General features: G+C 34.4%; 4 protein-coding genes across 7 annotated transcripts in view; all 4 read left to right on the forward strand.

The window, feature by feature from the left end:
- The first annotated feature begins 12,884 nt into the window (after positions 1–12,884).
- LOC126773801 (putative inorganic phosphate cotransporter) lies at positions 12,885–26,648 on the forward strand. 2 transcript variants are annotated; one of them, XM_050494989.1, is made up of 12 exons: positions 12,885–12,957; positions 13,305–13,440; positions 14,070–14,386; positions 14,626–14,805; positions 15,446–15,584; positions 16,180–16,397; positions 17,194–17,343; positions 17,719–17,851; positions 20,485–20,603; positions 21,210–21,329; positions 23,489–23,630; positions 25,936–26,648. In XM_050494989.1, exons 2-12 carry the CDS (start codon positions 13,386–13,388, stop codon positions 25,986–25,988), a joined length of 1,626 nt encoding a protein of 541 aa, XP_050350946.1. In that variant the 5' UTR covers positions 12,885–12,957; positions 13,305–13,385; the 3' UTR covers positions 25,989–26,648. The 2 variants fall into 2 exon arrangements, with proteins under 2 accessions (XP_050350946.1, XP_050350945.1); XM_050494988.1 differs by lacking the exon at positions 12,885–12,957 and having other exon boundaries at positions 13,187–13,440.
- A 1,760-nt stretch (positions 26,649–28,408) lies between these two features.
- Positions 28,409–33,418, forward strand: LOC126773804 (putative inorganic phosphate cotransporter). Of its 3 annotated transcripts, none has more exons than XM_050494991.1 (10): positions 28,409–28,581; positions 29,510–29,772; positions 30,002–30,187; positions 30,646–30,784; positions 31,152–31,375; positions 31,604–31,753; positions 32,154–32,286; positions 32,377–32,498; positions 32,739–32,858; positions 33,197–33,418. In XM_050494991.1, the coding sequence occupies exons 1-10, from the start codon at positions 28,512–28,514 to the stop codon at positions 33,401–33,403; spliced, it is 1,614 nt and encodes a 537-aa protein (XP_050350948.1). In that variant the 5' UTR covers positions 28,409–28,511; the 3' UTR covers positions 33,404–33,418. The 3 variants fall into 3 exon arrangements, with proteins under 3 accessions (XP_050350948.1, XP_050350949.1, XP_050350950.1); XM_050494992.1 differs by having other exon boundaries at positions 31,607–31,753; XM_050494993.1 differs by lacking the exon at positions 28,409–28,581 and adding an exon at positions 28,674–28,772.
- A 6,170-nt stretch (positions 33,419–39,588) lies between these two features.
- Positions 39,589–56,825, forward strand: LOC126773819 (putative inorganic phosphate cotransporter). The gene is made up of 11 exons (XM_050495015.1): positions 39,589–39,722; positions 48,148–48,272; positions 50,633–50,812; positions 50,884–51,022; positions 51,772–51,992; positions 52,737–52,886; positions 53,402–53,534; positions 54,004–54,128; positions 54,851–54,970; positions 55,682–55,844; positions 56,027–56,825. Exons 1-10 carry the CDS (start codon positions 39,689–39,691, stop codon positions 55,841–55,843), a joined length of 1,389 nt encoding a protein of 462 aa, XP_050350972.1. The 5' UTR covers positions 39,589–39,688; the 3' UTR covers position 55,844; positions 56,027–56,825.
- Positions 56,826–67,837: 11,012 nt separating this feature from the next.
- Positions 67,838–72,089, forward strand: part of LOC126773817 (putative inorganic phosphate cotransporter) — a 21,167-nt gene continuing 16,915 nt past the window's right edge. Inside the window, exon 1 of the mRNA XM_050495013.1 lies at positions 67,838–68,000. Coding sequence (XP_050350970.1) covers positions 67,964–68,000 — 37 coding nt within the window. The 5' untranslated portion in view covers positions 67,838–67,963. The remainder of the gene's footprint in view (positions 68,001–72,089) is intronic.

Consider the following 72,089-nt stretch of genomic DNA (forward strand, 5'->3'; position numbering starts at 1 on the left):
AAAAAAATACTAGAACTTCTTGTCGGTTCTTCCCGGTTGATATCAGCATTTACAGAACCAAAGTTTAGTGCTTTACATTAACTTTAATGATGTATCATGAAAATTCAAAATTGCTTATAAAAGCCGATTAAAATACAGAATATTTAGATTTTTGAACAAAATTGCGGTTTTCTTTCCCACAATACAATTCCATCGGAAGTTGACTGAATATAGACACACAATAACGTAACCATCCGCGTTGCTCGTTAAATAACTTAATTGAAAACTAGACTCGTATCAGTAGCGAATCGTTTCAAACATTTCAATTCGCAAAAGGCCCGTTTGACTAATTGAACGTTAAAACCCTCCCGCCCGATGCCTTCGGAATCAGTCAGATGTTTCTTATTCAGTGTTCAACTCAGGACTCTGTTTGTTGATGTGGAAATTTTGGTGTTCCCAAAATTAGTAATATAAATAACATTTGTCAAGAGATCAAAGTTTTCCAGGCAAAAGAACAGCAAAACAAAGATTATTGTTATATATGTTTGCATAATTAATAGCAATATGAAAAGCTTTTGTGAACAATGTGTCCTTAAATTTCTCGTAGAAGATTGAAAATTTATTTAATTAATTTTAGCCTTAGAATGCGTAATTTACAATTACCGTAATTGCGTTATTTAAAAATTATTACAATAGTTTAAAAATATAAATTGTATTATATTAAACTTTTGGTGAATTTAATAATTTTCGAAATAATATGTTAGACGATTTTCGAGGGTGGGGAAGAGGTGTGTATATGTCTTTTTCTGAACTCCAGATTACTTGTATGCAAAATTTCATGATGATCGATTGAGTAGCTTAGACGTTAAAGCGTAACAAACAAATAAACTCACTTGCATTTATAATTGTTAAACTCAACGCTACGACCAACGCGTATATAATTTAGAATAACCTAATATTTATTGAAGTTAATTTGATTATAAATTTTGTTTTAATGTTATTTAATTTCGTGATATGATTTTTACAACTACCGACATTATAATGATTTAACTTTTGTATAAATAGCGATGTATTTACAATGAACGATCATAATTATTGTTGAACTTGAGCAGGGTGGTTACTCTGCCTGTTTCATAAATATTGTTTATAACCACACAACACTTCTTTCGCTATCCTGGCTCAACTTCTGTTTCATAATTTATATTAGGATTAGCGTGATATGGGCATGTGATGAGAACGGATTAAAAGCATGTTACTAGAAGGGTTATGAGTATGAATGTTGATGGATATAGGGGACGGAAAAAAAGTGTGGATGGATTGCGTAAGAAAGGATATGTGTATGAAAGGGGTAAGTATTGAGATTACGAGTGACAGAAAAAAGTGAAAGGAAAACAAAAGTTGTGCCGACCCCACGTAGTGGGATAAGGGCAGGAATAAGAAGAAAAAGAAGAAGATTAGGAGGGATTATTTATAGTGACGGCTCAAATTATGTTGAAAAAAAAGTGTTTGTAATTTACTTAGCGGCACAGACTACCAAATGTTTCGGATAATAGTGTGCAATTTATATTCATCAGAACGCAACTGACATACTAACCAAGATCGAATAAACCAAAATCTTTGTTTAAAAGCAAGTAAGTATTTTCCCGTGTGCCACATTTATATTGAATTAATGTTATCAATTAATACTTCCGGTCCTACATATACGGCTGGTTCGGGTACATCTTGATGATTATTTATAAGTATAGATTAAAACTTCTGTTTAACAATTTAATTAGTAATTTCATAAGCACATGAAAATTCAGTGGTGCTTGCCCGGATTTGAACCCACGATCATCGGTTAAGATTCACGCGTTCTTACCACTGGGCCATCTCGGCTTTAATAAATAGTGCTTATTGTTTATTTATATTTTCTCAAATTATGTCGATTAATCAATGCTATAATAATTTTGTTTTATTATGTATAATGTAAGTATTAAGCTACTAGAATCTTATTTTACTGATCTGGCTAGGTTGTCTGCTGCTTATCAACTTCCGGTGTAACATATTATTCTTTAATATTTAATGTTACATAATCCTGTATTATTAAATAATATTTGTCCGTAAATAATCATTAGAATAATTAAGATAAACAATGTTTAATATTATCTTTTAAGTTTGTAAATTTAGTATTAAATTAGGTCAAGATGTTTTTGTATAAATACCGCCAGTTTAAATATATCGGGCATTGGTATTGTAACCGTTGTAACGAGCATTACAAGTGTTTTCTTATATAACGTATCGTCATATTCGCCGCCACCCTGGTAATCCACCTTCTATAAATATGATTTTTTAAATTCGAAAAATTACACATTTTATGGTTTGAAAAACCTTCCAATGTTATCTGAAACAAATTAAAATTACATTTCCAACACATTTGACGAAGTCAAAGTTGATCTTGACTTAATTACTATGATAACTTATTTTAAATAATTTTATTTCACTAATGTTGAGCACAAAGACGTAGGTTATATCTTATTTTCTTAAAATACAAAACAAATATTTCAATTCGTGCGTTGAATAATTTCTCCGCCTGTATTATGTCAGCAACACGCTCTTTGCTTTCCTCTCTTGATATCTCAGAAAGTGCTTATCTAAATACAGTTTAAAATTAAATTAAATGGAATGGATGTTATAATATTTTAAAAATTAATGATAATAATTTGTAACGAATAATAATTTTGGTTACTCGCCTTTGAATCACTCTCAGGTCTAGTGGCTTGCTCAAAAGGCTGTATATCTTAAGGTCCTGGATTCAAGCCATGGGACAGTGTCAAGCTATGGTTTTTGGGTATTTCTGTCAATAGATTCTCAGTACTAGTTGTTTATGGAGTTATCCATTGCCTTGTTACGCAGTTGTTCCTGATATGAGAGAGCTAATACAGTTAGTAATTTAATTACAATCGGTTCAGTGGTATACTGAGAATTTCTCAACAAGAAAATCGAACAACTTTTTAATGGCTCGAACCATAGTTGAACCCAGGACCACGGCAGCTGCATTCTTATAACTAGCCACAAATAATATAACTTTCACACTTATAATATAACTAAGGATAGTCAAGAGGCCATAATATATCACATTATATATCACAAAAAACTATCGAAGTAGAACCTTACACCTATAAAAAATCTTCAACCCTAAAGTATCATATGAGATTGCAATTATAATGATGTTATTTTAAAACAAACACACTTCATAATCTTCGTGTATAATGAATCATGAAAACATGACTTGCTAATATAATAAGATTATATCAAGCGATTCTATACGCTTTTATGCTGATTAACATTATTGGGTTTTCAAATAATCACTGATTTCTGCACGCTGTAATTAATACTCTGTAAAGCCCCTGCCTTAATTTGTTAAATTCATCAAAAATGTGTAGGTAATTTTAAGCGTAGCGATATGTTACTTCTGCGTAGACTAAAACGAAATTATAACGGAATTTTCATATTTTAGCTACAAAGATGACTTTGTTTTATAAACTATAATCACTTATTTAACAATATGTTAAAAGAAGCCATTATTTTATTTTTTAAATTTCAATAATATAACGCACATCAATACAAACTTTTGCATATTCATCTTTGTTTTAATTTGTCGTTTAAGTGATTACATATACGGGCTTATATCACCTTTTATCGGCAAAATTTGTCAAGTATTATTTATTTTATAATTAATGTTTAAAAAACAAAATTTATATTTTAATAGTAACTGGAAAATATGTGACTATAAATTAATCAAGTTATTAATATGTCAGTGATGTCAACAATACGGTAGGTCGCGCTAAAATTCAAAAGATAATGGAGTTCACGCAGAGGTGTCTCGCAGCGAATGACGTGCGACTAAGCGTGGTTGACCCTCCTGAAGGAACTTTAAAACATAAAGGTCGGTCTTTCACATTCCATTATGATTCAGGTGCTGTTGACTTATTAAAGAAAGCGTTTCTTGTAAATTTTGTGAGGAACGTGGACAAAACATAGCTTTTAACATTAAGAGGCATTATTCAGTCGTGTTCTCAGCACTATTTAAATCTCTTGTAGCGTCGAAATTGATAATAATTTAATCGAAATTTTATTGCATGTTTTTCCAGATGTCTAAATAGACATCATATGCCAATGCATATGATATCATGATCGGGCGCGAAATATTGCCGTAGGCATTTAGTGTTAATATGACCACGAAAAATTCAAAATTTCTAAAATTTGACGTACACAATTATTACTCACAAGTACCCTCAGTAAATTTTGAAAGTAGTGTTTCGTCTCGTAATACTAAAGACCCGCTTTTGATAAATGATTTTACCGTAATTGATACCGATTTCTAGCTCCTAAAGCGGAAATTGTTAATGTGTTTAAAGATAGATTAAGATTTTGGTCGGGGACTTTTGGTTACGAACGAGGTAATCCCGTAAGGCAATTGTGTAAGAAATGAGTAACTGGAGGTTACTAGGCTACGCTTAGCCATAGATCACATGTAGAACTTAATGTGTTTTGGATGTTTTGATTGTGTGTTTGTGTAACACAATTAAGGAGTCAGTTGTGCTTCGAGTTTTCTAAGGTATTATCTGTGATGTTAGAATAATAAAGGTTTTTTGTAAATTTTTTTTTAAACGGCTTTTCTGGTTGAGGTCATATGTGACCGAAGCAGGGAGTTGTTTTGACAACGAGCCGCAAGCGTTGTCAGTGTTACATAACGCTTCGACGGAGTCTAGATGTGTCGGTGCGAGTCGGCGACACTACACTGCAGTACTAGCCGCCCTACAGATAACACGTCTAGAAACTGTCTTTCGACTCGTTGTTATAATTGTGTTAAAATTGATTGGTATAGCGTTTGAATGATTCTGGATTTGTTATCTGTTACTCGTACCCTCATCCGTTAAATATATAATTTATATTAGACTGTTTTGATAGCTTGAAACTTTTAAAGACTTAATGTTTAATTGCTAAATTTACCGTGACAATATTCAAAATAAAATCCATTAAAATTAATATCATTATTCTGAATCAAATTTATTTATTTTATGTAATAAGAAAATCTTAATTTCATTTGTTTTTTTAGCAGCGCCATCTTTAAACAGATTATGTTAGAATATTATTTTTTGATATAATTTTAGTAAAATAAATTATCTTAAGTTATTTAAATTCAATAAAATATTTATTTAAATATTGAACTATATTTCAAGAATAATTTAACAGTAATTCTATTTGTTTGTTGTATACAAATTGTTAGTTGTTACTAAATGCGAAGGTCGCTTTAAATCGATCAGAAGGCAAGAGAAAGACGCGGTTGTATCACTGGAACTATAAAAAGTATAAAAGGTTGTAAGGTGGTTCTTGTAATTAATTGTTACTTATAATTCGCTGTTTTGTTTAATTTTGACTGAATTTCTATTTTCCTAAAAATTTAAATGAAATTCATTTATTTAAATCCTTACTTAATATTATTGCATTGAAAAAAATAATAAAAAATAAAATTAATATACAAATTAGAGACAAGAAAAAATACGATAAAATAATCAATAAGATTTAATAACACGTTTTGAGTTGAATAAATATCGCAAGGAACTTCGTTCTTGCGAGCGTCCAGGGACCGCACATTTTTTTTTTTAAATTATAAACTGCATACCTTATGTTACTTTCAGTTGAGTATGAAAATCGAACATTATAATATATCATTAAAGAAAGAAATAAATAAATCAGAATATATGTAAAGCGATCCGAATATTGAAACTTTTTCTGCCATGTTGGTACGACAATCCAAGATGATACAGTGGACACAGTACGTACAGCCTAATCGAAGATCATATGTGGTTATATCATCACGATTTTAAATTGTATTCAATTTTGTACTCGGTGTTTGAAGATAATATTTATTTTTTCAAATTTCATAATTATAATATATGTACTATATAGATAAGGTTTTGTTTAAATTATGAATTACGAATATTCCTATTAACTCCTCCAATTAAACATAAATCTGTTAGGAGTAGTGACGACAATAATCCAAGGGGTCAAGATCGAAGCTGTGACTTTTACATAGCCAGGCAGCTCGTGAACCATTGTGTTATTGATTTGTTTGCATTAGGAGCAGCAGTTATGCAAACGACATGGTGTTGCTGAGCTCATCAATCATTGCATCTGTGTCATATGTTGACGTTCATGGACTAAGGTATTACTGTTCAACTTTGATTCTGCTTTACAACATATACATTCGATCTACTCTTGAATACGCTTGTACTGTATAGAACCCATAGTATATAACTTAAGTAAATGACCTAATTATGTATAATAAAAATATTAACTATCCCAAAAATCACCAATATGGGAACCAGCCAATCTTGGGTACGTAGGTTTTATGTTCCTTGTACCTGTAGTTGCACTCTTACCCTTTCAAGCGGAACACAGAAATACTAAGTATTGCTGTTTGGCGGTAGAGTATGTGATGAGTGACCAATACCTACCCAGACAGGTTTCCACAGAGCCATACCATCAGATAAATCTGTTTCTCTACTTATTTGAAAAAATAAATAATAGAACGTGTGATTAAGTTGGAATAAGCTCCAAACCTTCTTCTCAAAAAGGGGAGAGGAGGCCTTTAGCCCAGCAGTGGGACATTCACAGGCTGTTGCGGTCATTTCTCCGTCACTGCTATCCGTGCAGTGACGGAGAAAGAATACATTTCACTGCCCCCCTCTTTCCCATGGGTGTCGTAAGAGGCGACTAAGGGATATCTGAGCGACCATCTGCTCACCTGGTGGTAGGATGCTAACATCCGCCTGGCTTGTTACCACCGTACGCATGGTGAAAAACTCGTGAAGTGGCTTGCAGCCGCGTTTCGAGGTCAGCCAGCGTACAGCCAGAGCCCGAGCGAGTATTGCCGCGATGGGTGTTGGTCCGGTTGGAGACGGCTGTTGAACCAATGCCGGGGGAAACTGTATTGACCTGCCGGTCAGGGAGACCCGAAGAAACGGCTGTTCCGCTGGCCGCCCGTGGCATAGTACAGGGGCCCGAGCGTGCCTAACCAGCTCGTGAGGCTGCCCCACCAGGCCACGCATAATCTCGGGGTGGACCGTCGTGCCGGTTGGTGACCGGTAGGTGGGGTCCTGGCGGCCACTTCCGGGGGGGTTCGGGGGCCCTTCCGTCCGGCGGGTCAGTGTATTTTTCCTTTTGGCAACCACTTGGGGAAACACGCCTCCACACTTTGCCCATCCCTATCGTGGCAATACATCGCTCGCTTCACGTCTCTTTTCCATTTAATTTCTCCCAAATGACGCAACAAAAAAGAAATAACGGTCGTACAGCGGTGCTCACCCCCACCATACCCACGCTGTTTGAGGTCGAGTTCTCTAACATCCGAGGACTCCACGCTAACCTCAACGATGTCCACCACCATCTCGAGACAGCACGGCCAGCAATGTTGTTTCTCACGGAGACACAAATACTCCGTCCTGCCGATACCAGCTACCTTAATTATCCCGGCTACACGCTTGAAGAATCCTTCAAAGCGAAAGCCGGAGTATGCTTGTTCGTCAGGACGGATGTTTGCTGTCACCGACTGCGCTGCTTGGAGGACCCCTCCTTCTCCATGTTGGTGGTACGTGTAGACCTGGTTCGTCAGAGCCGAGTCTACGTGTGCCTCTACAGATCCCACAATGGTGACTTGGAGACAAGCCGACTATTTGACCATCTTAGTCGGGTGGCAGATGCTGCGCAAGAGCAATTTCCTAACGCGGAATTGGTGTTTTTGGGGGACTTTAATGCTCACCACGAATCCTGGTTGAAATCCCTCAAAACTGACCATGCTGGAAGGACTGCTCATGCTTTTGCTCTCACACATGACTTGACCCAACTGGTTGATCAGCCCACCAGGATCCCAGACATTGATGGGCAAGCACCTTCTCTACTGGACCTTCTGCTGACTTCTCACCCGGTGGAATATCAGGTTGTGGTTCAGGCTCCTCTTGGCTCTTCGGATCACAGCCTTATTTCTACCAGAGTGCCACAGGCCAAGCTGCCGCCACTAGCGGTATGCAAACGTCGCGTTTGGCACTATAAGTCGGCGGATTGGGACGGTATGCGCGATTACTATGCGTCGGTCCCTTGAAAGGAACGTTGCTTCAGTGGGAATGACCCGACAGCTAGTGCCGCTGCTGTTGCTGGCGAGATCATGCTGGGAATGGAATACTACATTCCTAGCTCAGATCTCGTCAGTAGGAGTACGCGTAACCGTTGGTTCACTCGTGAATGTGCCGATGCTGTATCAGCTAAGCAGGCGGCATATCGCAAGTGGATCAACGGCTGCATTAGCGGGGCATCTAACATTGACTCACTGAAAGCAAACTATAATAAAAATTCCAAGTCCTGTAGAAAGGCATACACGAGAGCGGATGCACAGCGCATTGTACAGATTGGTCATGACCTTGTTTCGCATCCTAGGGGCTCCCGTAGCTTCTGGCGTCTGACCAAGTCTGTGCAAAACAATTTCTGCCAACCTTCGCTGCCACCGCTCAGAAATCCGGACGGATCGCTAGCTCACAGTCCGCAAGAGCAAGCTGATCTCCTGGCTAAACTCTTTGCCGACAATTCCGTCATCGATGATTGTAGTGCACTGCCACCTACAATACCTGCATGTGGCCATACGATGCCTGACATTAAAATCAGGCAACGTGATGTGCGTGCGGAGCTGCAATCACTTGATGTACGGAAAGCTAGCGGTCCCGATGGAATACCAGCCATAGTGCTGAAGAAGTGCGCAGCGGAGCTGTCTCCTGTGTTAACGCGCCTGTTCCAACTTTCTCTCTCTTCGGGAAGTGTGCCATAGGCTTGGAGAAGAGCTAATGTGCAAGCGGTTCCCAAAAAAGGGGATCGGTCTGACCCGGCAAATTATCGGCCAATAGCTATCACCTCAGTACTTTGTAAGGTGATGGAACGGATTTTAAACAACCAACTGATCCATTACCTAGAAGATCACTGTCTAATTAATGATCGTCAGTACGGTTTTCGACCAAAACGGTCCACAGGTGATCTTCTAGCGTACGTAACACACCTCTGGGGTGAAGCTATCGACAAGCATGGAGAATCGTTGGCTGTCAGCCTCGATATCTCCAAGGCTTTCGACAGGGTCTGGCACAGAAGTCTTCTCTCCAAGCTACCGGCATATGGTCTGCCTGCTCAGCTATGCACCTGGATTGCCAGCTTCCTACACAAGCGTAGCCTTCGTGTTTTAGTAGATGGTTGCGCTTCACAATTCTATGTAGTGAATGCTGGGGTCCCCCAGGGATCTGTGCTATCTCCCACACTCTTTCTTTTGCATATCAATGATATGCTCTCCCTTGGGAACATACATTGCTATGCAGATGATAGTACAGTGCATGGTGGATACCACGGACGCGCAGTGGCTGGGCGGGCGGAAACTGAGGAGAGGCGGGAGAATCTTGTCATTGAACTCGATAGGACGTTAGATCTCATCGCCAAATGGGGCTCTGATAATCTTGTTGAGTTTAATGCCAAGAAAACACAGGTATGCGCTCTCACGGCGAAAAAGTCAACATTTTCCCCTCTTCCCTCCCTCTGTGGTACTCCGCTGGTGATGCAAAGCAAAATCGCCATGCTGGGGATTGACGTTCGCTGCGACCTTAGTCCAAGGGATTTCATCGAGGCTGTTATAAAAACAGCTTCACGGAAACTCGGAGTTCTGAACAAGGTGCGGCGCTTTTTCACGCCACAACAACTGTGCCTGCTGTACAAAACACAGGTACGGTCTTGCGTGGAATATTGCTCGCACCTTTGGGATGGCTCCGCTAAGTACCTACTTGAGGCCTTGGACCGGTTGCAGCGACGTGCCGTACGCATTATTGGCGACGTAAAGGTCACAAACACCCTTGAACCTTTACAATTGCGTCGTGAGATAGCAGCACTGAGCGCTTTCTATCGACTGTATCACGGCGAGTGCTCTGAGGAATTATTCTCTCTAATTCCTGCTTCCCCCTTCCTTCTTAAGTCCACGCGGGCTGGTTCTCGATGTCACCGCCTAACTGTGACATCAATTCCATCGCGAACAAAGAAATTTGGCAACTCCTTTCTTTGTCGCACTTCCAAAAAATGGAATTCCTTACCAGCTCACGTATTCCCCTCCTCTTACAACCCGGGTTCCTTCAAACGAGGCGTGAAGAGGTATCTTGCGGGCCGGCAAGGCGAAGGCGGCTAGTGCAGAACGTTTTTCCCGTCTGTACTGGCCGTCGTCGCGTTTGGACTCTACTACCACTTACCATCAGGTGGAGTAGAGTCATTTGCCCTCCCGGCGATATAAAAAAAAAAAAAAAAAAAAAAAGTTTAAGCACTACGATACAATAGTGACGGAACTAAATAACAATGCAGATAACGTGTAGAAGTGATGAGCGTTGACGGTGGGTGAGTACATGTTGGTAAATAGATTTCATTTATCTTGATTCTGCCGCTCTTCAGGTAAATTGTTTGATGCAATCATGCACGCAATCATGCGCAAAAAAATGCGCTGGACTTGGGAGAACACCAACAGATTCCTATAAGTGATTTTTGTAAGAACAGTCCTATAGATATTTTTTCCTCATCATTATCTTTCGGCTTAATGTTAAGTGATTTTTAACATTAATGTTTTGACATTCGTAACTAACACTAAATGGACACATTGAAAGTCTGAAACAAATGTGTAAATAAATAAATGACAGATGTGAACCGTGGCAATAAATGACTATTGAAAGAATATATTATTAAAGAAAACTAATAAATAAATAGTATTATAAATAAAATGTAATGATTCGCTATTATTAAAGCGGCAATAAACGTTAATTATAGTATACACGCCACGCACACATACAAGGGAGTAGAGAGCGATGGCATATAGGGGGGGGGGGGTGGTGAAAGGATAAGAGAGTGTCATGATATTTGCCTTCACGGCATACGTGTTGGTCTTACCCCCAAGACAAGCCAATAGCTGATGTTTCACAAAGATTACATTATATTATGAATAGATTTAAGCCCCACCGAACTACTAGGGCAGCATGTTACGACCAGTACAACTATTATCAGTGCGTTAAGCTGAGAAATATTTATCTCTATTAGGGATTTCCGGTCATTAGAAACCGACGTAACCGCTCACCCCAGAGCTCCAAATAACGTTATAAAGGTTGCTTCTGCGAAAAAAAGGATGAAACTTACGGTGATAGTTATTTTTTAATGTCATTATTCTTATTACGAAAATATAATACAATGCAAGTTTCTTATCTACCCACGTAGAATGACTTGTTATTATCAATAAGTTAAGTTGTGATTGTGGAAAACTGTACCTTATATTCAAATATATTATAATGTAAAAATAATTTTATTTATATAATTTATAATTACATGAAAATATATTTAATTTATTTTATTAGTCTCGTCTACTTCAATGATCTCACTGATGATATTGTGAGGCTTGCTGATCTAGTGGTTTAATAATAAGGCTATAGATTTCCAAAACTCCTAAATCTAAAACCGGATCAGGACAATAAAAATAGCATTGAGTTGTTCCGTTAATGGTTTATCAGTAGGAGCCTGTATTCTGGGAGTTACTTATACTTTCGTGCCTCCTAAGGAAGCAGGTGCAGCGCTTGGAGTCTCTGGTAGTTCCAAATCAAATGACTGTCTCATCAGATCACGGCAAAAGACAGTAAATATGTGCTATATGCACAGAAACACAGAGGAGAGATTTCTCCTGCGCTGTTGGCTATTTTTCGTAGGCTGAGATTGAAATCCGACAGTGTTCAGGAGTACATAGTTATAATTTATAAACATTCAAAATATATATGAGAAGGTATTTTAGCCCTCTTATCTAACAGATTACTCTTACGTTTGTTTTTTAATATAAATTTGGCGGGAAGACAAATGACTATACCCCGTGATGGTTAGTAGAGTAAATAGTTAGTTAGTGGAAGTAGAGTCCAAACGCGACGACGGCCAGTTCAATCGGGAAGAATATTCTGCACGTAATATTCGTCTGGGTAGGTACCACCCACTCATCAGATATTCTACCGTAAAACAGCAATACTTAACATTGTTGTGTTCCGGTTTGAAGGGTGAGTGAGCCAGTGTAATTACAGGCACAAGGGACATAAAATCTTAGTTCCCAAGGTTGGTGGCGCATTGGTGATGTAAGCAATGGTTAACATTTCTTACAATGCTAATGTCTAAGGGCGTTTGGTGGCCACTTACCATCAGGTGGCCCATATGCTCGTCCGCCTTCCTATTCTATAAAAAAAAAAAAAACTAGCCGCCCACGCCTTGCTGGCCCACAAAATGCCTCTACAAGCCTTGTTTGAAGGAAAAGATACGTTATATACTTTCGTTTCTTATAACAAACAAAACATGATACTGTCAATGTCAATAAAATCAGAAGTTTCTACTTTTTCTTGTTTCTAAAACGGTTAAGGTAATCTCATTTCCTCATCTAAATTTTCCATCCTGTATAGCATGGCCTTCAAACAAAAATTATATTTTAGCAATATAATTTGTCTATTTCATATCGTTATTTAAATAATAATAATCTATACCAAAATGACAAGAAGGTTTGACTAGCTACCGAGTTGTAGTATGTGTTCTGATAACTGTATTTAACTATGATAATAAATACACCAAAGCTTAACAACGTAGACGTACCAATTTAGTTTTTACTTTGAACAGTGCAACAAGAAGATTTGATAATAATTAATTGTGACATTAATGGTGACATTCCTCGCTGTCCCTTACTAAATTTTATACCCAGTAATCCTCTCCAGATGCCAGGCTACTACTTATTTTCGCTTTTATAATATTAGTCTGTTGTGTGAGAAGAACAGACAAATACAAATATTCTTTAATGGACTCCACGGAGATAGTTTCATCTCTCAGAGAATTTATTTTTGGCATCGCACAGAAACATGTGACGTAAATAGAACTGGACATGTTACTTCTATCTTTGTTCTTATATTGGGATTGTGATTTATATCAGAAACAGTCATGAAGAAGATGCATTGAATGCATATGAAAAGCATCGTAACCTTTCTATATTTTCATTGTTCTTTCTCTTTTCCACTAACAATCTCATATCTATCGAGCACATCGAAGATGACGTAATAATGTGCTTCAAAACACTAATTAGTTGATATTTAAACACATTAATGGAGTAGCATGTCTGTTTGTTTTAATTTAAATGCAAATACTTTTGAGCGAAAAGTGTTTTAATGTAAACAAGAAAAAAAATTTAAATTAGCTTTTCGTAACCGTATGTATAGATGACAGTGCAATATTACACAGCACAGTACAGTACAGTTGAGATTCAATTCGATAGCTTAATGTGTCTTACTTGAACGAAAATGTTGGACAAGGAATACAAGAAAGTACCAATTGAGGACGTTGAGAAAGAAACCAGTAAGTAGCATTGTAAAAGAAAACCAGATGTAATAAACGAGGAAATGGTGAAAATTTGACCATCATGCATAAAGACGCATCGTTATTTTTGAAACAAATGTAATATCTATAATTGATATTATATCTGTATATTCTTTATTATTTAACATATAATCCTGTATAAAAAATAAATTAAATAGTGCCTTAGTCTGTTTGTTACTCGGTATTCGGTTGTACTTATTGTATTAAATATTAATTAATCAGCTTTTAAAAATTCAACATTTTTCTCAATTTTTTTTTCCTTTATTAACATTAATTGTTTTTTTTTGTTTAATTCATGTATTTATATTACACGGCTCTTACAGAGAGTGCTACAGTAGAAACGTAAATAACGAATTCTCATACTTTCGATACTGATGTTATAGGCATTATTTTTACTAGGTGGAAGGTTACTTTTATTAGGTGAAAGGCGTTATTTTTACAGCTAGAAACAGCAGGTTTTGTGCTTACTCGAAAATTGCGTCAAAGGTTTCCGAGTGGCAAAGTAAATTAAGCGTTACGGGCTGATTATATAAAGATGATAATTGATATAACTATGCAATCATATAAATGTACATATTTTGTCTTAGCAATTATTTTTTATGTTTTAGATTCGCATGAAAAAGAACAAATCAAATATGGTTTTGGAGCGCGTCACATCCAAGCACTTCTTTATTTCATGTGTCTCGCCCTAGGATATATATCACGTGGTCATTTAGGAGTTACAATAGTTGGAATGACAATGCTCGACCACGATGCTACTAAATCTAAAGCTGCAACAGAAGCTGCTCATATTTTAGTTAACAGTACAATTGTAGATCCAGTAACCAGTACTGAAGGTTACCTTGCATTTAATGATTTAAATGTTACTTCAAATGTAACTTCAGTAGATAATAATACAGAAGTTGATCGTTGGAATGTTTACAGAGTAAGTTTTTGTTGTTTACGATTACTGTAAAATATTATATTACAATTTAAAATATGCTACTGTTTGAAGATTAAATATAAATGAGCAAAAGATATATTTTATTCTTATTTAATGGGTAATCGATGAAAATGGTTGAGTTGATCTTATTTAAAATTAAGTTAGACGTTTGAAATAAGATAGTGCGTCTAGAAAAATGGTTCTATTTTCGAATCAATTAATTAAACTTTTAAAATTTTCAGACATACAACTGGCCTAAATCTATTCAAGAAATGGTTCTTGGATCCTTTTTCTTAGGATATAGCCTTATGATGTTTCCTATCGGTATAGTATGTCAGCGTTGGGGTGGAAAAATTCCGCTCCAAATTGCTATGTTTGTAAATGGAGTGGTATCATTTTTTACGCCCTGGCTAGTTACATGGGTAAGTTTTATATATTACTATTTGTTACATGTATCATTAAATATATTAAAATTTTTCGTTGTTAATTTTTTTTAAATCGACTATTCGTTCAACTCATTAAGTGTTACATTCACTTCAAAAATTTCTGTTCATTCGATGACGATGATAATGATAATGACTCTCGTTTCTGTCAGTCTGTCCATCTGTAACAGTCTATTTTATATAATTTGAGCATAAGTTAAGCAAACAGAGTATAAAATGGTGGTCAGCAATTTAAGCGATTATTAATAATTAAAATATACATCATTATTACAATTTTTTTACGAATTGACTCTTAGTCACAATGGGAACGAGAAAGAAATAAAATAACATATGGCTTTTAAATTAATATCCTAAAATAAATATTGACTAATCATGGAAATTTGTTTTACTGCCAAGCAACAATATTTAGTATTGTTGTATTTCGGTTTGATGGATGAATGAGCCGGTGTAACTTCAGGCACAGGCATTAGAAGGGTGGAGGCGCATCGGCGATGTATGGAATGGTTACTATTCCTTACAGTGTCAATGTCCAGTCTGCCAACCTAATATAATAAAAAATCATAATATATTTTCCTGATGAAATATATCATCAAATGCTTTAACACCAAATATGTTTTAGGGCGGTTGGAAGGTACTATGTGTACTCCGTACAATGCAAGGCCTTTCACAATCTGGCTTGTACCCGGGTATCCTTACTTTATTAGCAAATTGGGTACCAGTAAGCGAACGTGCAAGTCTCTGTAGCTATGTTTACACAGGTGAGTACCCATTATGCAAATATGTTTTGCGAATTCGCCGCTTGAATTTGCTTGCCCTACCTGCCCTACCTGCTGCAGATCGATTAATGGAGCGAAAAATAAATTTGAAATTCTTTTCCGATTTATAAAATGGTGTGTTTGTACATAACATTCGGATGTCAAATAAAAATAAATAAATAGTTGATTGGTTTTATTGATCAAGGAATAGTAGACTTATGTTTGGTAGTTGATAGTATTTGCAGTCGGATAGCACGTAATCCCTTGGGTCCTGTGCTTGAATTTTTTTTGATCTTGTCGAATTTTCCATCCAATCCGATTTTATTATATTTAAGGAATAGAAAATGTACTTGAGTTTGCGCACGTAGTGCCCAACATATATAATATATATCGTTGTTAGATAATCTTCCCTGTATGTCATGAGACAGACATATAACTACTAGGTAATACACACATTTTTATATTCTCATCCAAAATCAATCATGAGCATTTTTCGTTAATGACAAGTTCTTGTATAATTTAACATGTTTGTTTAGATGCCTTTATTAGGATTAATAGAGACTATTTTAAAAAAGATAAATATTAATCTGTTTTTCAGCTACCGGATTCGGTACTGTCATAGCGTTCCAGGCTGCTGGTATCCTTGCGTTTAGTAGATTTGGATGGCCGTCTACTTTCTGGGCTACCGGAGTAGCTTGTTTTATCGGATTCATTTTGATTACCATTTTCGGTGCCGCTACCCCTAAGGATCATAAGTCCATATCAGAAGCTGAAAAAAAATATATTATGGGAGCAACTAGTAGCAGTGTTGAAACGGTAAGTGCTGTTTTTACTAGTAATGGAGTATTCATAGCTCAGATAAAGCCTGCTTGGCTGGTCAGGTCACGTGTTAGGAAGGAAGCTTAATATGTAGAAACGTTTTACATTAGCGTTAATTGCAATTTAAAATGTTACCCTTTTTACGCCCAAAAAAGATTCGCAGCTATCCACCGCATGAAGTACAGTGATAACGATATTAACATTTAAATTTTTAAATTAAGTTATCTAAAATGCGAAAGACACTTTGTCTGACTATTTATTACTTCATCACAACTAAACCACTAAACCATTATTTATTTATTTATTATAAAAAACAACACCAACAAGAAGTACACCAATAAACACAATCGAGTCTTTAGAGATAAGTTTATATAAATCAAGTGTCTCCTAAATTATAGGTGTTGCAAAATATATCAATATTACGAGTTAACAAAAATAATAATTTTAAAAATTAAAATATTTATAACAAATAGACGAAGAACAATATTAAGAATTTAATTATTATAAATTATATAAAATGAATAAAATAAAAATATCTGAGGATATTTAAAATTTTTGAATGTAATGATAATTTTACAAAAATGGAGTCTGTAATAACAAAAACAGGCTCTAAGAGAAATTAATTTGACGCGAACAGTCATGCAAGGATCGGCTAGTTGAACAATTTTAGATAAACATAGACATTTTATATTTGGTACGAGTTTAAACATTTAAATATATTAATGTTTTCACGTAATTGTAAATTTTGCTGAGACAAATCGTCAATTTTATGTGTTTTTATAATTTACATCAGAAATCCAAAGTTCCATGGAAGTCCGTTGTAAAATCGATACCCGTCTGGGCCACTATCATAGCACACACAGGCAATGCTGTTTGCTTCGTATTCTTCTTCATGCAAGTACCTACGTACGTGTTTGCGATATTGAAACTCAATATTCGGAACGTAAGTCACTATTATATGTATTTATTTAACTGTTAACTAAAATTATATAAATCATATATCATATAAATTTTATATTATTTTGGTATAAGTTGCAAGTATAAGCTAAGATTTACGATTTCTGATCACTGGCTCATTTCAGCTCTATGTAATGTGTGTTAATTATTTCATGGATTTTTCAAATCTAATTTGGAGGCCATAAAAGTTATCAGCCACTTGGAAAGGACGTAAAGCTTAAGTCCTGAGTCTGAAATCGCTTCATCTCTTTCTCTCTGATCTTTTTGATTAGCTTTTATTGATCATATCATGTGAGTGAGAGAAAATTGTGTAATAACTTAACTGTATTTTTTTTATTAAAACCTAATATTTTTATTACAGAGTGGTTTATTATCATCTTTACCATATTTTGCTTCATTCTTCGCATCGATTGCTTTTGGATATTTATCAGACTTTTTAACAAACAGAAAAATAATGAGTATCAAAAATGCAAGACGGTTCTTTAATTCAATAGGTAAGTTTGGAAATCAGACGTTAAATTTAATCTATTTGCCGAACTTGAAGGAGGTCTCTTGAAAGTTACAAAAATAAAATATAGAAATAAAATCGAATTTGTTCAGGTCAGCAATTTACAACTTGACCATAAGAGAAGATTGAAAAGAATCCCTTAGAGTATTAAAATAAATCAATTTTAATAATAAAATTGGATATAAAGAAATTTCGATAATTTCTTAAACCAATACTCTTCGAAAACTGACTCTGGTGTTTCTTTTTGTAAGCATTAAAAGAGAAAATATGATTCTTCCACTATATGGAGCTCAGTTTTGTTTTGTTCTCATCCCATTCATATTAAACTATCAAATTAAGAAGCTATATGTTCTGGGCGGAATAAATATTTTGAGTATTTTTAAACGTGATGTGGTTAATTAGAACAATACAGTTTTTTAATATTATTTAGAATCATTAGGTAACATAATGAATTTCCAAAGTGTGTATAGTACGTAATGTATGTTATATATACTGGGGATAAATTCTACTTTTTTTTTTTTTTTATATTCGCCGGGAGGGCAAATGACTCTACTCCACCTGTTGGTAAGTGGTAGTAGAGTCCAAACGCGACGACGGCCAGTACAGACGGGAAAAACGTTCTGCACTAGCCGCCTTCGCCTTGCCGGCCCGCAAGATGCCTCTTCACGCCTCGTTTGAAGGAACCCGGGTTGTAAGAGGAGGGGAACACGTGAGCTGGTAAGGAATTCCATTTTTTGGAAGTGCGACAAAGAAAGGAGTTGCCAAATTTCTTTGTTCGCGATGGAATTAATGTCACAGTTAGTCGGTGACATCGAGAACCAGCTCGCGTGGACTTAAGAAGGAAGGGGGAAGCAGGAATTAGAGAGAATAATTCCTCAGAGCACTCGCCGTGATACAGTCGATAGAAAGCGCTCAGTGCTGCTATCTCACGACGCAATTGTAAAGGTTCAAGGGTGTTTGTGACCTTTACGTCGCCAATAATGCGTACGGCACGTCGCTGCAACCGGTCCAAGGCCTCAAGTAGGTATTTAGCGGAGCCATCCCAAAGGTGCGAGCAATATTCCACGCAAGACCGTACCTGTGTTTTGTACAGCAGGCACAGTTGTTGTGGCGTGAAAAAGCGCCGCACCTTGTTCAGAACTCCGAGTTTCCGTGAAAATAACTAACAAATTGTCACTTTACCGCAATCGAATCGAAGCGTGATCGTTGCCGTTTTTTCCGTTTTCCTATACTTTATTTTAATTATCGACTATTGCCCTAAAAGTTAACAATCACGTTTGATTTTGACATAACGGTATATGTTAACATATTATCGGTTTGGTTCCGATTCGAATAAATACAGATGATTCAAAGTTGGAATCGGGTTGAATTGAATCGGAAGCGTGTCGTAATCGTTGTAAATTAGTAGAGTTCGGCCCCTGTTATCGGAGAGTGATTATTATTCTGAGATTTATCCGAATGACTGCTACCATAACATACCATGACTATAACAGATGACGACAAACTATATTAATATTATGAGGCTGAGAAGTTTGTTTGTTTATTTAAACGGGCGTATATTAGACTTTAGACGCAAAGCTTTCGAGAATCTAGTACAACAGCTTTCTGTTTATTTTTATATTTCATTATAAAAATATAATAATAAAAACATTAAATAAATAATTCTAATATATCTTAATCATAATAATATTTACTATATCTATGTCAACAATACTTAATAACTATTACAATAATATATTTTATATAAAAGCTTGTAATAATTGCCTTTAATGACCAATATTATTATTTATTACTATTATTAAATTTACATTATTATTTTAGTCAAATTTAAAATAGTCCCTCCCGATTCCCACCCGACGCAAAGCTGCCCATAATGCAGGCCGCATTTCCGCGCTGCATGGCAATGGACAACCTTTGTGCCAAGTGGGACCCAGAGCGACTGTCAAATCCCCTCTCTCTAAGGCGATAGCCAATTTTCCTTATTAAAGTAAGGGCATCCGACCCCCAACATCCCAACGTCTCGAACGCTAGTGGCACAAATAAATAATTTTTAAACAAGGGGGCATACTTCTCCCGAATCAAAATCCGCTCCCCCAGCCGCACTGACAAGTCGGTCGAGCTCAGACTTGTACCCCACATCATCCCTAGAACGTTGCCTTTCTGGAAATCTAGGCATTCGGGAAGAGCGTCTCCCACTCATATCTTAATATATATACATACAACGGTAATAAATGTAAAAAATACGTTACGTATAAATTAATAAGCCGTATGTTGTGCTAAAAAACTGATATTTTGTTAAGAAAGAATTGTTTCATCTGTCGCTTAAAATAATCCTAAATGGCTATTCTAATATTATTAGGCAACTCGTTTCATGATTGATCGGCTTCTAAGGCATACGATTCGTCCATGAACCCAGTACGGGAAAGAGCAACCTGTTTCCTATATTACGTAATTAGTGGAAAAAAGTAATTTCCCGAGTTTCTTGTCGGTTCCTCTTGCTGTAATCTACATTCTGGTGGAAGTTTTACATTTAATATACGCGTGTAAAACTATTTAAAAGTGCTTACCAGAGTTATTGAATTAGGTTTTTTGATGTGATTTTGATATTTTACTTTCCAGCATGTGTGGTGCCTTCAGTTTGCCTGATGTCGGTGGCCTACACGAGGGATACATTGCTCGCCGTCATTTGCTTCATATTGTTCGTGACGTGTCATACCGCGATGCACACTGGTTGGATGGTAAGTTAAATAAATGAGAATGACGTCTTTTTGACCGATTTCAGCCACGACCATGCTCAGGGAAGACTAGCCAACTGGGCAGGACATATATATATATATTTTTTTTATAGAATAGGAAGGTGGACGAGCATATGGGCCTCCTGATGGTAAGTGGTCACCAAACGCCCTTAGACATTGGCATTGTAAGAAATGACAACCATCGCTTATAGCCAATGCGCCACCAACCTTGGGAACTAAGATTTTATGTCCCTTGTGCCTGTAATTACACTGGCTCACTCACCCTTCAAACCGGAACACAACAATATCAAGTATTGCTGTTTTGCGGTAGAATATCTGATGACTGTTGTTTTGATACATGAAGTTTTATTTGATTCGAATCCGAAATTTAATTAATTATGTTAAAAAAATCTACTTGAATATTTAAATTTTGAATATTTTTGATTTGGTTAAATTTGTCAATAGCCTTACTAAATTGTTGTTTATCTGATCTCATAAAATAAAAATAATTAATTTTATATAGTTGTACCACCAGCTTTATTTTTATTAGACCTTATTTAAATAAAGAATATTTGTTTGAATATTAATGGACATTGTATTCTTCTACAGATAAATTATATGGATTTGTCGCCAAACTTCAGCGGAGCCCTGATGGCTTGCGGGAATACGATCACCAACGTGGTCGTGCTCGCACTGCCCGTCATAGTTTCATATATCGTGACTGATGTAGTACGTATAACTCTTGTTCAAACGTATTATAACTAGTAAGATAGTCGAACAAATGAGTCATCATTTGAATGAAACATAAACATATAGAATAATATATAGACGAGTTTACATCCGACGTTGATATAAAAACACGATCTGAAAATGCACTGTATTTTAGTTGTAATCAATGTATTTATTCAATCTTGATTTTCCACACATAATCTAAAATAATTTTAAAATCTCACTATTTCTGTATCACCCATTATTCTCCCGTAATATATTAGTATCGAGACAGTGTTATTAAAGGCATAAGAGACATAACATCAATTTATATTCCATGGTTGGTAGCACTAAATAAAACTACTAGACTATAATATATATATATAACAAAGTTGCCGTGGAGTACCGGCTTAGAATAGTACTCCCCCAATCTCATCCCGTGGGTGTCGTAAGAGGCGACTGAGGGACGGGGAAAAGGGGTGATGGGCAGCAGCGTCCCCCCCCCCCCCCATAAACAAGCCATTGTGACCCAGCCAAATCCCGCCCTAAACGAAAATTGACTCAGTAAAATTTACTTGTGAGTGTTTAGTGGACTAGCGCCGGTGTCGTTCACTAAAACTTTCTAAAATCTAGCCAAACGATTACAGCAGATATATATTGTCAGTAACTGCAAACTATGAAGGAAGAACTAGCTGCTAAATAACCGAGATTGGTCAATCGCTCTAGGCCACTGCTGCTTCACGACAACGCAAGCCCACAGATTACCATTTTTTCCGGAATTTGGACAACTTCTTACAAGGAAGAAAATTCAACTCCGATACGGCAGTCCAAACCGCCTTCAAAGAGCTTATTGATTCGCGCCCCCATGGTTTTTTTAGTAAAGGGATCAATGAACTACCTATGAGATGGCAAAAGTACTTACTTTGATTAATTAAATATATTTTATAAAAAAAAAAATTACTTATATTCCTCCCGTACAAAACGCCAATTTCATATTTTAGGACCTAATAATTCATCCTTCTGACATTGCCAATGTCTACGGTATGAGGCGAATTTACCATCAAGTGAGTGTGCTCATCTTCTAAGACAATTTTAAAAAGAAAATACAGTTTTGTATTTTTAATTTAATAAATGCGGACTATAAACATAGAAGTGCATTCAAAAATACACAATATATTCATCGTCGGGTTCAATGCAGTTATAAAATTCATAGCGTTGCACATTCTTGCACCTCAGGCATTTCTCGGAGCGCCCAACGAAAAATATTTGTGGTTATTTAAGATTTCCCGGTCACTGTTAGCTTGAAATATTCTCAACAAAACGTATTCTATATATTCTTTAACGATACATAAAAACTTAAACAAATTTATATTTCAAAAAAGTAACTTTGTTTGTCTATACAAGGAAAGATATAGGCTACTTTTTTATATTTAACACCTGCCCTCTCACCTCTTTAATAAAGGTGTGAAGACGCGGGCAAAAGCTACTAGTAATTATATAATACTTTGCTGTATTTTAGAAAAGTATACTTAGTGATACCCCAGCTTCACACAGGCGTGTGAAGCTTATCTTCATCATATTTTGTTTATTGTAGATAAATAGAAATATTTATTTAATTAGCTCATAGTTTCTAGGTTTCTATGTCAAGAAATGCTCAGTATAAGCTTAGAAGCCTATTGAGAAGTTGGCAGTCTAACACTCTCTCGACTATCACCACTGAAAATACATCTTACTCTGATTCAATCTAGTTGTGTTACCGTCTCATTAGACTTTGCATGTGAGAGAATAGAGAGTGCAGCTGTTACTTACAAAACCCCCATTATATAACATTTTTGCAGATGACTTGACTTTGAAATAAGCCGGTACATATTTTCACTTTAAAATACCAGCAACCTTAGATCTAACATACTATATCTTGTGGAGATAGTTGCAGTGACTTAGTCACCCATTAAATTAAAACAGAACAATACTAAGTACAGCTGTTGGGTGGTAGAATATATGATGAGTGCATGGTACCTGTCCGGAGTAGCCAAAAAACTCTACCACCAAGTAAAAGAAAATTAAGCACAGCATATTCAGTCTTTGAACCCGTAATCCATGAGAGCCGAGATAGCTTAAATATAATTTAATACGATTTACTTTGAAATTAATTTCTTCTTTTACTATCATCCCCTCCACAGACCAATCAATACCAATGGCGGATCACCATGTTCCTGATGGCTGGCCTCACGCTCTGTACCAATATCATCTTCATAATATTCATGTCGTCTGAAGTGCAACCTTGGAACGACAGTGATGGTGGTACGATGGAGAGTAAATCAGGTTAGTTAGACTCGCTTGTTAATCATAAACGGTGTTCGGTGGTATCGTTTGACGATTCATAAGTACTTGTAGGTCTATTTGAATAAAAAAAATTTGATTGATTAAATAACATAACTTATTGATTATAATGAGTAATATAAAAATTTAGTTAATATAATTAGTTATAAAAAAATGTATAGGAAAGACACCTACATATATCGAAAGACAAATGCATATACAAGAATTACTATTTTAATATTTTAACGTTTTTCGTTTTCCGTACGAGTTTAAGATCAGATAAAATTTTCTGTCGAAAATTATCAGTAGCAGCCCGGAGTCTGGAAGTTGGAAGTGTGTAAATTCCCGTGCCTCGGAAAGCACGTAAAGCCGTTGGTCCTGCGCCTGAACTCCTTCGTCGTTCGTCCTATCGGGTTATGAGAGTTAGGGAATAGAAAGTGCACCTGTGTTTGCGCACACATTTGTGCTCTATAATATGTCCTGCACAGTTGGCTAATCTCTCTTGAGATTGACCGCCATGGCCGAAATCGGTCTGGAGGACTATTATTATTACACACCCACACACACACACTGTACTGCTTTCTATGATCGAAAATGTTCTTGTTAATTTTGTGAATATATTTATCAATCAATCAATCAACAGCCAATCGTTGTCCACTGCTGAACATAGGCCTCTCCAAGGTGCGCCAAAGCTCCCTGTCCTCCGCCTTCCGCATCCAGTTGGTGCCCGCCACCTTCTTAAGGTCGTCGGTCCACCTGGTTGGAGGGCACCCTACGCTGCGCTTGCCGATTCGCGGTCTCCACTCTAGGACTCGTCTGCTCCAACGGCCATCGGTCCTACGACATACGTGACCAGCCCACTGCCACTTCAGCCTGCTAATTTTGCAAGCTAGTTCGGTGACTCCGGTTCTTTTCCGGATAATCTCATTTCTGATCTTATCCTTCAAAGATACTCCGAGCATAACTTGCTCCATTGCACGCTGAGCAACTTTGAATTTGTGGACTAGTCCCGCAGTTAGTGTCCACGTTTCGGCACCGTATGTCATGGCAGGTAAGACGCATTGGTTGAAGACTTTCGTTTTCAAACATTGCGGTATAGACGACTTGAGGACTTGACGAATGTTGCCAAATGCTGCCCATTTCAAGTGAATTCTTCGATCGGCTTCCTTCTCGAAGTTGTTCCTACCGACTTGTATTATCTGTCCTAGGTAGGTATATTCACTAACAACTTCGAGAGGTTTCCCCTCGACGTATATCGGTCCCGGCACGACATGCCTATTGAACATGACCTTGGTCTTGTCCAAGTTTATACCGAGACCATATATATTTATGGTGTTTCTTATATATATGTGTATGTGTGTGTGTGTGTGTAAAAGACATGATTTGATTTTTCAACTTATCAACAAAATAAACATAAAATTAAAAGGGGGCTAACAAACTTTAGACTCTCGATCAATAAACGTCAGACGTAGTTAGATAATTTTAATACGCGCGTGCCATCCAAGATAAACATACATGCAAACACTTGAAAAACATTACCTATCTTCTTAGGCAATTGGGTAAAACAGATTCTATTCAACTTTGATTAATATCTCTATATTTGAGTAATACTGACGTAATAAACGCGTGATATTTATGTATTTTGAATTTGCAGAAATTCTTTTATCACGTTTTGTAAACATACTGGATGAATCTTGTCGGTGATAAACATTTGTCGTATTTTTTTTTATATTTATCTTGATTGCACTGAGAAATCTGTCATATTATTTTTTATTTTTACGCAACACAACTAGGACACATGATTGTAAGAGGTCCTTACATCATACATACATTAATCTTAAGTCCATAAACACTTTGTTATGAAATATGAAGATTATTAATAATTTCTTACATTGCAATGCACTACCAACCTTAGGAACTAAGATTGTATGTGCCCTTAGTTATACTACTACACTCCAAGAAGTATTAAAGAGAAACACAAAAATACAAATAACTTGACGATACATAGCCGGTGTGTTTTTTTTTATATTTCCATTCTATGTAAGAGGCAAAATAAATGGTCGGACTACACTGATTAATTCCTATCTACCACTTTTAGAGATCAATTAGTATTAAGAACTGGCATAAATATTAATAAACACATAACCTCACACATAAAAAAACATCAAACACACACATAGACAACCTTGGATTGGTTTTAAGTATATCTAATATCATCTTGAAAAATCCCTAGTTTTTATATTTAAAATTATTGTTACATAATACAATGTTCTGTATTTATATTATGATATGTTATATTTTGTTTCAGAATACGAAGCCATAGAACCGGAATCAGAAAAAAATAAAGATATAGACAACTAACTTCTTATCTCAATTTTATATAATATACTCGTCATTATTTATACATATTACTGTAATAATGTCCTTCAGACCGATTTCGGCTACGGCGGCCAATCTCAAGAGAGATTAGTCAACTACGCAGGAGATATTATAGTGCACAAATGTGTGCACAAACACAGATCTCTGTTCCCTAACTTTCATAATCCGATGGGACGCTAATCCGACACGACCGGAAAGAGTTCAGGCGCAGGACCAACGGCTTTACGTGCTTTCCGAGGTACGGGAATGAACACACTTCCAACTTCTGCTATTAAGAATTTTCTGACAGAAAAACCCAATAACTTTTTTGGCCCGACCTGGGAACTTCCTGACATGGAGACTTACATCAAGTCACTAGACCAACGAAGCAGTCAATATATTACTGTATCTGTCTATTTAACACACTATGGTCTTACTTATCATCGTTGTTAAGCGGGTGATTAATTAAACAATCTAATGTCCTCTTCTTTCTAATGTCAAAACAATAATGACAGAAAGAGATAGATCTGTGTGTAACGAAATAGCCGCTAAGCATCGTTTATAAGTAATACCGTTAATTTCTTAAATTAAAATAGGGTAGGGAAGAGAGATCAATGTTTTAGTCATTGGGCCGCTTATTGTGTGTGTGTTCCGTTAGTTGTGTGTGTGTATATAATAAGATATATATGTATACTTATGTGTCTTATATGTACATATATTTAAGACATTATATAATATAAAAAAAAGTTAGTGGAATTTATGTTTGATTATGGTAATATTGTAAATAAATTGTAAATATTGATTATATTATTCCTAATACATTTAAAGTTTTAACATTGTTTCTATATCTATCGAGTCGTTATTACACTTCAGAACACAAATACTTTTTTTTGCTCTATTCCTCTGCTTAAACCCAGGCGCTTGGGTGTCCAATGAATGACAAAACTGATATACATCCGGTAATAACTTAATCTAATTGACCTTAAAATTTATAAACTTCATGTTAAATATACTGATTTCAACTATAAAATTCACCAAACACCACCTAATAATAAATAAATAAATAAGCGTTTCTGGCAATGATAACTGTTTCCGTTGCATGTAGACTGCGTTATGTATTAATTATATAATTCAGTCGCACAAAACAAACTATACTATAATCAGTCACTGATTATTTTAAGCTTTAATAAATAAAATTTAATTTTTACTATTTACTGTGAATAAATAAGCTTAGAATAACATCCAAGGTAAGCTTAACACGAGGTGGAATCGAGACGAGTTTTTCCCCTTCCCTGATTGAAGAGAGATGGTTGAGATTTCTTCAATAACCTGGGGATAATTCTCCTGATTGCGCGTAAAGCATTAAGTAAAGTAAGCAAACGGATGCATCCGGACTGCGCGGATCAGAATAACATTCAAGGATAAGAAGCCAAAAATCAGCTAATATACTCGGCGGTAGGGCTTTTTGAGCGCCCGTTTGGGTAGGTACCAGTCGCATCATATTCCACTTCCAAACAGCAAAACTTAGTTTTGTTGTTTTCCGGTTTGAAGAGTGAGTGATAGACACAAGGGACATAACTTTAGCCAATACCACAAAATATTTAATACTATTATCTCACGATGCGTTGTTATGACGGGACTATCAAATAAATACACTAGGTCAAAATAAGTATTTATTATAACTTATATCTTGGGATAGTACACTTTAGATCGAAGTTACGCAGTGAATAATTATTTTGCTTATCTAACAAATCATAAAATATAAATATAGTATTTATATAATGTGATGAAGGTGTTATTTTAGAGCTTTTAGAACGTTAAGATTTTCTAGGTTACTCCACAGCGCTGCTAGAATGTGGCAGATTTTCATCCGCTAAATGCAGGTTTTCTTACAATGTTTTCCTTTACCGCCGGGCACGAGATGTACGCAAGTACTACATCTACTAGTGCTTGAACCGTTAAGATCCACGTGTTCTAATCACTGGGCTATGTCAGCTTTGTTTATATTGCTTAAAACTTTTTCTTCTGTATTTGATTATATGCTCGTTTCTGATTTTTTTACTTGTTTTTTTTTTTGTATTATTTTTAAGGTACAAATATAATTTGTTATTTATTTGCCTTCACTTTTTATTTTTACGCACTAATCAAAATTCATTACGAGTTAAATCACAGAGCAGACCTACTAATTTATAAATGGGAAGTCTAATTAATGTAAAGAGTCATTCATTAACAAATAAATCGTTATCTATTTTAGATTTTGAAACAAAGAAAAACGGCGAGACTTCAATCACCTAAAATAGTTTAGGCTTTTAAATACAAAACAAACCAGCAATTTATACAGTTATGTAAACAAAAATTACGATAAATGATAGTAAAGTATTTATTCATGATAGCGATTTTACGTATTAAAAGGATGCTGCTGTAGCAGTAGACAAGGAAATAACTAATGATAACGATAAATAATTTATTAAAAGTAATTACAAAAGACATTTTGAATAGTACGACTAGAATTTTGGTAACGTAATAATGAAAGTGTCGAGTAAAGATGAAACAAATTTACAAATTAAAGTTCTGGACGGAGACAGTGACTTCAAAGGTGATTAAAACTTATATGTTATTTGAAATTCGAAAGTGTTTAAATAAGATTGTAACTTTCGTTTCTGAAACGCTGCTGCGAGTTTGGTTTTAATCTGATCCTATGATTGGTTGGTGACGCAATAATTGACTAATGAAAGTTAAAATTAAACTTCCTTAGTTGACTCAGGACCAGCGTTTCATAAACTGAAGGTAAATTAGTCAAATAAGGAGCTTATCTATATCTAAAGATTTTCCGGTAGTCATGACATGATTTTATTTGTAATTAGTAAAAATTTGCTATCTCACTGTTTCGTGGTTAAAACCAACGATTCATACAATCTTACATAATTTTGAATGGTAAATTTAATTATTTTGACACTGATTACATTTTGATCGTACGCTTATGTAATTGGGTGTGCCTCAATAGTAATGATATCAAAAGTTTTATAGTACATAATTGAATTATTTGTTATAGTTATACTATGAATATGGATCAGGGCAATTTTTCTATGCAATTTTTTTAAAGATAATTCAATTTGAAACAGATTTACTTTGATTTTACGATAAATATAGATTTATTTCTTATGTCTTGTAATTTTTGGTTTAATTATACAAATGTAATAACTTTCTAAATTGTAATTGATCCTATGAATCTTAGTTAAATTAATCTAGTAACGAATTTTGAAGGACTCAAATTGTTTTATGGTTATGTCTGAGAGACAAAATGATTTTTAGAAGAAAAAAATCGTAATGAAACCTACCTCCGCCTCGAATGTGTCTGATGACATTCTGCCACATATGAATGGATCCTATTCTATTTTATATGTCCACCAGTTCATAGAGCAGCGCAGTAAAATAAGCTTGAAAGCCTTCATCCTTTGCCGATAGGCTGATAGTCATCTATAAATGAGAAGAAGAAGTTACATTTACTTATGTGTCCACCTTAGTTTCAGGATGGGGTTACAGGCATCAACAATGTTTGATTTTATTTTTTTGTTTAACAACTGCGTATAGTATGAGAGCCTGTATGGGAGTGGCTTTGGTTGCCATGGTGAATTCTGATTTTAATACACATTCATTAGTAACAAATCATTCACTATTAGCAATTAATAGGAACAAAAGCATAAATCCTTTAGACGCTAACAATTATCCCTCAATGGATGAAGTTAAAGCTGGTGGATTTCTTCATTCCCTTCTCCTGATACCACCAGTAAGTATTATGATTATTTTAAAGAATTTTTTTTCACATAAATAATTTAGTGCCTTTTCAGTACGAATGACTTTATAAAACCATTTACTAATAAAATTAGATAAAAGACCTTGTTACATAACATTTGTAATGCACTTCTGATATTAGATATCTTAATATCGACTGATATCTACAATGTCACATACTGTGTTGCAATCCTAGTTTACAAAATCTATGTGTATTATTTCAGTATCCCAAATTTGATTGGAATAAGAAGACACAAGACTACATACTGTCTTCTTTTTTTCTGGGTTACATGCTTCTACAAATTCCTGCTGGTCAGCTAGCCCATTTTTTCGGAGCTAGATACTTGCTTACCGGCGCTCTCTTAATTAATTGTGTAATGTCTTTCTGTTTACCTTGGGCTTCTTTTTACGTAAGTATGGCTTAAATAAATTAGAATAAAATTTATGGTCCATTATTTTAGCTAAGCACTTTAAGGAAGGGAGTTTGTTCAGTTATAAAAATACTTTTATAATGATCTTAAATATTACGTTTTATGTTAATTTAAAAAGCATTTTTGGAGTATTGTGTTTTTATTACGATACATAAATTAAACTACAATCCTTCTATGCTTTTCTTATTTTTTTGATACTCTGCGATCTTCATAAGATACATAAAATCGATTTGCATATTGTATATATGTAAGTATGCCTTATTAATATTCTACTGACACTTCTCTGAAGTTGAAGGATCAGACCCTAACCTCGGTTCAAGAGACAAAGGGTAAAACTTCGTATTGAATAACTTAGACAATGATTAGGTGTTAACACTCGATACTGGGTGACAATGGGCTTAATGATAAAAGTTATATCATGATATTTAAAATTATAGGGCGGATGGATATTGACATCAATATTCAGAATAATTCAAGGTTTGAGTCAAGCCTGTGTTATACCGGGGATGCACACGATGTTCGGAAAATGGACTACATTGGAAGAAAGAGGGCGATTAGCGGGATTAGCGTATGGAGGTGAGCTCTTTAATTAATGTGATAATTATATAATATAATTTAATATAACACTATTATTATACGTACCAGAAGTAGAACAGATATAAAAGAAAACTAAGTATTTAGTGATCATTTTTAATAACTATAAGGTGTATTTTTTTTTGGATTGGCGTACAAGCATATGGGCCACCTAAGCCTATAGTAAGTGGTCACCAAAGCCTATAGACATTGGAATTGTAAGAAATTGAGCTTGCACAAAGCTCTACCACCAGTGGTATGTAAGTATTATTTAAAAATACCATTGAGATCCACCGATTCTTGTCAACTTTTTGAACTAGTTTGGAATATCTTTATTTTAAAATGTTATTTCAATTAAATGTTATTTCAGGCCAAGCTTTCGGTACGGTATTAGGACTACCTATAACAGGGTTCATTGCTTCATCGCCATTGGGCTGGCCAGGAATCTTTCGGTTCTATGGAATCCTCTCTGGAATATTTGGTGGTATAATTTGGGCTTTAGGAGCTGACAGCCCCGAGGAACATCCTAAAATATCTCTTGCTGAACGGCAATATATCGAAGAGAGCTTAGGGCACACCGGAATTAATAAAAAGGTAGGTCCTTTATCAGTATCGTAATCAGTAATTAATATAATATAATAATAAGTAATATTAAATCGAAGTCGACCATTTTTCTATTCTTTTATTATTTAAATGCGTCTGAAAAAAAATCCTCAAATGACGTAGAATTATAATAAAAAAACTATTCTAAAGCCGATAGCGACAATTTAAATGATCTCACATTAAAATTATAATATCCATGATATTACTTTGTTATTTCAGAAGCTTGAAGTACCGTGGAGTTCCATTCTTCGATCTCGGGGATTGTATGCGATAGTGATTGCACATGTGGGTCAAACCTGGGGTCAACTTACGCTGTATTCTGAAGTTCCTGCATATATGGATAAAGTTATGGGAGTAAATATAAAAGCTGTAAGTAAAAAATTAAATATTATTACTACAATATTTCTCATTTAGCCGCGCTGTAATGTTTACATATTTTATTTCTAGTATAACAAGCGTGCTTTATAAAATGTATGCGATAATTATTTTAAAAACTATTTATTATATTTTTTCTAATCGATTAACATAAGAATAACAAGTGACGCGAACAAATAAAAACATAAGACCTAAAAGGTCGTTGGTAAGTCCAACTACATTTTAATGATAAATTCGGTAATCACGTGACATTTCGGAAAACCATATCATTTCTATTTAATGTTACCAATTCAATGGCACACAGACTTGGTTTTCATTATATGTATTGATGATATCGTTCTTCTCATTAAGGTATTTTATTTGAAATATTAAAAGATAAAATTATTATTTTCAGAATGGTATTTTGACTGCTCTTCCATTCCTTATTATGTGGTTCACAAATTTCTTCTTCAGTTGGTTTACTGATATGCTCATTGTAAAGAAAATTCTGAGTGTTAGGAATACTAGAAAATTCGCTAATTCATTGGGTAATTTATTTTACGATATTCCGTAAACATATTAAATATTTGAGTATTTATGATTCGAATCATTTTAATTTATTTATCTTTAATTTTCAGGAAGTATCCCGGCTGGAATAGGACTAATTGCATTAGCATATGCTCCTAAGAACATATACGTGGTGGAAATAATATTAATAGTTATCTGTGCTTTTAAAATTTCATGTCACGTCGGTTTTCAAGTAAGGTTAAAAAAATAAAATTTAATTAGATTGATCTACATAGTCCAATAAACGTATAAATTTTTGGCTAATAATATAATTATTATCTAAAACAGTTTTTGAAATTTAGAAACGATAAAATAACTTGTTCGTTTCATTTCATTATTTTTAATTCACTCGCAAGTTATTTAATTGGTTATTTAATTAGGTGGTATTAAACGATGGTTTGCTTTGGTTTATTTAAATTGTTTTTTTTTCTAGATCAATCATATCGATATATCAAGTAATTTCTCTGGAACAATGATGAGCATTAGTAATTTCGTGTCCAATTTTGTCGGCATACTTGCACCGGTTGTGGCTGGTTATATCCTGACAGACGTGGTAAGAGACTAGAGATTCTGATATCTTTACATATTACAATAATATAGTAGAACCGTGTGTCTGTATATTGAATTTTTTTTTTTTTATATACGCCCCGGATTTAACAAAAAATAATTTTAGCGATAGAAAGAGTAAGAGAATACGAAAATATAGTACAATCGACTTTACACGGGCACCAACCATGTAATATTTTTTAAGAATCATTTAACTTAAATATATTCAAATCACTTTTGAAAATTCTTTATTTTAAAAAATAAAATATCTGAACGAACTCTTTAATTAAACAAAAATGGCATATATTTCACGGAATTCGTTGTTTCAATCTGCATTATTTTCAGACTAACGCGTTCCTGTGGCGAAAAGTATTCTTCGTATCAGCTGGTCTTTACTTCTTTACGAATCTAATGTATGTGATCCTCTGTACGGCTGAAAAGGCTGAGTGGGATAATCTTCCAGAAGATAAAAAAGAAGTTGAAGACTTGAAAGAAATGGAACCCATGGTTGTCGAAAAGAATACTAATTTTTGTAATGGGGAAACAAAGTAAAATGAATACAATATATATTTGTTGTTTTATTGTTGTTATATAATTATATAAATCACGTGAATAAGATCTAGATAGGCTAGCAATATTTGAATTATTTTATGATATATTTGACTAAGTTAATATTATTACAGCAAGTGATGGTACTACTTTGCGTTCGCAGCCTTGCCCGCGTTATGATCGGTTGTTAGGTATCCTATGTTCTTCGCTACATCACCGACAACGTGTATGTATTTCATGATGATTAGTTAAGTATTTAGGACGTGAAAAGGTAAATAATAAAAAAACTCACTATCTCATTTATTATATTAGTTAGGATTATATTAGGATAATCACAAGCTATAGTTTTCCAGTCTTTCAAAATCGAAAAGTCCTCGAGCGTATCTTACAATTTACGAAACAAACGTGATTATGAAAATTGTACCGGCGGCATCAACATTGGCCAGTACCACGTCCTTGTAGTACGAAGAGATATGACGCCTACGGCCGACGAGTAGATCAAAGGAATGCCGCTATCCACAATGGTCGTCACAGGCGGCGCCACGCTCGTTGACGCCTATCACCTCAAATGGCACTTCGCAAAGAATAAAAAAATATATAATAATATATTTTAATATAAAACAAATTCTTCTGTACTAAAAATATGATGAGAATTTTGAAATAAGAAAATTCAATAAATGTGATCTATTAAATGTTTTAAGTGTGAACACTAGTCATCACGCGATAAGGAATCTAATCGTTTCAATGATTCAGATAAATGACAATTCTTAAATAGAATATTTCCCATAAAACGTACCCATGCGAAAATTATAATACTATTACTGTAATATTAAGCACAGCAAAATTCGACGTTGTTTTGAACATACAATATAGGTCATATATCAGAAGTTTAATGGAATTCGAGCTCCAGTAAACATTATTCACGACTATCGCCATGAGCAAGCTGAAGATCGATATGTACAGAATTAGATTTAAGAAATAAAAAAATATTAAAAAGTTTGAAATATCGTGTTTAGGGGAAGGAATTTCTTCAATTTAAATTCAATTCCTTTGTTGTGCGGAAAAATTTATTATTATGTATTAACTGAGAAGATATTTACAAACTAATATTTTTTTTTTAATTTCATACAATGTTAACCCAGCATTCCCTTAAAGATAAAAATGATTTAAGACATTTGAATTTGATTCTAAGTTCCACAGCGATTGCATTTTCTAAATTATCTGTTATATTGTTCCTATTATACTTTGACTAATAAATTTTTACTAGTAGTAGTATATGATATCTTAGACAAGAACATTATATATATCTTATAGATGAGACAAGAAATAAGGTAATATTACCAGAAAAGATTTATCTTTATAAAGTATTTTACAGTACTATTTGTAAAGTTTATAGCCAAAGAAAGAATCAGGGTTCATTCAAAATCGAAATGATCTTTGGTGAGTTTTTGTTGTAATCTGGATTAAAGTGAAATTAGAGGAATACGGGATACAACATATTTGATTTCGTAAGTGACGCATTGTGAAGTGGTTTAAACCTTTTACGGAACCAGACCAGCTATTTAATAACAAATTTGACAACTTCTCTCCAACTAGGACACGCATTGACTGTCTCCCAGTAGAATGTGAAGAAACAAAATCGCTTTTGTAAGAAACATTATTACTAGGTTTATTTAAGAAGTCATTCAAAAATTTTCAAATAACAAAACTTTCGTCCATTATATAATTATCTCGGAGATGAAGAAGATTAACGATCGAGTTAAAAGGTTAGTAAAATATAGAAAACAATAAATTGTTTTGGACAACGGAATTTCATTAAAAGGTTAAAAGCCACCTCGGAAATTTTGCGGCGCCCATAACCTGAGTTATGGGTATTTTGACCGTACTAATAAAATGTAATTTTTAAATGGTTAAGTAGGTCTTCTTGGTGTGCTTAAGGAAGGCACATAACTGTGGTTATGTTATGATAAAAATATTTTAAATAACTTAAGCTGGCTGCCTGTATGTCAACTATGAACTGAAAAATTTTTGGTACAAATTTTACACTTCAAAGGATTTAACCGTTTCAACATTATTTTTTGTCATAAATGAAATAGCTTATAAGGAATTTTATTTACTCTGAAGGATTCTCTTAGCTTTGTGTTTAAAATAAAATTGCTTTACAATAAAATCAGGCGCTTTCTGTTAGAAATATAAACAATATATAAAATATTCTGTAAGTCTCAGAATTAGAATGACTTCACGCTCAGGGCTTCGAACAGTATCGATGATACATCTCACACGTGGAGGAAGCTGCGAGCGGAAACCAGTAATGATTATTATAAGTAATATTAAGTAAAGTAAGGATGTATATAATCGTCCCACTAATAAGCTAAGACTTTTCTCGAAGAGGAAGTTTGGATCTTATACCATAATGCTGTTGAAATGTGGCAGAATTACATCTAATATTTATAGGTTTTACTCACTGGAATATGACACAATTTAAGCACATGAAAATCCAGTGGTACAGTTTTCTAAACCTGTATCTTCTGTTAAGTTGGGCCACATCAGCTCAATTTATTTTGTAACACACTAATGTATGTTTGACGATAGTTCTCAACACCAATACACATCAGATATATATTTCTGTTGAATATTCAATGGCGTTCCTAACGACAGTTCTTCCTAACTTTGATCCAAAATAAGTTATAGCTGTCTTATAACTTTTAGAAAAATGTAGTGTAGATATAATTAATATGATTTCTAGGTCCATCTATGGCTGGAAATTTAATGATAAGTGGTCACTATCGCCCATAGAAATTGGCGCTGTAAGATATATTAACCATTTCCTACAATGAAAATGTCCACTACCAATCGCCACCATCCACAAAGTGTCCCTTGTGTCTATTTCTACCTTGACTGACTTACTCTTAAAACCAGAACACAAATGTACTAAGTAGTGCTAAGTGCTAAGTATAGATAGAATAATTATGAGTGGAAAATTCCTACGTAGGTAGGTTTGCAGAAAGCTTTAAAAATTAATTCGATTTATTAAGTCAGCCAATTAAGTCGTTATAATATCAAAAGTCTAATTACTACTTACTTACTACTTATGGTACGACAAGGATCTTTTGGTAAACGAATAAATTTAAGGGAAAATATCAATTAATATATTTTTTAATTTTGTCTTATTTATGTCATTGGAAAAAGGAAACATAGACAATATAAAGAGACTATGGGTTTGCAACTTATCATCATTATTTATACTAAATATATTTTAAACTAATGTTAAATTTAGCTTTGACATAAAGCTACGCTTTTATTGGGTTACTATAATGTTTTGCATGAATTATATTAAGTGGTCGCAAATCTAAATCTTCGAAAACATAATCGTGATAATAAAATCTCAACCATATTAAGATAATATTATATATTGATATATAAATTATCCCCTCGTTTTAATATTCTAACGTGGTGTAAAAATGTTACTGGTTGATGCTTCAGCCATTCTTCGTAAGTTCGTAAACAGAAAAATAATTCCTAACTAGATATGGTATTACATACCTGTTTCTGTGGCTAACTAAATATGACACACAAGATGCTGATATTAATTCCGATTTTGACCACGTGCCAAAAGATCCTTATCGCATTATCACAGACACAATAAATCAAATCAAATACTTGACAATTTTTTTAGTAGAACATCTCTCTATTTTAAGCCGAGATGTCCCAGTGGTAAGCACGCGTGAACCTTAAGCGATGATCGTGGGTTCAAACCCGGGCAAGCACCACTGAGTTTTCATGTGCTTAATTTGTGATTATAATTCAACTTGTGCTATATATGTTTCACATTGTGGTAGCTACCCAGACGGGCTTGCACATAACACTATCATTAGAATAAGGGTCTAGACTCTAGATAGTAATTTGAAGGATAAGCCCTCATTAACTTTTTGCGACACAACGCTGCAGTGTGTCTCGTCATAGCTAATTATCTTTACGTTAGTTGAAGCGAAGTTAAATGTCGTGTACGTGCTTAATTTTGTGTAACAAATAGACAATGTAATGCAGCTTCATTATTTATGGAATTAACATCACTTGCATTACCGAGTGAAGCAAGAGCGATACGACCCGTGGTTATATTAATAATAAATAATAATAACTTTATTGTTAACATTATTTTACATTTTCGATTTCCGAACTAGTGTTAATCATGTGTCGGAAGTCATTTTCGTACAATCAATATTAAGAAATATATATAGTGAAAAAAAAAATAAAAATAACTAAACTAAATTAATTCAAATAATGATTGTGTGTTTGCGTTAAGTGTGAGTGTGATTTATATCTTTACAAATAAAAATAATAACGTTTTGCAAAAAAATATAGTAAAATAAAACACCATAAATATCCCATTGCATGACTAAGATCTCCGTTTCTCTTGAGCCTTGGACCTTATTCCACCACGCTGCTCTGAAGCCGGTTGAACTCAGTAATATAATATAAACTTTTAAAATCTTTTGTCTGCCTGTCTTTTGATTGACTAGCCCAAGCTACTGAGTAAAGAAATTAGGCTTATTTTGTAACTTAAGCAATAAACAAGACATCCTGTCTTGTATCATCCTGTCTTAGGTAATTTAAAATTTAATAGGGGCAATGTTGAATGACATTTTAACAGTAAGAAGTCGTGAGGGGCGACTAGGCTTATATAAAAAATAGAGAATTCTTTCGTTGCTCGTATTTATTCATAAAATACGAGCAATCAATCTGTTATTTAAAACATGTCAATACAAGGTCAAATACGTTTGTTTATCTTATTTTCCTTCTTCATGGGAATTGACTATTCATAGGTACTCGTACCTGTATGAGATTGGAACGGATATATAAAAAATACCTCAGTTTAAATGAATTTATCAAATTCATGATAAAATTAATGTAATAAAAAATAAAGAATATAATTCTTATAATTCTGTAATTTTAGTCATTTAAGTCTGAAGTATTTTTCCAATAAATAAAGCAATTATATAGTAGTTTAATGAGAATAAAATGTATATATGAGTGTGTGTAGTTTATACCTTATTATAAATGGTACATAAGTGTAATGGAACAGCAATTACCCGACGCGATACAAAAATGAAACCTTCCTTTACTATATATTAGTATATTAGACCAGCTAGGGATTCAAATCCAGGACCACATGAACAGAAGCGTACAAGTTTAAAACTAAATCAACGAAATAATCAATTCGAATAAAAGCAATGCTACACATCCAAGATACGCACACAAACGAAACTACTATTGACGATGTATGTGAGTGAGAATAAAACAGATTACATTGTACATTTTTTATAAAACTTCGTAGTGTTGAAATGATGATTAAAAAATCTATCCGTGACATAACTACAGCCTCTTATTATTGCCTCTATTGCCACGGCTATTGCTGAGCATCCAATGTCAACATCGTGCGTGTTTCCGTAACACAGCTTCGTCAATATTTACCTACATCAATAAAGATGTTTAAAAAATATCAAAGGAATTAAAAATATAATGAAATATATAGGTGCATATTCTCTTGTCAGTAAGGCTTTGAGCAAGCCCGTCTATGTATGTACCCAGTCATCACGTTTGTTTGTTTTTTTTTATTATAAGTTGGTGGATGAGCATATGGGCCACCTAATGGTAAATAGTCACCAACGCCCGTAGACATTGGCATTGTAAGAAATGTTAACTCACTCACTCTTCAAGCCAGAACACAACAATACCAAGTACTGCTGTTTTGCGGTTGAATATCTGAAAAAATATATTTGAAGGATGAGTGAGCTAGTGTAACCAGGAACTATCTTACACCATCTTGGTTTCCAAGGTTGATGGCGCGTTGAAACAAGCGATCGTCAATATTTTTTCCCATAGGAATGTTTATAGGCAGTGATGAGCTACCAACACATGGCCTAATTGTCTGTCTAGCTATTTTAAATAAAATGAAATAAAGTAAGTCCTCCCATGTATCTTTATCGGGCCAATCACCCTTCAAATTGGATCTCGTAAGATAGTACTCAATAGTAGGCAACGTACTATAAACTTATAATATCAACTAGAGATTATCGCGTTTTATCAAGTTATCCGAAATTAATCTCGTCCGAGATAGATCTTGTATTAATACAATGTAGTAAGGAAAAAAGACACGACAATAGAGTTAAGGCTAAGTAGCTGTGCAGGGCGCACGTGTTTTGTTTTATTTTATATAATAATTGTTATTACTTTATATCGATCGTTTTTTCTTAATACATAGCCTAGTGTTCCGCAATAAATTCAAAGATGGCGGACGAAGATGTAACTGTTAAAAAACCGAGTGAGTCTTATTTTTTTATTTAACTAATTTAATTAAGAATTAAACATTAAAATATAAGAAATATTAGCCTGACTGATTTCGGCAACGGCGTCAGTCGCAAAAAAGATCAGCCAACTGCGCAAGACATGTTGTAGTGCACAAGAGTGTGCGCAAACACTATTGACCATCAGGTGGCCTTTTCGCATTCCTATACTATGAACAGATAACAGCTATTAGAAAATTATAAGAAATTAGTATATAAATTGAATTGCTATCAATGATTTTCAAAAATATTGATACAACTCAGAAATAAAGCCTAGTTACTTACGCAAATATATATATATATATTATATTATCTGATTTTTGTTACCGTTTATAGTGTTTCCACAATGCTTAGTTACTTAATAATGTTTCTTATTTAGTAACATAGCTTTTTTACGGAGACAAAATAATGATGACCCTTTTATCCCGAGAAATTAAGCTGACCAACGCATAGGCAGAAGTAGTTAATCTGATCTCAAAGTCCATGAAAAATATAAAAGGAGACACATGCTACTGGTGGTAGGGCTTTGTGCAAGCTCGTCTGGGTAGGTACCACCCACTCATCAGATATTCTACCGCAAAACAGCAATACTTGATATTGTTGTGTTCCGGTTTGAAGGGTGAGTGAGCCAGTGTAATTACAGGCACAAGGGACATAAAATCTTAGTTCCCAAGGTTGGTGGCGCATTGGATATGTAAGCGATGGTTGACATTTCTTACAATGCCAATGTCTAAGAGCGTTGGTGACCACTTACCATCAGGTGGCCCATATGCTCGTCCGCCTTCCTTTTCTAAAAAAAAAAAAAAAAAATGCTTTATTTTTACCTTTAGTTTTACCTTTGTGATTATATATTACTTATTATTTATTATTTGAACACTTATCTCGCGCTTTTAAATCTTAAAAGCAGCAAATTGGTTTTACAATCATGTGCTTGAAGAAAAAGATTTAAGATTCTGTTTAATTAAACTTTCAAACGACCTTATTTAAAATAACAGTACGAAAGAATATAAAAACATATGTCGAAATAAAGTAATTTCTGTTCTTCCTTACTATATATTCATTTTTAAATGTCGATTGTTCGTTTTTATAATTTTAGTAAGGTAGAGCGACTTAATGCTTAATGGTCACTTTTATTACAAAACACTGGCACACCTTGTCAGAAGAGTAAACAAAGTCCAACATCTTCAAAGTGCCGCCAATGTAAGGATTTAAAATTGTATGTCCTTTGTGCTTGTAATTACACTGGCTCACTCGCGCAACAAACTGGATCATAGCCATACCAGCGGCATTATATTAAGCTATTTATAAATTTAGTCAAAGATTACAACAAAAGAAAATATTTGTCGATAATATTCATGCAATATGGAGGACATAGAAATTTATCTGTATATTGTAACAAGCCCATTGTCTTGTTTATTCTAAATACAGCCTTTTAAATGTCAAACAACACTCGACTTTAAACGTATAAGAAGCAAGGTTTTTTATTTTTAAATTATAATTGACAGAATTTTAGTAACCAGAAGTTCGTAAAAATATGATTATTACATTTAACATTAAAAAAATGTAATTACTAAGGTTTCTTGACAAATCATCGCGATAGAATCTTCACTCCGAACGGATAGTTACAAAGTATTTAATAATAAAATATAATAGTTACATGTATATTATAATACCTTAATGACGATTCAGAATTGAATACACTTAAATAAAGTACATTTAGCCGAGATGGCCTAGTGGTTTCAAACCCGCCGGGTAAGCATCACTGAATTTTCAAACAATAAAACATTGCAATATAAATCACTCCTTTAACTGTCAAGCGGTGGCCAAAAATTAAATTAAAGATGGAACACCGATACAGAACATTAATAAAGAGGTATTTTTGTTTTGATTATTTTTATAGCTAATGTTCGTATCACTACATGAGGTTTAACCGTTATATTTTAAAATAAATGTATTTTATTGATTATCTGTGGACAATATCTTTGGCAGCATACACGTGGCAGCTGTCAAGGACTTTTTTTATTTTAACTATTTTTTTACACGCGGTTACCATGGTAACTGTTATTTGTCAGTGGGAGATATCGATGTGAACTGTAAATTATTGTTATTACTTAATTTTAGCTAATTTGAATCGTTCCGTTTTTGCCTTGATAAAATTTCCTTGAATTCGAAATTTTGTTGTTCATTACTACTTTTTTATGGATATTTAACTTGTATCTTAAAAGTATTTAATATTTTGTTTTAACAATTTTAAACTGAACTTATTGTTCTGAACTTATTTGTTTGTAAGGAAACCTCTTACTTTGGAGTTTAACGTGATAACTTATTCAGACTTTATTTAAGTTTGTGAATACTTATCTTGACATTAATATTTTGTAACGTTGTTCATCATGCTTATGTTTAATTATGTTGATATTTATAGGTTGTTATTTATATATGAAATGATATATATACTATATATCTCACTTAGCTCTCTTTGCTAGGTCTTCGCAAGTCTGAGGTGTTTCTTTGATTATTTTTGTTATTTAATTTTACATATCAGACACGTTTCATTCAAATGTTATAATACTAATATTGCTCTCAAAGACCTTGATATATCAGTCTTATCGTGTTAAAGATTTTTCTCGTTTCGTTATATAATTTTTTATATAATTTTTTTTTCTAATGCTTGTATTGCTATTTGTTATATTTTAAAACACTTTTTATTTATGTGTACTTTTTTGCTCTTTTGATTAAATTAATATATATGTATATATTAATTTAATTTAATGTGTTAGTTTTCTGAAATATAAATAAATAAATAAATTTGTAAGATAACTTATACTTAACTCTCCGATGTTACATTGTTTTTCTTTTATCAATATCTATTGCGTTAAATAAGAGAAAATGGTTGTCAGTTTTTAAATTATATTCTTAAGATATTTTATGCGTTATGTGAATTATTATTATACTAGTATTTAATCGTAATTATTTAGCAGTTAAGATGATCGTAATTATTAAGCAATGTCTTCGTACCTTCTTCTCTAACATGCTACCGAGAACAACTCATTCTCGGTAGCATGAGATAGCATTGGAGGCCGTGGCAGGCCAGCTAGTAAAACGTCAAGCTAGCATACTTAAGCAAAACCATAAATTATTTCTATGCTGAAGCGGATAATTATTAGAACACACTTACTAAAATAACACACTAATTAAAAGAATAAAAATAATAAAAAACAATTAAGTTTTACAATAATTATCTTCATTAATTAACCAGTTTTAACCTTAAAATTGAATTTTATCATGAACACGTCTTTAACAAATGTCAATTAGAGAGGGAAATAGCAGAGAACTCGTTCTTAGGGAATTTACATTTTACTGGTATTTCGAAGGAGGAATTTCAGAAAGAATATCTAGAAGTAGAATATCTGATGAGTTGGTGGTACCTACCCAGACGAGCTTGCAAAAGGTCCTATTACCAGTAAATGACATACGACTTTACCTATAAATTTGTTTATAGGGTGTTTTCTTCTTTCGAATATGAAATCAATGATGGCAGAAGGAGATTAATCAGTGTAACCAAGCACCAAAACAAAAACAACGCTTAAAACGACATTATACGTAGTCTAACGCTTACTTATTATGTCTGTCAATTTGGATTTATTTTTATTGGTTTAAATTGCAATTAAAACTTAACACAAATTAAGTACATTATAACCCATCCGTGACAGAGATATTACTTGATGCTCTTATATACCTCGTTTATAAAATAAATCAGTAATTTTAGAACATATATAATTGTCCACAATTTTTTGGATAATACATTTTTTATCCATCAATGATATTGTCTTTACCAATGATTACAACAAGTCCGCCTAAATCAAAATAGCTGGTTTTACAAATCCGTCATAATATTTTAAATGTATGTTAATATTATAATTTAAGGAAAATTGTTGTTCGATAATTTAGAGAATGTGTTAAATGAAATGAATATTATATACTATGAAATATTATGTGGGCTTAAAATAAAAATACTTCTCTAGAATTTAATTATTTAAAAAAAATTGAATATATCTGCTGACTTTACAATAGTATATTTATAATAAACCAACTGCAAATTCAACTAATACAATAAAGATTTTGGACACTATTCAATAACATGTACTTCTATTCGAACCTAAATATTATAAATATAATAATTTTTAAATAAAATGTGATAAAAGTTAAATACTTTATTGTTTTTAACTGTAAAGTTAGGCGTTATCTTATAACACGCCCTTCACACAAGGTTCACCAGATATTTCTCGCCTCTTCAACAACAATTAACTGAAATAAAATTGATTTGCCGTGTGGTGACGGCGACGAATATCACCACCCCATCTCATCCCGTGGGGGGCGTAGAAGTCGACCCGAGGGAATATACACCAGAGAACGGGCAGCAGCGTCTCTCTGAGTACTATGACTAACTTACTGCGATCGCCAACCCGTCTGCCAAGCGTGGCGATTATGGCATATCCCCTCATGATTCGCGCAACTAAACCACGGCCCCTAGTCCCCGGCAGCCCTGCTATTCCTAGCCTTGGTAACAGCTGTGGTAACGGCGGGGCAGGGGGTGCTAAGAATCCCCGGCAGATTTCGTGTTACCAACACCGACGACCTCTGGCCCTGGCAACATATAACACGCGTACACTGCGGGCCGACGAGAAGATCATCGAACTGGAGGAAGAATTGAGCAGGTTACACTGGGATATCGTCGGATTATCCGAAGTCCGAAGACAGGGGGAGGATACGATGATCCTGAAATCCGGTAACCTTCTCTATTTCCGAGAGGGCGATCAACTGTCTCAAGGTGGTGTCGGGTTCATAGTCCACAAGTACCTCGTTAACAACGTTGTGAAAATCGAGAGTGTGTCGGCTAGGGTGGCGTACCTTATACTCAGAATCACCAAGCGGTATTCTTTGAAGGTCATACAGGTATACGCGCCGACTTCGACACACTCCGACGATGAGGTTGAGGTCATGTATGAGGATTTATCTAAAGCCATACATACCAACAAGACTCATTTCACTGTTGTAATGGGGGACTTCAACGCGAAGCTGGGCAAACGATTCGGTGATGAGTTAAAGGTGGGACCTCATGGAATTGGAGACCGCAACACTCGGGGCCAGATGTTGGCCGACTTTATGGAGAAGGAGGGACTCTTTATGATGAACTCCTTTTTCAAGAAGCCAGGTCAGCGTAAATGGACCTGGGTGAGCCCTGATGGGAAAACCAAGAATGAGATAGACTTCATCTTGTCGACGAGAAGACAAATATTTAATGATGTCTCCGTGATCAATGCTGTCAAAACTGGGAGCGATCACAGACTCGTAAGAGGCTCGTTAAATATCAATGTTAAACTCCAGAGGTCCCGACTGATGAAGTCTACGCTCCGACCATCACCTCTTCAAATCCGAAATCCCGAAGCCTTTCAGCTCGAACTCCAAAACCGATTCGATTGCCTAGCAGACTGCGAGGAAGTGGACACATACAACGACAGGCTTGTGGAAACTGTCCGTACGGCTGGGTCTAAGACCTTCAAGACCAGCCGTACAAAAGGAACCAAAAAGATCTCTGCCTCTACCCTACGGCTTATGGAGGAAAGACGGAAAATGATTCTGACGTCCCCAGCTGATGCTGCCGGCTATCGGCTGATCAACAGACGGATTTCAAAGTCTCTAACTCGCGACACTCGCCAATTTAATACAATGCGCATTAAAGAGGCCATCGAGCGGAACAAAGGCTCTAAAGTGTTCGCCAGAGATCTGTCTGTTGGTCAGAGTCAAAACTGAGGATGGCAGAATAGTCACGTCAAGATCTGAGCTGTTGGAAGAGGTTGAGAAGTTCTACGGTCAGCTGTACACGACAGCTCAACCACCTGTCAGTAGTCATGCTGCAGATCCCAGAGCAAGACTAACCCGACACTACACTGAAGATTTTCAGGACGTCAGTCTTTTCGAGATTAGAATGGCTCTCGGACAACTCAAAAACAACAAGGCACCTGGTGATGATGGTATTACAGCCGAGCTTCTGAAGGCGGGTGGTACACCGATCCTCAGGGCTCTTCAGAGGCTTTTTAACTCCGTCATTGCCAAAGGTCAAACGCCAAAAGCATGGCACAGAAGTGTGGTGGTACTTTTCTTTAAGAAGGGTGATAAAACCCTTCTGAAGAATTACAGGCCCATCTCACTGCTGAGTCATGTTTACAAGTTGTTTTCGAGAGTCATTACGAATCGTCTCGAGCAAAGGCTTGACGACTTCCAGCCACCCGAACAAGCCGGATTCCGGAAAGGCTTTAGCACCATAGACCACATACATACGCTGCGGCAAGTTATACAGAAGACTGGGGAGTATAACCAGCCACTTTGCTTAGCGTTTGTGGACTATGAGAAAGCCTTTGATTCGATCGAAACCTGGGCCGTGCTGAATTCTCTTCAAAGGTGCCAAATTGATTATCGGTATATCAGGGTGTTAAAGTGCTTGTACGAGAACGCCACCATGTCGATCCGACTCCAGGATCAGAACTCAAAACCTATCCAACTGCAGAGAGGTGTAAGACAGGGAGACGTGATATCTCCGAAACTGTTTACCGCTGCATTGGAAGATGTTTTCAAGCTTCTGGACTGGAACGGACTTGGCATCAATATTAACGGCGAGTACATCACTCATCTTCGATTTGCTGATGACATTGTAATTATGGCTGAGACCTTGGAAGACCTCGGCACTATGCTCGATGACCTCAGCAGGGTTTCCCAACAAGTGGGTCTAAAAATGAACATGGACAAGACGAAAATCATGTCGAACATCCATGTTGCACCCACTCAAGTCAAGGTTGGAAATTCTGCACTCGAAGTTGTAGACAACTATGTCTACCTAGGTCAGACCATCCAACTAGGTAGGTCCAACTTCGAGAAAGAGGTCAATCGTCGAATTCAACTCGGCTGGGCAGCGTTCGGGAAGCTACACGATATCTTCTCATCCCAAATACCGCAGTGTCTCAAGTCGAAAGTCTTCGACCAGTGTGTGTTGCCAGTGATGACTTATGGATCAGAGACGTGGTCGCTCACAATGGGCCTCATAAGAAGGCTCAAGGTCACTCAAAGGGCAATGGAGAGGGCTATGCTCGGAGTTTCTCTGCGAGATCGAATCAGAAATGATGAAATCCGCAGGCGAACCAAAGTAACCGACATAGCCCGAAGAATTGCTAAATTGAAGTGGCAGTGGGCGGGGCACATTGCTCGCAGAACCGACGGCCGCTGGGGCAGAAAGGTTCTCGAGTGGCGACCACGAACCGGAAGACGCAGCGTGGGCAGGCCCCCTACAAGGTGGACCGACGACTTAGAACGAGTCGCGGGAAGCCGTTGGATGCGGGCAGCGCAAGATCGGCTAACGTGGAAATCCTTGGGGGAGGCCTTTGTCCAGCAGTGGACGTCTTTCGGCTGGTGATGATGATGATGAAAATTGATTTTGCAATCATTTCTTTGTTACTCTGACTTCAGGTAATCCTGTATTCTCCGAAATTAAGCTATTTCTATTATTGTTCTTATATGTTAGATTTATTATATATTATGTCTTATATATCGATAGTAACAGACACTACTAAGGGTTTTTGTCGTATGTATAATATGTTAGGAGGCTCATTATGCTCATCAGCGATATGATGGCATTTTAATGGAGTTGAAAACAATGGCAGCTTAATTAAGTCCATGTTCTACGAGAATTTAATGAACTAAATACGAGTGATTGATTGTTAGTTGAATATTCACGAAGTATCTATATACTTAGTGATTAGAGCAGGTAGATCTAAACTGAAGGTCTTGCGTTGGAATCCGGGAAAGCAGTACTGAGGTGTTTGTTATTTTCGATAATATTTCAATGGAGTTTGACGTGTTTAATAACAGTGTGTAAATGTCCCACTGCTGGGTTGAAGCCTACTCTCATTTTGAGGAGTGGGTTTGGAATGTTTTCCATCACGCTGATCCATTGCTAGTTGGTGGGTACACATGTATGCAGAATTATAGTAAAGTAACTTAATTATCAGAAAATAGTAAGAGATCTTCGGTAGAATCTACATTCCGAATCGGTCGTAGCTTTAAATATAATAATATAATATAATTAAATATGTACTGTGACGATTCAAACGTGCAAGAGCCTACTTGAATAAAGTATGTTTGACTAGATTTAATTTGATATTCGATATATGCAGTTTGAAAAAGGTTTTCTTACGATGTTCTTCTTCATCGCCGAGCATGGAATGTATTATAAACAAAAATTAAATACGTGAAAAGTAAGAAATGCTTACCGTGAATATATTACCGTTTGTAGTTCACAGTGTGTTTGTATTGTAAGGGTATTGCAGTAAATAATTGCCTGTTCTTTTCTAGCAAAACTGCTCGGTGTACGACACCTTCAGGCAGTGCTGCTGTTCTTTGGAATGGTCATCGCGTATTCCATGCGAGTCAATGTGAGCATGGCAATCGTCGCTATGACGGATAGCAGTCAGGAAAATGTAAGTAAAATATATATTAACGTTTTTACATAATATTGTTGGAGACGCAGACTAGCAAATGGCCCGCCGGCCTCATAAAGTACGATTAAATCAAATTAGAGAATTGCGAGTAATTACTGTTTGCTAAAAATATGAAACCAGCGTAATATTGTAGTTTTTATATTCTATACAATTTTTAAAAGTGTGCTACACTTACGAGTTAGACTTTCAGAATTATCAAATTGTTTATAAAAACTACAATATTGTTTCAAATCACATAACATAAGTTAAACTTATTTAGGTGTGATGTAAGCTTGAGACGTGTATTGCTTTTTGGAGATCCTAATAAAATAAAATAAAAATAAAGCAAAACCATTTTTATTGGTATTGCTTTACACGCACTTATCTCGGTAAGAAAATTCAGGCTGTAGAATCTAATAAATAATTGCTTGGTAATATCCCACTGCTGCCGATTTCCTCTCTCATTGAAAATATGTTTTTTTGGAGCTAATTCCACTACGCTGCTTCTGTGCTGGATTGTTCTGCTACACATTTGAAAGAGTTTAATCCACAATATGCAGGTTTCATAACGATGTTACGGGCAAGAATAAAAAAATTAAAAAAAAATTATAAGCATATGAAACTTAGTTCTCACCGCTGAGCCATCTCGGCTTTTTTATGTGGTAAGCAGTAACGTATATTTACGTAAATCATTTCATTTTACGAACGTGACATAAAAGATAACGGATCAATAAAAATCAACTTTAATGATAAGAAAAAATCAAACACTTTAAATTTGATTGACTTCAATACTATAGACGATTCCGCAACGGATAACATTTGTCATTTTCTGTCAATGAAAATCTTGTAAGTATATTGTGACGTAAGAGAGATATAGACATAAGAGCTAGATGACAGGCTAGAAAATCTGAAACTTGATGGTAGGTGACCTTACCCATAGATATTGGTACTACAAGAACTAAATCACGCTTTCCATCTTCAAATTCCCACCGTACGTACACGTACATTGGAGTAAACGTAGGATGTAAGAAATGGTTAATATTTCTTGCAGTGCCAATGTCAATTGATAATGACCAAAAACCACTAGGTCACCTATTTACAAGTCTGCCTACCTATTCCTTTTAAGTGAGAAAAATACAGTATGCAGGTTTAAATAACAATGATATTATAATACTTTTAAAATCAACTCCGCTCTCGAACCATTCAATCTAACGTATTACTCAGTTTAAAGAGGAGTTTTAAGCATATAGACCTGAGACACATTTAGATGAAAATATCAATAGTATATTCTATCGTAAATGGCTTTCCACTCGAGGTTGTGCAGGAATACATCTACCTAGGCCAAACTATACAACTTGGGCGGCACAACTTTGAGAAGAAGGCTAAAAAAAGAATATATTTGAGCTGGGCAGCATTCGGGTGGTTGCGTCATATTTTTGAATTGTTGATCCCACAGTCACTTAAGACCAGGGTATATAATCAGTCACGGTAGTATGCGCAAGCGATCCCGTGACGCCCCTCGAAAAGGCGGTGTGGGTACCGCTGGTTTTTTAGTGGGTATTCCGGCGCATACTGCATACTATGCATACATACAAGTGGGGAAACGCGTAAACGCGTTTTTCCAGCGAAAAAAAAGGGTATATAATCAGTGCGTCCTGCCTATTATGACTTACGGCGCCGAAACGTGGACACTCACCGTAGGACTGGACCACAAGTTTAAGGTCGCTCAGGGAGCTATGGAACGTGCGATGCTTGGGGTTTCTCTGGCAGATAGAATCCGAAATGAGGACATTCGTCTGAAAACTAAAGTCACCGACATCGCGCGCAGAATTAGCACGCTGAAGTGGAAGTGGGCTGGTCATGTCTCCAGACGCATTAATGGCCGATGGAGCCGACACGTGTTAGAGTGGAGACCACGCTTAGACAAACGTAGTGTAGGACGCCCTGCGGCAAGGTGGACAGCCGATTTGAACAAGGTGGCAGGTACGGGATGGATACGGGCTGCCCAAGATCGGAATAGTTGGCGTTCTATGGGGAAGGTTTCATCCAGTAATGGACGGCGATAAGCTTATATATATTCTGAAAAAACTCTCGCAAAATGTTGAAGTTTTTGAGGAATATTTCTTTCAAATTTTATCATTATTATATTCAATATCACATATAACTTCCTGCCATTTCACGACCGTGTTTTGAAATGAGTTTTTGTCTGTTCTCACAGGATAGCTCTACTGTATAATACCTTTAAAAAGGTAACAATGTGTTTTTTTTTTACTTTAAACTGTTTTTTTAAATTAAGAATAAAAAAAAACTTAAAGAAAATATGATTATGTCTTTAATAATAGTTTGTTGTTTCCTTACAGTCATTTGACTGGAGCATGCAGATTCAGAGTGTTATATTATCATCGTTCTTTTGGGGCTACGTGATCCTTCAAATCCCCGGTGGGGAGCTGGCTGCTAGATTTGGAGGAATGATATTGATCACCATATGTATTGGAGTCAATTCTGCTGTATCTCTATTAATACCAATTGGATCATATTATGTGAGTATAATATATTTAAAGAAATGTCAATTGCTTTTTACGCAGTAAATTAAAATAATTATTGTTTTAAGGGTGGATGGCAAGTCGTGTGTGCCTGTCGCGTACTACAGGGACTCTCTCAAGCGTTTCTTTACCCTTCAGTTCACAACCTAATTGGGAAATGGGTGCCTTTGGAAGAGAAGAGCAGATTGGGCACCTTGATTTACGCTGGTAAGAGATTATATATGGGGGATTTTAGCGATTACAGAGAAAAAATATTTATGTATTTTATTTTAAGCTATATTATATACACGTAATCTCATTTGAATAAGTTTTTAATAATGTTTATATTCCTAGCATTCAAGTACGCCAAAACTTCATGGCAATTTTTTACGTTACAACCAACAATCGTTATCATAAACAGTGACTATTCTTCTACTTGACAAAACAAAATATTTCATTCAAAATATTTTTATTATGTTCAAAGTTATTTACTTTTATTAAAATATTGATATATAATTATGTCACAAATTACAATATTTAAATTTTCGTAACCATGAGATAATTAATTATACTATTTGTAATTCATTTAATCAATTCCAATTTTACTGTTACGTCAGAATTGCTTTATAATTATTACGAAACTAGCTTCGTCCACGTACGAGAAGGGGGAGAAGTTAAAAATGTGGCATTGTCATCCGACATATGCAGGATACCTCACAAAGATTTCCTTTACAGTCAAGCACGAGATGTTTTATACACATACATATATAATACAATTTAAGTACATAAACTTATCTGGTACAATTTTCCTGTTCGAACCACTGAGCTGTCTTGACTCATTATATATTAGCAATTATTTAGAATTTAATTTTTCTAACGTAAAAATGTTTTTAAAAATGTTTTTACCGTCTAGAAGAGTTTGTTGTGTAGCCAAAGATTTGGTTCTATCAACTGTCATCCAAAACTCATTATTATAGGTGCACAACTAGGAACAGCTCTCCAACTTATGGCTGCAGGATTCATAGCTGATTATTGGGGTTGGCCAGCAATTTTTTACATTTGTGGTGGACTGGGCATTGTTTGGACGGTCTTCTATGTGTTCCTTGGAGCTGCTTCTCCGAGAGATTCCAAGATGATTGGGGAAGATGAAAGAAATTTTATAGAAAGTTCATTGGGTCATGTCGGCAACGACCAAAAGGTATGTAAAGCAATCAATCATAAATAACCGTTAAAACTAATGTAAGTTTAGTAGTAATTTTAGTTTGAAAGCGAAGAGTTGAAGCTATTCCAGCGCGCTGCTTCAATCTGGGTTAATGAAAGCACAAGCAATTTTATCTTACACACACAGAATTCCTCACAATATTTTCCTTCTATACCCTAAGCACGAGATAAAATATAAATTAAACATAAAAAAAACTCAGTGGTTGATTTTTCGGGTTTGAACCATACATAATTATTATACACGTTTTTAAATAACTAAATTATGAAATTCAAAAAACTACTGAGCAATATCACTGATTTGTGATTTTGCATTTGTTTTTCAAAAGCTTCGACTTTGAGAGTACTAAACAAAACCAAACACAATATATTTGGTTCGAAGTGCTTATTCCAACTATCCAACTATTTTTTTATAGAACATACTACCTATTTTCTTTTATATACCCATCCCATACTACGTCTTCTTAAGACATTATAAAAAGTAACGAACTCCGAACAATATTGATGTGTCAACATCTTTGCGCTTGATACACGGTAGAAGCTAACTGAGACTTAAAGCGTCAGACGTGTAAGCGTAAGACTTCGTGCGTCAGATGACGTAAGTGTAAGATTTGTTATTGTAAGTGCGTTAATGTATGCGTAATATCGGTACATGAACTCACAATTTTAGACATTAATTCTTTTCTTAAATAAATAATTACATTATTACTGATGCTAATTTTAGAAACTGCCAACGCCATGGAAAACCATATTTACGTCTTTGTCATTCATTGCTTTGATTGTTGCCCATTGCGGTCAAAACTGGGGTTTCTGGACTTTAATGACTGAACTACCTTCGTACATGAAACAGGTTCTCGGTGTGGACATAAAATCTGTGAGTATTACGAAGTGGGCCTTGGACACTTTAAATTTTCGGCATACATATACGTTTAAATATACATACATTTAACTTAGTAACATGATAAAAAAAAACTCCCAATTTTAATATTCATAATTATAATTAATTTTAATATTACTTATCTTCATATTATAAATATTATTTCCGTATGTGTGTATGTAACTGAGCTCTTTCTAAGTTGCTGGACGGATTTCGATGTTGATTGTTTTCGAGTCCTTGTATAGTTATGCAGAGGTGATGCGACCGGTTTCCAGGTTTTACATAATTTTTATAAAAAAAAAAAATTAAAAAAAAATCTAACTTCACTCGCGCTATGTCGGGGCGGTCAGCTAGTGTGTAATATAATTCTTAAGCAAAAATATCTTAATATTTAATGTATTTGTATATTCATAGTATATTGTGCTTATAATATGAACTTAAGAGGGCAGGCTCTTAATATTGCATGTACGTGTCTACGTTTCAGAGTGCGTTAATTTTAATTATGATTTTAGAATGGTGTTATGTCGGCTTTGCCTTACTTGGCTATGTATTTGCTGAGTTTTCCCATCGGCTTTATGTCAGATTATATCTTAAAGAAAAAATGGATGACGATCACGGCTTGCAGAAAGTTATCTAATTCTATTGGTAAGTCTAATAAGTAAGCCTATAAATGTCCCAGTTAGATGTCCTCTACATTTTAAAGAATAAGTTTTCTGTAATTCCGTAACAGCCTATGAATGTCCCACTGCTAGGCTAAAGGCCTCCTCTCCCTTTTTGAGGAGAAGGTTTGGAGTTTATTGCTCCAGTTCGGGTTGGTGGAAAACACATGTGGCAGAATTTCAGTGAAATTAGACACATGCAGGTGAATAATCACAAATTAAGCACATGAAAATACAGTGGTTCTTGCCCGGGTTGGGTTCAACCCACGATCATCGGTTAAGATTATAATAAGATTATAAGAGTTTAAATTAAGATAATAATTATATTCCAGCAACCTGCTGCCATGTACTCTCAAGTGCAAATATACCTTTAAAGTTACCAGAATAGGTAGGATTAGTAGCCCTACCATAGATACATAATCATCAGTCACTAAGCAAATTATAAATATTTTCAGGCCATTTCGGTCCAGCGATTGCGTTGATCGGGCTATCCTATGTCCCGGCTGGTTCAGTGGCATTAGCTGTCACGCTTTTGACTTGCGTCGTTGGTCTCAATGCTGGTCATTACACCGGTTTTATGGTAATATATTTTTTTAAATAATATAGCTGTAATTTGAGTTAATTTTTGTTTTTTTTTGTTTTTATAGAATAGGAAGGTGGACGAGCATATAGGCCACCTGATGGTAAGTGGTCACCAAACGCCCTTAGACATTTGCATTGTAAGAAATGTCAACCATCGCTTATAGCCAATGCGCCACCAACCTTGGGAACTAAGATTTTATGTCCCTTGTGCCTGTAATTACACTGGCTCAATATAATATAATATAATCGTCATGACAATATCAATTGTCATGGCGATTGTTTGAACGGATGAGAGGTAGAAACTACGGAACCATCTAGTAGCGAGTTACCACAAAGTGGATAACATCAAAACCCATGAAGAAAATATACCGATGCCAATATTTTTGGTGATTGGTCATTCAATATCGAAGCATTTTTATCTCAAACATATATATCATTATGTATTATAACTTACGAGTATTTTAAAGTTGTGTTGACTGAAGTAAAGAAACTAAAAAATAAATATTATAATAAAACCGACTAACCACCACATAACATTTTTATTTTATTAAATATATAAAATTATTATTTTATTAAATATATAAAATAAAAATGACTATATCCTCTAGAGGGTGTCATACTGAATTCAGTGAATACACAGCGAAATGCAGGAACAGAAACATGGAACTTGGAATATAGCTGCTGAAGTCGGTTAGTAATAGCAACGTTATTATGTTTCAGTTGGTCCACATCGATATGGCCCCAAATTTTGCAGGTACTCTGATGGGCATTACAAATTGCATTGCAAACATCATTTCTATCATCGCGCCTCTTGCAGCTGGGGCTATTATTCAAGACGAGGTGATTATTATTTATATATGTCTGTTTACTGGTGGTAGGGATTTGTGTTACTGGTGGTAGGGTATTGTGCAACCTCGTCATTTTTTATAGAATAGGAAGGCGGATAAGTATATGGGCCGTCTGACGGTAAGTGGTCAACAACGCCCATAGACAATGGCATAGTGAGAAATGTTAACCAATCACAGTATCGCTTTACTATAAGAAGTTACTTTGTTCTCACTCGTGAAATATTGAAAACTGACTTATGTTAATAAGCTATTTTGAAGCATGTATCCTTTAAATATATGTATGTAATTGTTATTATAAAGAAATTTGATTATACTTACATAATGCAAGTCAGATTTCCTTTTAAAATCAAATGTAACGTTTGATTTTATTTAGTCTGTGAAAAACTGTTAATTAAGTAATGTATTATATAAATAATGCCAAGTCAATTGTTTTTAAATGTTTTAATTGACTTCTATAATCTTAATATAATACAGCGACAATGATTGATTTTTACCCTACCTGAGAGACATATTTTGCCGCCAAACAACGATATTTAGTATTATTGTGTTCCGGTTTGAAGGGTGTGTGACCCAGGGTAACTACAAGCACGTTGGACATAAAGTCTTAATTAAGTAAAATAGTAGTCAGTCTACCTACTTATTTTAAATAATAAAACATATTAATCATTTTTATTTAAAACATGAATATCACGTATTTTTCCAGAATGATCCAAATGAGTGGCGTAAAGTGTTTTACGTCTCATCAGCCATCTACGTTGCTGCAAATATATTCTTCATCATATTCGGCACATCTAAAAAGCAAGCGTGGAATGAAGTCAGCGTAACAAAAGATGAAGAAAAAAATAAGAATATCACGAAATGCTAAGGTAATAGAGAAACAACTTTTTTGACTATTGTATTGTATTAAACTCTAGTCAATTTTCACTGCTGTTTCTGAAAAGAAAATATGACCTAAAAATTATAATTTAAAAAAGGTGATAGGAGTCTATTTGAAACATGTATGTTTTGATAATGATTACCTTTATCGTTTCTTTCTGCTGAATTTCAGATAAATCGAAGAAGATGAAGACATTGTGTGCTTGTACATTAAGCGAAGTACCTGATTGTATACATAAATAGTTACCAGAATTTAAATATTTCTAGTCCAATCTATAATTAAATAAGATTTGTATTATGATGTCAGACGGAATTTGAAGAATAGCATTATAACTGGCAAGAATAAACTCGACATTATTGGCAAATCTATACGTTTGTAAGATTTTACGTTATAATGATAATATCAAAGTAATTTTACATAAATACATAACGATAAGTCTGCAGTGTAAATCATTAAGTACATAGTTAAATGAAGTAATCCATTTATGATTGGCACTTCAATGCTGTGCTGTAAGAACTTGCTTCGTTTCTCATGATGATGAAATGTTCAAACGCGCTCACGTTGATACGCTATTTTGATGATTCTGTATATACATTAAATGCTATAAATATTTATCATAATCAAAGTGACATATCACTTTGTGGCTTTCATGGTCGTGTTGTACGGTGAATTTCTGCTTTGTTCTCACTGAATAGCTCCATAGTAAAGTAACAGCATATAAATGTCCAACTCTAGGTTTCTAAAACCAACTAATGCCTCCCTCTGTACCAAATATTTTCCAGGCTTGGAGCTTATGACACGCTGCTCTTTGCGTGGATACACATGAGTCAGAATTTCTTGTAACATATCCACTCACGATGTTTTTAACACCGAGTCTGACACAAATTATAAATATAAATATTATTGCTATTTCAATATAAAAATTTTAAAAATCTTAATTTTATTTCGTTTTTCATACCTTTGTTTATATATCGTTACCTCAATTCACTGATAGTGTTGGAAATTATGAGAAAATTATGTTAATATTATTTACCTTAATTTTATCCCATAAATGAATGTTGTTGTTGTTATTAAAGGGCTTATTGGAGAAGTATTTTCAGTACAAAAAATAATAATCTATTTTTCTGTAAAGAATAAGCGTTCCGTATCGATGCCTGAATAATTATTTCTATAAAAGATTAATACATTTTTAAGTTTATACGAATTTATGCCATAAATTATAGTTTTATAGGTTAGCCCGTTTGAAAAATACTATAAGTAATAACTCTGTTCAGCTAGTGATGAATAAATAAAGCTGTGTCTTCTTCTTTCGAATGTCAAATCGATAATGACAGAAAGAGAGAAATCATTGTTTAACTAAATAGCCGCTTAGTAGCATTACAAGTATGATTTTGTGTTCATTCATATCTTATAACTATGAGTGGTAGGACTTAGTACATGCCCGTCGAGGTAAGTAGTGAGAACGCATTAATTATTTTAACGCCAAACAGCAAGTTAAGCTGGTTCAATATTTACTAGTTTGAAAAGCGAGTGAGCCAATAACTGACGTGTGATCCTTGGAAGCACATAGACGGTATAAGGAATAATGAATGATTTTACACTGCTGATGTTCAAAGGTGGTGACACCATCAGGCGATTAACATATCTACCTTCCTGTATTGAATTAAAAAAAAAAAAACATAAATTACTGTAGTATATTTTTTTTATGGAACTCATTTGCTATGGAAACACATATTTTTATTGTTTTAATATTTATTAACATTTTTAATTAAATTAAAGCGACTGTTATTTATTTGCATGCTTCGAAGACTAACTTTCTATAAACATAATATTTGTTTTAAAGTTTAATACTTTAGGTATTCGCTCGGTATATCCTCAAGGGAGCTTGGCGTTGCTGTCGGTGTATATAGTGAAAAAGCGAAATACCGACACAAGGGACGCAACAACCAAGATAGATTGGTCCTCGATAATGTATCATTTATGACACGATATATAATATTACTTCTACCAACCCGCATTGGAGCAGCGTGGTGAAATAAGCTCCAAACCTTCTCCTCAAAAAGAGGAGAGGAGGCCTTTAGCCCAGCAGTGGGACATTCACAGGCTGTTACGGTTACGGTTATATAATATTACATAGTAATGTTCTAAAGAAAATGAAACTTAAATTAAATATAAGCAAGTACAGAATTTGATTCACTTTTTGGTAGGGCTTTGTGCAAGCCTATCTGAGTACCACCCACTAATCAGATATTGTACCGCCAAACAGTAATAATTAGTTGTGTTCCGGTTTGAAGGGTGAGTGAGCCAGTGTAACTACAAGCACAAGGGACATTATATCTTAGTTCCCAAGGTTGGTGGTGCATTGGTGTTGTTTATTATACTTACAGTGCCAATGTCCATGGGATGTGGTGGCCACTTATCGTCATCCCATCTACTATTCCTCCTACATATTTCATAAAAACAGAGTATTTATTAAGTAAATAAAAAATATAGGTTACTTTGCGTTGACTTTGATTTTATTGATTTGCTTTACACTGTATATTATTATATCATTTGTCATGATCCTTCTTCAGTTAGAAATTCTTGCAAAACCATTGACTTTGTTTACATTAACAGTTAGATGTTTCAGTTGTCTGCTACGTTCCCGTGTACGTAATTATATAAAACTAATCAAAGGTCCAATTTTCATCTGATCATCACCGTCGAAAATAGACCATAAAAGATAAGTGGTGACAGGTTAATGTCCCACTGCTGGGTAAGCGTCCTCTCCTTCCGAGGTTGCTCCAATGCGAATTGGTGGATCGACATTAGTCAGATTTTAATTAATGTCCTTTGTTTTCAACTTGTTCGACCAGGAAACGCAAATTAACCATTTGACAATTCATTTGTATTTGTCTAGCTTTGAATTCGTAATCTTCGATAAGATTTACATGTTCTAACCACTAGACATCTCGCCTTTAAAACACGTTGCTATAATAATAGCCGTACAGAGATAATATTTTCATAAAATACTTTAACATTTATACATGCACGCACATAATGTTTAAATATATACAACAATAGATAATTATTATTAAATTTATTGATTATATTACAACTACCATATCTAAATACTAATGTAAATTTTTTCGTTATAACTTGCACAAAAGTCGATTCAGATAAAGGAAAGACAGACTATTTTACATTTCAAAAGTAAAACGAAATTAAACCAAGTTTTTAATTAAGCAGCACAGAAGGGAGTAATTTAAGTTACTTCTTTTGAACTTAAAGATGACTTGCAAGCGCTGAAAGGAAATATATGAAACATTGAGTACTTGTCCTAGCTATATAGTACTGAATGTCATTTCAAAGATACAAATAATACGTTTTTTTCGGTAATCCATTATGAATGTCATAGATTATTCAAGATCTCGATCAATGACATCACGTCAAGTCAATGTCAAAGTTGTTTATTTGTCTTCACTCCGCTTGTGGTTGAAATAGGTATGCGACCATTTTTGATTGCCTCGTTGGTCCAGTGGCTACACGTAAGGGCGCAAACCCGGAGGTCCTGGGCTTGAATCCCAGGTCGGGTCAATAAAAACTTAGTTTTTCTAGCAAAAATTCGCAGCCTGGAGTCCGGAAATTTACAATAATTCAAAATCTTTAAGCTTTCGATTTCAAATTACAAATTGAAAAATATTTACAAAAAAACTAAATTTATGTGTTTTTTATTCCGATATGATAAGGATTATTATGACTTCGCACATAATGATACGATTTTTTGTTGTCGTTTTTAAATATGATTCGTGATGACTCATCCATTTTAATAAATAAAAATTTCTATTTAGTACAGATAAGGCTTTAATTTAAGATTATATAATTATAGTCTTTTTTTGGATTTATTTTAGAAATAGTACAATTCGTTTTAAAACCACATTTACATAACAAGCTAGATGGAAAGCGTTATATATCGCTACTACATAAATACATCATACTCTTTTTTTATAAAATAGGAAGGTGGATGAGCATATGGGCCTTCTGATGGTAAGTGGTCACCAATGCCCATAGACAATGGCATTGTAAGATATGTTAACCATCGCTTACATCATCAATGCGCCACCAACCTTGGGAACTAAGATGTTATGTCCCTTGTGCCTGTAATTACACTGGCTCACTCACCCTTCAATTCGGAACACAACAATACCAAGTACTACTGTTTCGGTAAAATAGCTGATGAGTGGGTGGTATCTACCCAGACGAGCTTGCAGAAAGCTCTACCATCAGTTAAATACTTGCAGTCTTCTATATAAAATTATAATCTATGCTAATATGAAGTTCGGTCATAAGCTTCATATTAATCGAATTATTATTATAGTTTGAGTTTGATGCTGAAACATAAACAAATTAAACTTTTAAACATATGTACCGATAATGCTTTTAACATAATATGATATTGTATTACAAATAAAAATTAATTAAAAAAAAAATTAAACCATACATCCTAAAATGTAATTCGCGTTTATTATTATATACAAGAATATGTTATGTACATATAATCACACGTTGACGTAATTCTGAATGTTTTTGCAATCATAATCTGTGTTTAATTATAATTCGTGAAGTTATTTTTATGTTAACTGTCATAATATCAACGACAATTCTTAAATTCTGAAAATAGTATAAAATTTTATTCATTTTTAATAGTTTACATCAAAATAAATGCTTTTTATTATTATTAAAAAAATAAAATAGCACCTCTGAAATTGTGGAATGTCGTTGCTAATTTGCATGTGGCTATACCAGTTATACCAAAAATGTTTTTTTTTATAAATATGAGTTGAAAAAAGAAGGTTATTTCACGATATATAAATGTAGAAATAAAGTCAGTCGAGACTATATTAAACTTCTTATGTATTTTTTTTAACAGTAAGCTTCACATCACGCAATAAACTGGATCCATTGCGTTGTTTCAATATTTTATTGCTGTACGAAATGATATTCGCAATAACTAATGATGCAATAATACTTCTTATCAAATAAGACGACATTTAATAGTGACGGTTTTATCATCGGTTCGAACTGGATAAAGTCCCATTTTAAATTAAACAATATCAGCCTAACTTATAAACGTTGCTTAGTGGCTGTCGAGTTAAACACTGACTTCATTCACTCACTCTTTCTGTCATTAATGATTTGACATTCGAAAGAAGAAGACACCGTTAGCTTAACTAATCACCTGCTATACAACGCTTATGCGGCGTATGTCATTTACAGCATTTGGAATACGGTTATTTAAGTAAAAAATGTAATTCAAGTTTCATGGACCATATTTATGGACTTTTTTTAAATATAAAATAGAAAATCGGACGAGAAAATGGACCACCTAATAGTAAAAAGTCACCATCACCCATAGAAATTGGCGCTAAGAATTTATAACCAATTCTTACATCGTCGATGCGCCTGCAACCTTGGGAAATAAGATGTAATGTCCTTTTTATCTGTAATTATACTGGCTCACTCAATATTTAAACCGGAATACGATAATACTAAGTTATGCTGTTTGGCGGTAGAATATGTGATGAACGGGTAGTTCCTTCCCATATGAGCTTACGCAAAGCACTACCACTGTACTGAAATAGAAGTCTGATACTGAGGTAGAACATTTTTATATATATTATGTATTTGTTCTTTGCAAAATACTTTATATAACCTTATAATTCTGATACCATTTAACGAAAGCCCAAGTAATTTAGTATATACGTATAAAAAATGTGTATTGTTAATAAGAGTTTTTCTGTACAAATTAGAACTCCTCTCCAGCAAGCACTTCAGTCACTATAAATGCCTCGTATTACAATTTTATACGTGTAATGTCTTTCTGACTCGTCGTAACTGACTCCGCTAGGTATAAAAAACTAAATTTATGTTGTTTTTTAGGTATCGTAGTTTTGTTACAGTTTATTTCGGTAAGTAACGTCAGCTGTTGTGCCACTAAATACCAATACTTTATGTGCAATTGGAAGAGTTAGTGAACATCATAAACGATATTATTGGTAGAGCATTACATGAATGCAAGAAGCATATTCTTGTTGAAAAAAATATGATGTGTGTGTATTTATAATTTCTACATTCTTATTATGATTTGACGAATATTAATTTTTTTTATAGTATCGGTAGGCGGACGAACATATGGACCACCTGATGGTAAGTGGGCACCAACGTCCATAGACATTGGCATTGTAAGAAATGTTAACCGTCGCTTACATCGCCAATACGCCACCAACCTTGGGAACTAAAATGTTATGTCCCTTGTGCCTGTTACACTGGCTCACTCACCCTTCAAACAGGAACACAACAATATCAAGTACTGCTTTTTTGCGGTAGAATATCTGATGAGTGGGTGGTACCTACCCAGACCAGCTTGCACAAAGCCTTACCACCAGTAAAATGAAAAATTTAAAGTATAATGAAAAATGATAACAATTATCTTGCGTCTAGTTAGCTTACTAATTAGAATTGTCAATATTATAAATTATTATATTATTGGATCAAACAATGAATGGGTAACTACTCAAGGCTTCAACATACAAGTTATCAAGTAAATACCGACAATACAATAACATTGATAAAACAGAATTGTTTTATGTTCTCAAAATATAAATAAATATTGGCGGCAAAGACACTGAAAGTTCAATATAAATATGGCGTTTACAAATTTATCATTGCTGTCAAGATAACCCTTAAGCCGCGGTGTTAAGGATTGCTTAGTTCTGTTCGGTGATGTCATCGATGGCACTTAAATTTGTTGATATTTCACGGTTTTGCAATGATAACCTTTACTGATATAACTTATCCTCTTTGTGAGAACGCGCTAGCACAGAGAAGAGAATGGAGATTCTTCAGAATAGATATTTTCAATAAAAAAAAAAATATTTTAATCTTAATGAATATGTAATTACTAGAACGAGAAAATGGACTAGCAGATTGTATTTGAATACCATCGTAGACGTTTATAGTGCCGAACATATAGTATACAATATCACATCGTCAATATGTTGTCAGTCATAACTGATAGATTTATCAGCAAATTGGCTCTCTCACTCATCACTGAGAGCGGTAGACCGCTAAACAGAAATGCTTGTTAGTTCCCAAGGTTGGTGGCGCATTGATATGACCGATGAGTATTACTATTTCTTAAATGTCAATAGACGGTGGTGACCATTTACCATGAGGTGGCCAATTTACCTGTCAATAATAAAAATAATAAAAGTACGTGTGTTGTTGTGTGTGAAGATGCAATAATTCAGTTGTAATCATTTGTTACACTACATACTGGTGGTAGCGCTTTGTGCAAGCTCGTCTGGGTAGGTACCACCCACTCATCAGATATTCTACCGCAAAACAGCAATACTTGATATTGTTGTGTTCCGGTTTGAATGGTGAGTGAGCCAGTGTAATACTGGTGGTAGCGCTTTGTGCAAGCTCGTCTGGGTAGGTACCACCCACTCATCAGATATTCTACCGCAAAACAGCAATACTTGATATTGTTGTGTTCCGGTTTGAAGGGTGAGTGAGCCAGTGTAATTACAGGCACAAGGGACATAAAATCTTAGTTCCCAAGGTTGGTGGTGCATTGGATATGTAAGCGATGGTTGACATTTCTTACAATGCCAATGTCTAAGAGCGTTGGTGACCACTTACCGTCAGGTGGCCCATATGCTCGTCCGCCTTCCTATTCTATAAAAAAAAATACATTTTTTGTTTGGTTTTGAACGCTTCGATCAATTAAATTGAACTATTAAATTTATTCAAGGACTTTGTAGTAGAATCAAGTACTTGCATACCACCGTATATGAAAAAGCTGCAAACATTTTTTTCTGGAATTTATCGATAATAATATATTTTATGTTATAAGCCAACAAATAACATCGATAAAGTACCTATTTTAATTAAAATAGCCGCAGTAAAATTGTACCGTATGATTATTATTTTTTTTATTATATTTTTCCGCAATTTTCTGCATTGATATTATCGTAGGTATATATATTTTAAATTAACGGACAACAATAATACGTGACTTAAATGTAAATACGTACTTGTTAAGCTAATCTGGACATAAACACATTTTGTATCGTGCTTAAAGTTTAATGTAATTTTAATTTTCGATCTTTTTTTTCTTTCAAATTATTCTATATATATACTATATATATAGAATATATATATATATATATATATATATATATATATATATATATATATATAACAAATAAAAATATATTATATATATATATATATATATATATATATATATATACTAAGCGAATATTGAACGTTTGAAAAAGGTCAATAGTTATAAGATGTGTTCAGTCGTAAGTTTTGACGTCATTAAAAGAGGAGGTTATGACGTCATCATAATAAAAAATATTAATACATTGAAGACAAACAAGACGATGATTTATAACAAGGCTACAAAATACATTTTTTTTTAAATAATTATCTATGTATATATGTAATTAGAATATTCAGTGATATCTATATGCATTTATTATAAAAAATGGAAGAAAATAGTAAAATATTTCTTTTAAATTATTCAGTTAGGTAATTATATAGAATTAACTAAGTGCGCTTAATGGTGTTTTACATCAAAAAAATATAACAATGGACGGATTTTTTTTTAAATTACGCGTCATTGTCGTCATCGTGCGAAACAATGAAATTGATTTTTACGGATAAAGTGGAGCGTGTAAGAAACGAATGTAACATCAGGCTTTCAATTACTTTTAAATTATAAAATATTTATTTCATAAAATAATTCTGCGCAATTCTTTGTGTGAAAATTAACTTTCATGTTAATTTGGAAAGTGTAATTTATTTCTTACGTTATCAACCATGAAACCTAATGTGTAATTATACTGGCCCACTTCGCTTTTCCAATTTGAACTCTCATGCAAAGTATTGCTATTTAAATAAATTTGTCAATAGAAAAACGGTGGTGAACGGTACCAGATGAATCTTTGATGCTTGATCATTAAAAAAACATATTTGAAGAGATTATAAGCAAGCTTCTTCAAGTTGGTGGGAGTCGACTGCATGCGGAGAAGAACCTATGGCGAATCTTGGGAGAGGCAAATTTTCATGACTGTGATAGTCTTAATAATTATAATAACATTAATACCCAACTCGCAGCTTAGTAGTTGTAATTGGTAGGCAGAATGGCAAATGGGCCACCTGGAAGTAAATGGTCACCACGCTCAGACTTTGTCACGGTAAGAAATATTAACCACTCGCTAATGGCCTTAGGTAGAAGTTATGTCCCTTGGGCTTAAAATTACACTGGCTCACTCACCTTTCGATACGGAATACAACAATTCTGTTATAGTGGTTTTTAAACTAATTTATAAATCTCTTAATGAGTTCATAAACCTCACCAATTTCGTATAAAACAATACCGGATTATAATATTTTTTTCAATATGTTATTATATGCTAAACATAAAATTTCGCAATTTAATTTACATAATATTTTACGCGACACGATCACTCGTTTTTTTTAATTTAAAACTCGATCAATGACGAATTTCAAGGTAATAGAAATGTTAAAATATTTTGCAGTGTTATAAGCAACTCAACTATAAAATTGCTTTAAGGGTTCTGTACTAAAATAGTGACGTCATAAATTTTGTCTATGACTAACTGTCTAATACACGTATGTTTACTTTTCATATAAAAATTCAAAATTTACATTTCTAGAAATCGTTATAAGATCGCGCATAATTAAAAAGGTATGCAAGAAAATATATGATACTCGAGGAATAAAATCCCTTTCTTTGAAACTACTAACTCTAAAAGTAAAAAAAATAAGGATTTTAGAGCTTAATTTTAAAATTGAATAGAAAACCTAAACGAGAATCTCTTGTGAGAATGTCTTTAAAATCCAAAGTATTTTTCTAAGAATTCAATTTATTTAACTTCACCTATTGGTACGTAAAGGTCTTGTAACTGAACTATAAACATACAATACAATCTGGTACAACAAATTTCGGAGAATGTGCTCTGGAATTACACGAATTGATTCCTCCCACCCCCTTTTACTATAGAACGGCCAGGCAAACGCAACTAAAGCGCCATAGGTACACAGTGGAAATTCCCCGCCTACGTACGAAGCGCTTTGAATCTACATTCATCATTCGCACTGCGAAACTATGGAATGCTTTGCCTGGGTCCGTATTTCCTGATAGGTGCAATGTTAGTGTCTTTAAATCCAGAGTAAGCAGGTTTCTTATAGGCAAGCGTGCTACATCTTACCATGACCTCTAGACCGTGTCGATGCTTAACATCAGGCAAGTCAACGGTCTAACGCTGGCCTATTAATTGTAAAAAAAACTGGTGCATGAAATAAATAAAAAGGGTCTTTATTTAAATTAATAACGGACTTAGCGTCGTTTGTTTTAACTGTACATTCGTGCGTTCGTGTCGAACGTGAGGTCGTATGTTTTCTTCATTTTTTTTTAGTTGAAGTGATATGACGTCTTTATTTTCCATAGTATTATGAGGTTTTTTATTGTTTTGTTTGACTTTTCGATATAGTTGTACCTGTCCTCGTATATCGAGAGCACGAGTTTTTTTCGTCTACCTCCATTACACTTATTAATATTTTTTTAATTTAAATAAATGAAAACATAAAAAGGTCAAATTTTAATCTATTTATATTTATATTTTTTACATTGCTAATACAGAAATCAAAACAAGGGTATTTTTGAAGTGAAAAGGATAAAAAAAATGCAATAAAAATATGCAGGGCGTGCAGGGTGGCAAAGTTCGACTAACGCAAGGATTATTTACTTCACTCGAAATAAAGCAAGCAGTTCTCATATCCTGTGCGATTCGAGCACATTTTAAATTTAAAAATCATAAGTTTTTGAAGAATGTTCTGCTCTAGCCTCAACCCTCCTTGCCGGGCGGTAAGATGCCTCTTCACACCCAAGTTACAAGAGGAGGGTAACACGGGTGTTGGTAACGAATTCCATTTTTTACAGGTAGTGAGTAATCATCAAAAGAATATTATCGTTTAATTTTGATAACTACGGAACTCTATTACTTAATTACTTAGGCGAACGTGAAATTATCTAATATTTTTTTTTACAATTAATAGGCCAGCGTTTGACCGGTGACTTGCCTGATGTTAAGCATCGAATATACATACATTTTAAGTTTTAATATTGAATGTTTAAAAATAAGAACGACACATCCGTTTAGAAATATAGATAAACGACATTTGATGAAATAAAATGGAATGTTAATATAATTTAATACACTTTTATAAATACATATTGATGGTAAGTAGGCATGCCTCGTTGGTCTTGTGGCTTGATGTAAGGCCGCAGACCCGGAGGTCCTGGGTTCGATTCCCAGGTCGGGCCAATAAAAAGTTATTGAGTTTTTCTGTCAGAAAATTCTCAGTAGCATCCCTTATTCTGTAAGTTGGAAGTGTGTACACTCCCATGCCTTGGAAAACACGTAAAGCCGTTGGTCCTGCGCCTAAACTCTTTCCGGTCGTGTCGGATTGTCATCCCATCGGATTATGATAGTGAGGGAAGAGAGAGTGTACCTGTATTTGCGCACACACTTGTGCACTAATATCTCCTGCGCAGTTGGCTAATATCTCTTGAGATTGGCTGCCGTGGCCGAAATCGGTCTGGAAGACATTATTTGTTATTATTAAGTAGGCCAGTAATGTATACCTCAATGGCATACATTATTGGCAGTAGGTAAAATACCTGTGACATAGCTATAACTGCATTTCAAACCGGGCGAAACTTAAAATCTTGCAAAATAACCATACAAAACTTCTTGTCCTACCTCAACAATGTTTATTTTTATTGATTGTTTGATTAGGTTTTTAAATTAAAATATGCAATTAATAAAAAAAATTATAACTCGTTCTAATATTATGCACAATTGTATTCGAGGTGACAATGACCACAAAAAGTTTAGTGCGAAACCGCTCCATGGCGACTCTAGTCGTGTGAGGCGCGTCAATACAGCATCGTATCCATGTTGCTTACTCTAAAGTGGTAGGCGAGTGAGTGTGGTTTGTTTTGACATGAGATAGCAATATCAAGTGAATATGGGCACCCTGACGGTCATAGAAAATATTAAACCGAGTAAGTTGTCAATATTTGATGCATGTTATCGCTTTGAAATAATTTTACTATCATAATTCTTATTTTAAATTTAGAATGTTTTCAATTTGATGACGATGTATATAAGCTTGTCCCAATAATTAATATTTAGGAAAATAAATAAATAAACTTTCGTTTGTAAAAACAATTTTTAAAAAAGCACCGGAGTATAGTATGCTTGATACCTACACTCAAAAGAGGAAAGAGTGTCCGTGAAGAAGTGCATGATAGCATAAGAGAACGTTTTGCCGCTTGCTGTCACGTCATATGAGTCGAATCGTCTAGGCGCGCGAAATGTTTTCCATCAATAAATAGCTACAGTACATCGCGTGATGCCGATGGTTACCGTGTGGAATGATGAGAAGAATGGTTCAGGAGGAATTAAATAACCCTGTTACTATTTTTTGGTGGTAGGGCTTTGTGCAAGCCCGTCTCACCAGATATTCTACTGCTAAATAGTAATACTTAGTATTGTTATGATCCGCTTTGGATTTCGTCTTAGTTTCCAGGGTTGGTGTCGTGTTAGAGATGTAAGGAACTGTTAATATTACTTATAGTGCCATAGTCTATGGGCAATGGTGACCATTTGCACTGAGCGCTTTCTATCGACGGCGAGTGCTCTGAGGAATTATTCTCTCTAATTCCTGCTTCCCCCTTCCTTCTTAAGTCCACGCGAGCTGGTTCTCGATGTCACCGCCTAACTGTGACATCAATTCCATCGCGAACAAAGAAATTTGGCAACTCCTTTCTTTGTCGCACTTCCAAAAAATGGAATTCCTTACCAGCTCACGTGTTCCCCTCCTCTTACAACCCGGGCTCCTTCAAACGAGGCGTGAAGAGGCATCTTGCGGGCTGGCAAGGCGAAGGCGGCTAGTGCAAAACGTTTTTCCCGTCTGTACTGGCCGTTTGGACTCTACTACCACTTACCATCCAGTCATTTGCCCTCCCGGCAAATATAAAAAAAAAAAAATTACCACCAAAAAAATGGTAACTGTTGGATACTACAAGATGCTAGTGGAACACAGATATCAATAGTAATTAATTTCTCAATACTCGTTTTATTAATTACTTATGTCTACTTATCTAAAATGACTACAAATATATTAAAAAACTAGCATAATCCGGTTATACTGAACTTGCTTGTATATTATATTTTAAAATAACCGTAAAATAATGTCTAAACATTTTTTCGAATAATAACCAGAAATAATTCGTATTTTCTCTTTTCTTTTAATTAAATTACATAATAATTGTTAATTAATTGCAATTAAATGTATATATCCAGCTTTTTTATCTATATTATCTTCTATTGTTCCTTTTTTTATAAATTATTTATTATATTATATTTAAAAGTAAAAAACACACGCAGATTTATATTAAAGAAACGAATACTTTGTCGTAATTAGTATCATAAATACGAAAGTTTATTTGTTTGTTACGCTAGTACTTCTTAACAGCCAACAACAAAACATGATCATTATTAAAATTTGCATACACGTAGTCAGATGTATAATGAATCCGCTAGTAACTTAAAGTAAGGTAGGCTAGTACTTAAGGTAGAAAGGTAAGATCTGCGAAATTTTGCTCTTGAATAGATACCTTGAATGCCTTGTCCCTTTGAAATGAGTATTATAACATTGATAGTGGGAATGTTTATGATAACTTTTATGTTTACTTCTCGTGTTTGTATTGTGACAAAACGATAAATACTATTATTGTGAATATACATAATATTGTAGTCATTACATTGGCACGATCGCTTCTCGGCTATTTCAAATAAAAATTTTATTATGTTATTGTGTATTTTGCCTATGATTGTAAATTATGAAATAAAAACAAAACTTGTTGAGTTTCTTTTGCCAATTCTTTTCAGTTCTGAATTGCTTATCACCGAACCGGTGTTAGGTTTATGGCAATCAATAAGTACGTGTACCGCTTCTATATTGAATAAAGATTTTTGACTTTGACTTTAACGCACCTCGAAGAAGTTTTGATGTTTAAGATAAATGTTTCCTTTGACAAGTCTTTTACTAAACTTGCCTTCTATAATGATATTCTCTTAGGAAGCAAGGCAAACAGTTACAAAATACACATTAAATTATAATTTTAAAACTTATCTAAAAACCAATCAAGTCTTCACAAATATTCTAGTAAAAAAACTCTTGAATATGTGATGCAGTGACGCAGCACATTCTTTGCATTTTATGTAATAATGGCAAAACCCCCGAAGTTATTTTGAATGCACAGACTGATAATTTAATTTTATTTATTTGTATAAAATTAATAATAAGCCGAGATGGCCTAGTGGTTAGAATGCGTGAATCTTAACTGATGATCGTGGGTTCAAACCACGAATTTTAATGTGATTTATTTTGTAATTATAATTCATCTCGTGCTTTACGGTGAATGAAAACAGCGTGAGAAAACCTGCATGTGTCTTATTTCACTGAAATTCTGCCATACGTGTACTCCACCAGCCCGCATTGGAGCAGCGTGGTGGAATAAGCTCCATACCTTCTTCTCAAAAGGGGAGAGGAGGCCTGATCCCAGCTGTGGGACATTCACAGGCTGTTACTGTGTGTAATAATAATAATATGTAATAAATTTTTTTCTTCTCTCCTGCAGACAATAATGTTTAAAATTTTTTTTATATAATAAATACAGTTGTATAAGGGAGGCAGGAGTCTAAGCTAGGTTGCCCTGTACTAAGGGTCTCCTGGCTCCTCCTCTTGGGGTATAATAAGTAGGTATATTATTGAATATTATTTTTAATTTTTATTCTCAACTGTTTAGACAGACATCTCTTTTAGGATACAAGTAATCCTGTTTGCAATTTCGCCTAATAATATGTTTGTTTGTCTTTTGTGATATAACCTTACTAATATATAATTGACGCTTTCTCGTCTTAAATAATCAACCGATCATAAAAAATTGGGCAAACACGTTGTCATAGTATCCCACTGACACCTGTCGGAAACCTATGATTGTAAATTATGAAATAAAAACAAAACTTGTTGAGTTTCTTTTGCCAATTCTTTTCAGTTCTGAATTGCTTATCACCGAACCGGTGTTAGGTTTATGGCAATCAATAAGTACGTGTACCGCTTCTATATTGAATAAAGATTTTTGACTTTGACTTTAACGCACCTCGAAGAAGTTTTGATGTTTAAGATAAATGTTTCCTTTGACAAGCCTTTTACTAAACTTGCCTTCTATAATGATATTCTCTTAGGAAGCAAGGCAAACAGTTACAAAATACACATTAAATTGTAATTTTAAAACTTATCTAAAAACCAAACCAATATACTATATAGTGCTGCGTCACTGCATCACATATTCAAAAGTTTTTTTACTAGAATATTTGTGAAGACTTGATTGGTTTTATATATATATATATACTATATAGTGCTGCGTATATGTATATATATGTAGTATATATATATATATATATATATATATATATATATATATATATATATATATATATATATATATATATATATATATATATATATATATATATATATATATATATATATGTATTTATTTTTATATATATAAAGAATACATAAATGTAATATATGTTCTTTATAGTTTTTTATATGTTGTATTTAATAGCATAGAAAAACATATTATTATATCAAGTAAATAATGTAATCAATCACTAACAAAACTACGTGTGATCGGCACTTGCGATAAATCGATTGCGTATACTGATATGTACCGCAAACAGATGCAAACTCTATTACCCCACTGTCGTAATCAGATAGGACGGAAATGCGACACGGTCTGAAGGACCAGAGGTAGAACAAACGATTCAAAATCCGGTTGAATGATTGACATAAATAAAATTTTATTGATCTGGTGATATCTGACTTTATAAATAATATATATATATATATTATTTATAGAATAGGAAGGCGGACGAGCATATGGGCCACCTGATAGTAAGTTGTCACCAAACGCCCTTAGACATTGGCATTGTAAGAAATGTCAACCATCGCTTACATAGCCAATGCGCCACCAACCTTGGGAACTAAGATTTTATATCCCTTGTGCCTGTAATTACAC

This window comes from Nymphalis io, chromosome 15, assembly GCF_905147045.1.
Source record: "Nymphalis io chromosome 15, ilAglIoxx1.1, whole genome shotgun sequence".
Classification (NCBI taxonomy): Eukaryota; Metazoa; Arthropoda; class Insecta; order Lepidoptera; family Nymphalidae; genus Nymphalis; species Nymphalis io.

Excerpts from the sequence above, each read along its gene's own strand:
- LOC126773804 (XM_050494991.1), top strand. The coding sequence starts at position 28,512 with ATGAAAGTGTCGAGTAAAGATGAAACAAATTTACAAATTAAAGTTCTG. Across the intron at positions 28,582-29,509 it reads CGGAGACAGTGACTTCAAAG|TTTCAGGATGGGGTTACAGG; the intron begins GTGATTAAAACT and ends TGTCCACCTTAG. Across the intron at positions 32,859-33,196 it reads GTTATATCCTGACAGACGTG|ACTAACGCGTTCCTGTGGCG; the intron begins GTAAGAGACTAG and ends CATTATTTTCAG.
- LOC126773801 (XM_050494989.1), top strand. The coding sequence starts at position 13,386 with ATGTTGGACAAGGAATACAAGAAAGTACCAATTGAGGACGTTGAGAAA. Across the intron at positions 14,387-14,625 it reads ATCGTTGGAATGTTTACAGA|ACATACAACTGGCCTAAATC; the intron begins GTAAGTTTTTGT and ends TAAAATTTTCAG. Across the intron at positions 14,806-15,445 it reads CGCCCTGGCTAGTTACATGG|GGCGGTTGGAAGGTACTATG; the intron begins GTAAGTTTTATA and ends AATATGTTTTAG.
- LOC126773819 (XM_050495015.1), top strand. The coding sequence starts at position 39,689 with ATGGCGGACGAAGATGTAACTGTTAAAAAACCGA. Across the intron at positions 48,273-50,632 it reads CGGATAGCAGTCAGGAAAAT|TCATTTGACTGGAGCATGCA; the intron begins GTAAGTAAAATA and ends GTTTCCTTACAG. Across the intron at positions 51,023-51,771 it reads GGGCACCTTGATTTACGCTG|GTGCACAACTAGGAACAGCT; the intron begins GTAAGAGATTAT and ends TCATTATTATAG.